This window comes from Triticum urartu, chromosome 5A (assembly GCF_056163025.1).
Source record: "Triticum urartu cultivar PI428250 chromosome 5A, HENAU_Tu73, whole genome shotgun sequence".
NCBI lineage: Eukaryota > Viridiplantae > Streptophyta > Magnoliopsida > Poales > Poaceae > Triticum > Triticum urartu.
The window spans coordinates 535677204-535748942 of NC_141877.1; the positions used below are offsets into that span (position 1 = coordinate 535677204).

The following is a 71739-nucleotide window of genomic DNA, read 5'->3' on the forward strand; positions in this document are numbered from 1 at the left end:
GCCTTGCAAGCATTGCAACTAATGAGTTAGTTGCGAGATGTTGTATTACGGAATGAGTAAAGAGACTTGCCGGTAACGAGATTGAACTAGGTATTGAGATACCGACGATCGAATCTCGGGCAAGTAACATACCGATGACAAAGGGAACAACGTATGTTGTTATGCGGTTTGACCGATAAAGATCTTCGTAGAATATGTAGGAGCCAATATGAGCATCCAGGTTCCGCTATTGGTTATTGACCGGAGACATGTCTCGGTCATGTCTACATTGTTCTCGAACCCGTAGGGTCCGCACGCTTAAGGTTTCGATGACAGTTATATTATGAGTTTATGAGTTTTGATGTACCTAAGGAGTTTGGAGTCCTGGATGAGATCTGGGACATGATGAGGAGTCTCGAAATGGTCGAGACGTAAAGATCGATATATTGGACGACTATATTCGGACATCGGAAAGGTTCCGAGTGGTTCGGGTATTTTTCGGAGTACCGGGGAGTTACGGGAATACGGGAGAAGAAGTATAGGGGCCTTATTGGGTTTTAGGGGAGAGGGAGAGGCATGCCGCGTGCCCCCCAAGGCCTAGTCCGAATTGGACTAGGGGGAGTGGCTGCGCCCCCTCCTTCCTTCTCTTCCCTCTTCCCCTTCCTTGTCTCCTACTCCTACTACATGGAAGGACTCCTAGTTGGACTAGGGAAGGGGGAATCCTACTCCTTGTGGGAGTAGGACTCCCCTAGGGCGCACCATAGAGAGGCCCTCCCTCCTCCACTCCTTTATATACGGGGGCAGGGGGCACCCCATAGGGACACAAGTTGATCCACGTGATCATATTCTTAGCCGTGTGCGGTGCCCCCTTCCACCATAATCCTTGATAATATTGTAGCGGTGCTTAGGCGAAGCCCTACGACGGTAGAACATCAAGATCGTCACCATGCCGTCGTGCTGAAGGAACTCTTCCCCGACACTTTGCTGGATCGGAGTCCGGGGATCGTCATCGAGCTGAACGTGTGCTAGAACTCGGAGGTGCCGTAGTTTCGGTGCTTGATCGGTCGGGCCGTGAAGACGTACGACTACATCAACTGCGTTGTGCTAACGCTTCCGTTGTCGGTCTACAAGGGTACGTAGATCACACTCTCCCCTCTCGTTGCTATGCATCACCATGATCTTGAGTGTGCGTAGGAAATTTTTTGAAATCACTACGTTCCCCAACAGTTAGGTCATGGATTAATCCTCAAGAAAGCTATACAAGATATGAGGAGAAACCCTAACAACCTATAACTACCAGATTACAACAACGCATGCACGCAATCTGGCCCTACCTACGGTGCGTACGGTTTATACAATACCGTATATACATGGTACAATACTTTTTAACATGCCCCCTCAATCACAGCTTCACTAAGTTGAGATTGGTATTGAAATCTTCTAACTTCCGCCATGATAAGGCTTTGGTAAAACCATCCGCAACTTGATCACCTGTGGGAGTAAAACAAATTTCCAGCAGTTTGCTAGCTACTCTCTCTCGAACAAAATGATAGTCAACTTCTATGTGTTTTGTCCTTGCATGAAATACTGAATTTGCAGATAAATATGTAGCACCAATGTTATCACAACAGAGGCGTGCAACTGGTGAATGCATAACTCCAAGTTCATGCAACAAACCTTGAACCTAAATAATCTTAGCAGTAGCATTAGCTAAAGATTTGTATTCAGCCTCTATACTGGAGCTAGAGACAGTGGCTTGCTTACGTGCACTCCAGGAAATCAAATTAGGACCAAAGAACACATAGAAACCTCCTGTTGACCTTCTATCATCTGGACATCCTGCCCAGTCAGCATCTGAGAAAGCACTAACAATATTGAATGCTGACTTGGTAGATTTCAGACATGTACTCATAGTACCTCTGAGATATCTCAAAATTCTCTTAACTGCTGTCATATGCTGAGAAGTAGGAGAATGCAAGTACTGGCATACCTTATTGACAGGAAAACAAATGTCAAGTCTTGTCAGTGTTAAATACTGCAAAGCACCTACCATACTCCTGTATTTTGTTGACTCCTCGGCCCCAATGGTTCTCCTTCTTCTCTTGACAGTTTTTATGATGTAGAGAGAGAGGCATGTTTGAAACCTTGCAATTTACCATTCCTGCACGCTTAAGCATATCCAAGACATATTTCTCTTGGGTGAGAAGTATTCCATCTTTCACCTTTCTAACTTCAATTCCCAAGAAGTAGTGTAGATCACCTAAATCTTTCAAGGCAAAGTCCTTCTTGAGATCTGCCAACAATGCTACGATTGCATCTTGTGATGAGCTAGCAACAATAATATCATCAACATAGACCAACATAAAAATAGTGATATTTCCTTTCCTATAGAAGAACAAGGAAGTATCTCCCTTGGATGATTTCAAACCAAGTGTTTGAAGTTTTTCACTTAACTTGGAGTACCAAGCCCTAGGTGCTTGTTTTAATCCATATAGGGCCTTATCAAGTTTGCAAAGATAATTTTCCTTGCCTTTTACTGTTGGGTTTCGTAGTAATTTCAAAATTTTTCCTACACACATGCAAGATCATGTGATGCATAGCAACAAGGGGGGAGTGTGATCTACATACCTAGTAGATCGACAACGGAAGCGTTTGGTTGATGTAGTCGTACGTCTTCACGATCCGACCGATCAAGCACCGAAACTACGGCACCTCCGAGTTCGAGCACACGTTCAGCTCGATGACGATCCCCGGACTCCGATCCAGCAAAGTGTCGGGGAAGAGTTCTGTCAGCACGATGGCGTGGTGACGATATTGATGCACTACAGCAGCAGGGCTTCGCCTAAACTCCGCTACAGTATTATCGAGGACTATGGTGGCTGGGGGCGCCGCACACGGCTAAGGAATAGATCACGTGGATCAACTTGTGTGTTCTAGGGTGCCCTTTGCCTCAGTATATAAAGGAGCCAGGGAGAGGAGGCGGCCGGGCAAGGTGGGCGCGCCAAGGGGGAGTCCTACTCCCATCGGGAGTAGGACTCCTAGTTGGACAAGGAGAGAGGGGAAAGAGGTGGAAGAGAGGAAGGAAAGGGGGGCGCCGCCCCCTTTCCCTTGTCCTATTCGGACTAGGAAGGGGAGGGGCGCGCGGCCACCTCTTGCCTCCTTCTCTCTTCTCCCTCAAGGCCCATGTAGGCCCAATAAACCCCCGGGGGGGTTCCGGTAACCCCCCGGTACTCCGGAAAAATGCCGATTTCACCCGGAACGATTCCGATGTCCAAATATAGGCTTCCAATATATCAATCTTTACGTCTCGACCATTTCGAGACTCCTCGTCATGTCCGTGATCACATCCGGGACTCCGAAAAACCTTCGGTACATCAAAATGCATAAACTCATAATATAACTGTCATCGTAACCTTAAGCGTGCGGACCCTACGGGTTCGAGAACAATGTAGACATGACCGAGACATGTCTCCAGTCAATAACCAATAGCGGGACCTGGATGCCCATATTGGCTCCTACATATTCTACGAAGATCTTTATCGGTCAGACCGCATAACAACATACGCCGTTCCCTTTGTCATCGGTATGTTACTTGCCCGAGATTCGATCGTCGGTATTTCAATACCTAGTTCAATCTCGTTGCTGGCAAGTCTCTTTACTCGTTCTGTAATACATCATCCCGCAACTAACTCATTTAGTTGCAATGCTTGCAAGGCTTAAGTGATGTGCATTACCGAGAGGGCCCGGAGATACCTCTCCGACAATCGGAGTGACAAAACCTAATCTCGAAATACGCCAACCCAACATGTACCTTTGGAGACACCTGTAGTACTCCTTTATAATCACCCAGTTACGTTGTGACGTTTGGTAGTACCCAAAGTGTTCCTTCGGTAAATGGGAGTTGCATAATCTCATAGTTATAGGAACATGTATAAGTCATGAAGAAAGCAATAGCAACATACTAAACGATCGGGTGCTAAGCTAATGGAATGGGTCATGTCAATCAGATCATTCTCTTAATGATGTGATCCCGTTAATCAAATAACAACTCATTGTTCATGGTTAGGAAACATAACCATGTTTGATTAACGAGCTAGTCAAGTAGAGGCATACTAGTGACACTTTGTTTGTCTATGTATTCACACATGTATTATGTTTCTGGTTAATACAATTCTAGCTTGAATAATAAACATTTATCATGATTATAAGGAAATAAATAATAACTTTATTATTGCCTCTAGGGCATATTTCCTTCAGTCTCCCACTTGCACTAGAGTCAATAATCTAGATTACACAGTAATGATTCTAACACCCATGGAGCCTTGGTGCTGATCATGTTTTGCTCGTGGAAGAGGCTTAGTCAATGGGTCTGCAATATTCAGATCCGTATGTATCTTGCAAATCTCTATGTCTACCACCTGGACTAGATCCCTGATGGAATTGAAGCATCTCTTGATGTGCTTGGTTCTCTTGTGAAATCTGGATTCCTTTGCCAAGGCAATTGCACCAGTATTGTCACAAAAGATTTTCATTGGACCCGATGCACTAGGTATGACACCCAGATCGGATATGAACTCCTTCATCCAGACTCCTTCATTTGCTGCTTCCGAAGCAGCTATGTACTCCGCTTCACATGTAGATCCCACTACAACGCTTTGTTTAGAACTGCACCAACTGACAGCTCCACCGTTTAATGTAAACACGTATCCGGTTTGCGATTTAGAATCGTCCGGATCAGTGTCAAAGCTTGCATCAACGTAACCTTTTACGATGAGCTCTTTGTCACCTCCATATACGAGAAGCATATCCTTAGTCCTTTTCAGGTATTTCAGGATGTTCTTGACCGCTGTCCAGTGATCCACTCCTGGATTACTTTGGTACCTCCCTGCTAGACTTATAGCAAGGCACACATCAGGTCTGGTACACAGCATTGCATACATGATAGATCCTATGGCTGATGCATAGGGAACATCTTTCGTATTCTATCTATCTTCTGCAGTGGTCGGGCATTGAGTCTTACTCAACTTCACACCTTGTAACACAGGCAAGAACCCTTTCTTTGCTTGATCCATTTTGAACTTCTTCAAAATTTTGTCAAGGTATGTGGTTTGTGAAAGTCCAATTAAGCGTTTTGATCTATCTCTATAGATCTTAATGCCTAATATGTAAGCAGCTTCACCGAGGTCTTTCATTGAAATTTTTTTATTCAAGTATCCCTTTATGCTATCCAGAAATTCTACATCATTTCCAATTAGTAATATGTCATCCACATATAATATCAGAAATGCTACAGAGCTCCCACTCACTTTCTTGTAAATACAGGCTTCTCCAAAAGTCTGTATAAAACCAAATGCTTTGATCACACTATCAAAACGTTTATTCCAACTCCGAGAGGCTTGCACCAGTCCATAAATGGATCGCTGGAGCTTGCACACTTTGTTAGCTCCCTTTGGATCGACAAAACCTTCTGGTTGCATCATATACAACTCTTCTTCCAGAAATCTATTCAGGAATGCAATTTTGACATCCATCTGCCAAATTTCATAATCATAAAATGCGGCAATTGCTAACATGATTCGGACAGACTTAAGCATCGCTATGGGTGAGAAGGTCTCATCGTAGTCAATCCCTTGAACTTGCCGAAAACCTTTTGCGACAAGTCGAGCTTTGTAGACAGTAATATTACCGTCAGCGTCAGTCTTCTTCTTGAAGATCCATTTATTCTTAATTGCTTGCCAATCATCGGGCAAGTCAACCAAAGTCCATACTTTGTTCTCATACATGGATCCCATCTCAGATTTCATGGCTTCAAGCCACTTTGCGGAATCTGGGCTCACCATTGCTTCTTCATAGTTCGTAGGTTCATCATGATCTAGTAGCATGACTTCCAGAACAGGATTACCGTACCACTCTGGTGCGGATCTTACTCTGGTTGATCTACGAGGTTCAGTAGTATCTTGTTCTGAAGTTTCATGATCATTATCATTAGCTTCCTCACTAATCGGTGTAGGTGTCGCAGAAACAGGTTTCTGTGATGTACTACTTTCCAATAAGGGAGCAGGTACAGTTACCTCGTCAAGTTCTACTTTCCTCCCACTCACTTCTTTCGAGAGAAACTCCTTCTCCAGAAAGTTTCTGAATTTAGCAACAAAAGTCTTGCCTTCGGATTTGTGATAGAAGGTGTATCCAATAGTTTCCTTTGGATATCCTATGAAGACACATTTCTCCGATTTGGGTTCGAGCTTATCAGGTTGAAGCTTTTTCACATAAGCATCGCAGCCCCAAACTTTCAGAAACGACAACTTTGGTTTCTTGCCAAACCACAGTTCATAAGGCGTCGTCTCAACAGATTTTGATGGTGCCCTATTTAGCGTGAATGCGGCCGTCTCTAGAGCGTATCCCCAAAACGATAGCGGTAAATCAGTAAGAGACATCATAAATCGCACCATATCCAGTGAAGTACGATTACGACGTTCGGACACACCATTACGCTGAGGTGTTCCGGGTGGCGTGAGTTGCGAAACTATTCCACAATTTTTCAAATGTACACCAAACTCGTAACTCAAATATTCTCCTCCACGATCAGATCGTAGAAACTTTACTTTCTTGTTACGATGATTTTCAACTTCACTCTGAAATTCTTTGAACTTTTCAAATGTTTCAGACTTATGTTTCATTAAGTAGATATACCCATATCTGCTTAAATCATCTGTGAAGGTGAGAAAATAACGATATCCGCCACGAGCCTCAATATTCATCGGACCACATACATCTGTATGTATGATTTCCAACAAATCTGTTGCTCTCTCCATAGTACCGGAGAACGGCGTTTTAGTCATCTTGCCCATGAGGCACGGTTCGCAAGTACCAAGTGATTCATAATCAAGTGGTTCCAAAAGTCCATCAGTATGGAGTTTCTTCATGCGCTTTATACCGATATGACCTAAACGACAGTGCCACAAATAAGTTGCACTCTCATTATCAACTCTGCATCTTTTGGCTTCAACATTATGAATATGTGTGTTACTACTATCGAGATTCAACAAGAATAGACCACTCTTCAAGGGTGCATGACCATAAAATATATTACTCATATAAATAGAACAACCATTATTCTCTGATTTAAATGAATAACCGTCTCGCATCAAAAAAGATCCAGATATAATGTTCATGCTTAACGCTGGCACCAAATAACAATTATTTAGGTCTAATACTAATCCCGAAGGTAGATGTAGAGGTAGCGTGCCGACTGCGATCACATCGACTTTGGAACCGTTTCCCACGCGCATCATCACCTCGTCCTTAACCAATCTTCGCTTGATCCGTAGTCCCTGTTTCGAGTTGCAAATATTAGCAACAGAACCAGTATCAAATACCCAGGTGCTACTGCGAGCATTAGTAAGGTACACATCAATAACATGTATATCACATATACCTTTGTTCACCTTGCCATCCTTCTTATCCGCCAAATACTTGGGGCAGTTCCGCTTTCAGTGACCAGTCTGCTTGCAATAGAAGCACTCAGTTTCAGGCTTAGGTCCAGGTTTGGGTTTCTTCTCTTGAGTAGCAACTTGCTTGCCGTTCCTTTTGAAGTTCCCCTTCTTCTTCCCTTTGCCCTTTTTCTTGAAACTAGTGGTCTTGTTGACCATCAACACTTGATGCTCCTTTTTGATTTCTACCTCCGCAGCTTTCAGCATCGCGAAGAGCTCGGGAATAGTCTTATTCATCCCTTGCATATTATAGTTCATCACGAAGCTCTTGTAGCTTGGTGGCAGTGATTGGAGAATTGTGTCGATGACGCAATCATCTGGAAGATTAACTCCCAATTGAATCAAGTGATTATTATACCCAGACATTTTGAGTATATGCTCACTAACAGAATTGTTCTCTTCCATCTTGCAGCTATAGAACTTATTGGAGACTTCATATCTCTTAATCCGGGCATTTGCTTGAAATATTAACTTCAACTCCTGGAACATCTCATATGCTCCATGACGTTCAAAACGTCGTTGAAGTCCCGATTCTAAGCCGTAAAGCATGGCACACTGAACTATCGAGTAGTCATCAGCTTTGCTCTGCCAGACATTCATAACATCCGGCGTTGCTCCTGCAGCAGGCCTGGCACCCAGCGGTGCTTCCAGGACGTAATTCTTCTGTGCAGCAATGAGGATAATCCTCAAGTTACGGACCCAGTCCGTCTAATTGCTACCATCATATTTCAACTTTGCTTTCTCAAGGAACGCATTAAAATTCAACGGAACAACAGCACGAGCCATCTATCTACAATCAAACATAAACAAGCAAGATACTAATCAGGTACTAAGTTTCATGATAAATTTAAGTTCAGTTAATTTACTTAAAGAACTCCCACTTAGATAGATATCCCTCTAATCCTCTAAGTGATTACGTGATCCAAATCAACTAAACTATGTCCGATCATCACGTGAGATGGAGTAGTTTTCATTGGTGAACATCATTATGTTGATGATATCTACTATATGATTCACGCTCGACCTTTCGGTCTCCGTGTTCTGAGGCCATATCTGTATATGCTTGGCTCGTCAAGTATAAACTTAGTATTCCGCGTGTGCAACTGTTTTGCACCCGTTGTATTTGAACGTTGAACCTATCACACCCGATCATCACGTGGTGTCTCAGCACGAAGAACTTTCGCAACGGTGCATACTCAGGGAGAACACTTCTTGATAATTTAGTGAGAGATCATCTTATAATGCTACCGTCAATCAAAGTAAGATAAGATGCATAAAAGATAAACATCACCTGCAATCAATATAAGTGATATGATATGGCCATCATCATCTTGTGCTTGTGATCTCCATCTCCGAAGCACCGTCATGATCACCATCGTCATCGGCGTGACACCTTGATCTCCATCGTAGCATCATTGTCGTCTCGCCAAGCTTGTGTTTCTACGACTATCGCTACCGTTTAGTAATAAAGTAAAGCATTACATCGCGATTTCATTGCATACAATAAAGCGACAACCATATGGATCCTGCCGGTTGCCGATAACTCGGTTACAAAACATGATCATCTCATACAATAAAATTCAGCATCATGTCTTGACCATATCACATCACAACATGCCCTGCAAAAACAAGTTAGACGTCCTCTACTTTGTTGTTGCAAGTTTTACGTGGCTGCTACGGGCTTAAGTAAGAACCAATCTCACCTACGCATCAAAACCACAACGATAGTTTGTCAATTTGACTCCGTTTTAACCTTCGCAAGGACCGGGCGTAGCCATACTTGGTTCAACTAAAGTTGGAGAAACTGTCACCCACAAGCCACCTCTGTGCAAAGCACGTCGGGAGAACCGGTCTCGCGTAAGCGTACGCGTAATGTTGGTCTGGGCCGCTTCATCCAACAATACCGCCGAACCAAAGTATGACATGCTGGTAGGCAGTATGACTTATATCGCCCACAACTCACTTGTGTTCTACACGTGCATATAACATCAACATATAAAACCTAGGCTCGGATGCCACTGTTGGGTTTCGTAGTAATTTCAAAAAATTTCCTACGCACACGCAAGATCATGTGATGCATAGCAACGAGGGGGGAGTGTGATCTACATACCTAGTAGATCGACAACGGAAGCGTTGGGTTGATGTAGTCGTACGTCTTCACGATCCGACCGATCAAGCACCGAAACTACGGCACCTCCGAGTTCGAGCACACGTTCAGCTCGATGACGATCCCCGGACTCCGATCCAGCAAAGTGTCGAGGAAGAGTTCCGTCAGCACGACGGCGTGGTGACGATCTTGATGCACTAGAGCAGCAGGGCTTCGCCTAAACTCCGCTACAGTATTATCGAGGACTATGGTGGCTGGGGGCGCCGCACACGGCTAAGGAATAGATCACGTGGATCAACTTGTGTGTTCTAGGGTGCCCTTTGCCTCAGTATATAAAGGAGCCAGGGAGAGGGGGCGGCCGGGCAAGGTGGGCGCGCCAAGGGGGAGTCCTACTCCCATCGGGAGTAGGACTCCTAGTTGGACAAGGAGAGAGGGGAAAGAGGTGGAAGAGGGAAAGGAAAGGGGGGGCGCCGCCCCCTTTCCCTTGTCCTATTCGGACTAGGAAGGGGAGGGGCGCGCGGCCACCTCTTGCCTCCTTCTCTCTTCTCCCTCAAGTCCCATGTAGGCCCAATAAACCCCCGGGGGGGTTCCGGTAACCCCCCGGTACTCCGGAAAAATGCCGATTTCACCCGGAACGATTCCGATGTCCAAATATAGGCTTCCAATATATCAATCTTTACGTCTCGACCATTTCAAGACTCCTCGTCATGTCCGTGATCACATCCGGGACTCTGAACAACCTTCGGTACATCAAAATGCATAAACTCATAATATAACTGTCATCGTAACCTTAAGCGTGCGGACCCTACGGGTTCGAGAACAATGTAGACATGACCGAGACATGTCTCCAGTCAATAACCAATAGCGGGACCTGGATGCCCATATTGGCTCCTACATATTCTACGAAGATCTTTATCGGTCAGACCGCATAACAACATACATCGTTCCCTTTGTCATCGGTATGTTACTTGCCCGAGATTCGATCGTCGGTATTTCAATACCTAGTTCAATCTCGTTGCTGGCAAGTCTCTTTACTCGTTCTGTAATACATCATCCCGCAACTAACTCATTTAGTTGCAATGCTTGCAAGGCTTAAGTGATGTGCATTACCGAGAGGGCCCAGAGATACCTCTCCGACAATCGGAGTGACAAAACCTAATCTCGAAATACGCCAACCCAACATGTACCTTTGGAGACACCTGTAGTACTCCTTTATAATCACCCAGTTACGTTGTGACGTTTGGTAGTACCCAAAGTGTTCCTCCGGTAAACGGGAGTTGCATAATCTCATAGTTATAGGAACATGTATAAGTCATGAAGAAAGCAATAGCAACATACTAAACGATCGGGTGCTAAGCTAATGGAATGGGTCATGTCAATCAGATCATTCTCTTAATGATGTGATCCCGTTAATCAAATAACAACTCATTGTTCATGGTTAGGAAATATAACCATCTTTGATTAACGAGCTAGTCAAGTAGAGGCATACTAGTGACACTTTGTTTGTCTATGTATTCACACATGTATTATGTTTCTGGTTAATACAATTCTAGCATGAATAATAAACATTTATCATGATTATAAGGAAATAAATAATAACTTTATTATTGCCTCTAGGGCATATTTCCTTCATTTACCTCATAACCAGGTGGTTGTCTCATATAGACTTCTTCCTCTAGAACACCATGAAGGAACGCATTCTTGTACATCCAATTGCCTCAAGCTCCAATTTCTTGATACTGCAATAGAAAGAACAAGTCTGATAGTAGCTGCTTTCACAACAGGGCTAAAGGTATCTTCATAGTCTATACCATATCTCTGTTTAAACCCCTTTGCTACTAGTCTTGCCTTATACCTATCAACTTGACCATCTGCCTTTCTCTTAATATGGTAGACCCACTTGCAATCAATAACATTTTTGTTTTGTGTTGGTGGGACTAGGTGCGATGTCTTATTTTTAATAAGAGCACCATACTCATCATTCATAGCCATTTTCCACTTAGTGCCACCTAGAGCTTCATGTAAACTACTTGGTTCACCAGTAGTAGTTAAACCCCAAAACCGAACCTTAAGCTTGTCATACCTGATTGTACCATCTGTACGAACTTGCGGTTTCACAATACCATGTTGGGATCTTGTTCTCCGAGTTGGCACATTAGGAGCTGTATGAGGATCCAGCGCAGAGGCTCCGGCAGAAGAAGACATAGCCGCACGAGATCCCACTTCGATCCTGCCGTCAACCGCGCGAGATCCCACATCGATCCCGCTGTCAGCAGCAGGGGACCCGCCAGACCCGCCATCCTGCCTCATCGCTTCTGCGCCATCCGTGGCAGCCGATGCTCCCGCGCCAGGTTGGGCCACCTGGATGTCATTGAGAGGCGGCGTGCGACGCGAGGAGCCGGTCGGCTGGCCCGCGCACCAGCGGTTGGCCCACCTAGGGAACCGGCGCCTGACGCACCCACGTATCATTCTCTGGGTGGGGTGCGCTGACCCGAGGGAGATTCGCCTGGACTTCCTGCACCCGCGCCACCTGCGCCAGAATCAGCCTCAGGATCGACGCTGGCAGCACCTGAATCTCCTTCGTGCTCCGCGCCTTTTTCGTCTTGTTCTGTCTGCATAAAATGATACACAAGAGCTGGATTTTCACCAGGATTAGCAGGAAATTTAGCATGTTGACCAAATACACGTTCACCCCCGTGATCAATTGGCTCAGAGGGGAATAGTTTCAGGAAGCAACAAGACTTCAGAGCGAAGAGGGGTGCCTGCATTTGAATTTAATGCTTTGAACGGAAAAACCGTCTCATCAAAAATAACATCAGGGGATATATAAACCCGGCCGGCAGAAACATCAAGACACTTGAAACCTTTGTGAAGGTTACTGTATCCAAGGAAACCACACTATTTGGATCGGAATTCTAATTTCCTAGAGTTATATGGACGGAGATTGGGCCAACAAGCACATCCAAAAACTCGAAGGGAATGATAGTTTGGCTGTTCATGAAAGAAACGACCCGGGGGAGTTCCAAAGTTGATCACCTTGCTAGGCGTGCGATTTATCAGATATGTGGCAGAAAGAAATGCCTCATCCCAGAATTTGAGGGGCATGGAGGCATGAGCCAAGAGGGAAAGTCCCATGTCTACAATGTGGCGATGTTTTCTTTCAGCTGATCCGTTCTGCTGGTGAGCATGTGGACAGGAGACGTGGTGGGTGATTCCTAGTTGGCGAAAAAAGGTATTTAGGCGTTCATATTCGCCTCCCCAGTCTGTTTGCATGGTGATAATTTTTCTATTGAACAATCTTTCAACTAACGCTTGGAATTCATGAAAGATCTTAAAAACTTCAGATTTGTGCTTGAGAAGATAGATCCACGTGAATTTGCTATAATCATCAATAAAGGACACATAATAGTTTTTCCTATTGATAGAATCACGGGCAGGCCCCCATACATCGGAGAAAATTTGCTCTAAAGGAGCTTTAGATACACTGAACGAACTAGGGTAGGGTAGTTGATGACTCTTGCCCAATTGGCAAGCATCACAAACACCCTGTTTATTTAACTCACTACTTGAGAAAGGAATATTGTTGTGGCTAAGGACATGACGAACAATAGTGGATGAAGGATGCCCTAGCCGACTGTGCCACCTGACCGTGGACACTTTATTGACACCAAACACCTGCTTGCTTGAACTCAACGGAACCGATGATAGGGGGTAGAGACCTTGTCTACACCTGCCGTGGAGAAGGATTTTCCTCGTCCCATGTTCCTTAACGAAAAAGAAACATGGGTGAACTTCAAGAAAAGTATTGTTGTCAGCGGACAAATGATGAGCTGAAATAAGATTTTTGGTGGCATCGGGTACATGCAATATGTTTTTGAGATGAATATCACGAGTAGGGGTTCGAACAGTGGATTGACCAATATGACTAATTTCCATACCTTCTCCGTTTGCGGTGTGGACTTGCTTGTTGTCGTTGTACTTGTTGCGGACGGTCAGCTTGTCGAGCTCGCTGGTGATGTGATCTGTGGCCCCCGTGTCGAGGTACCAATTGGTGTCCACTCCATAGGACGAGGTGGTGGCTGATCCTACACTCTTTTCATTCTTGGCGAAGGAGATGTCGAAGCGGCGGTAGCACTCGACGGCGGTGTGGTTTGGCTTCTTGCAGATCTGGCAGACAACCTCAGGGAGATCGTTTCCTCCTCCATTGCTGTTGCCACGACCTCCATTGCCGCGGCCACTGCCTCCATTGCCACGGCCTCCATTGCCGCGGCCACCGCCTCCGTTACCATGGCCACCATTGCCACGGCCGCCTCCGCTGCCACGGCCACCATTGCCACGCCCGCCTCTGCGACGGTAGCCACCATGGCCACGGGACACGACGTTGGCCGAGGACTGAGAGGACTGGTTTCCTCCTTCAAACATGGCAAGACGCTTTTCAAAACCGATCAACTGAGAGTAAAGTTCAGCTACCTTGATGGGCTCGGTTCTTGCAGCGCAGATGGACGAGACGAACGAGATGTAGTCGAAGTCGAGTCCGGCGAGGATGTAGGAGACCATGTCATCATCGTCGAGCGGCTTTCCTGCTGAAGCCCTCTCGTCGCCTAGCGCCTTCATGCGCCCGATGTACTCGGCGTTGGTCGCGGTGCCCTTTTTGGTGGTGGAGAGGGCGATCCGCATGTTGACGATGTTGGCCTGTGTTTGGGAGAGGAACATCTCCCTGATCGCGGTCCATGCCGCGGTGGCCTTGGTGCAGTGGGCGACTTGGATCATCACAGGAGCAGAGATTGAATTGAAGATAAAACTTAGCACCTGGGAGTCTTGCGCCAGAGCGATGTGATACGCCGGGTTTGGCACATCGGTGGGCTTGCCGTCCTTGTCGGCAAGCTTGGGCTCCGGAAACGGGTGATCGGGGTTGAGGTGGTCGATCAGTTGGGCTCCGCGGATGGTAGCTAAAGCCTGCGCACGCCACACGAGATAGTTGTCGTGGTGAAGCTTATCAGCGATGGGAATGAGGGCATATGGAGCGGCGGCGGCGGTGCTGGAGCTAGCCATGACTACTAGGTTGGATGCGGTAGAGGAACTAGGCTCTGAATACCATGAAAGATTGCGTGGAAGCGTATGCCTCTGGCAGGGACGTGCTGCGTGTTATATAGCCAAGGATAAGTTACAAAGATACGGTAGTTTGGTCGTGGATTAATCCTCAAGAAAGCTATACAAGATATGAGGAGAAACCCTAACAACCTAACTACCAGATTACAACAACACACGCACGCAATCTTGCCCTACCTACGGTGCGTACGGTTTATACAATACCGTATACACATGGTACAATACTTTCTAACAGGTTAAACATCAACGTTGATACAGTGCTAGCACGATTCTCTCTTTATTTCGTGATGAAGTTGTTGGACAACATATCAACTTCGCCAAATGCTCTCCTTATTTCCTACTGCATGTGAATGTGGTGGATTTCCTTTACGGTGGGACAACCTTTGGATGCCAAGTTGCTGAATTTCCCTGCAAGTATCTTGGTTTTCCCTTCTCAGTTAGGAGACTAACCAGAGCTATTTACCAAGCTTTGTTAGATCTGATGCGGTAGAAGTTAGCTGGCTGCTGGCTAGAAGCAAAATTTTGGCCGACACCCCTCTATATCAGATGATGATCATTGACCAGCCCCTTTGGCTCATTAAGAAGGTGCAAAAGCTAGAGCGCAGCCTCCTTTGGGACGGTTCAGATGTGGTCAGGGGGGTAAGTGTCTGGTGCGATGGAGATCCAAAGAGCTGTGTGGGCTTGCAATCCCTCGCATCAAAGAAGAGATCAACACACTAAAAGCTATGCTTGTGGTGGCCTTGGTGGTGGCCGCACTGGATGGAGGCGGAAAAGCCATGGCACGGCCTTCATCTTCCTGTTGATCATTCACATTAGTGATGGCAAGCTCATTAGGTTCTGGCGTTACAGATGGCTCCTGGCGATGCCTCTTGCTACTGCAGTTCCTAACCTCTTTGGGTGCCGCACCAAGAGAAATACAGTACTTCGATGGCTTGTTCTCTCGCTGGAGATGCCTGGATGAGATTCCTGAAGCTAGCATGACCTCACTCAGTCTGCCCTACAGGAATCACAAATATGTGGCACAAGATTAGTTCTGTGAGACTGCGGCATGGAGGCATGCACGGATACCATAGCAATGAGCAGAGAATGGTCAGTACTCGGCAAAGTCAGATTGCCTTCTCACGGTTGACATTTATATCATAATCTGGTATGCAAGATTTTCGCCTGGACTACTATTCAAGGCTGCTGATAATCTTGAAAAGAGGGGATGGCCTGAAGTGCGGTACTTGTCAGCTTTGTCTTCAACAAAAGCGAAACGTCTTGCAAGCTGCCTCTTCTCAACCGGCATCTGGAAGATGATGCTGCCTTTGGTCTGGTCAGATCACATCATCTTCCATATGCCGGTTGGTTGATGGAATGCTCAAGCCAACTCCTTCACAATTGCTGCTTCCAAAGGATGCAGCCTGCCTCTGGCATACGCCCAGGACAGGCTAGCTTTTCTAAGTTGGCAGCTCTTGCTGTTTGTACTATTGTTTCCTCTCATTTACATCAATGAGTGCAACACGTTTCTACTCCTCTACATCAATGAAATGCAACATGTTTCCTCCCCTTACAACAGATCAAGACAGACAAGGGCGATTGTAAAGCTTTTGATGCACCAATCTACAGTTCTAATATAACCACCAGCAGATCAGCAAAATGGGTGCTGGTTGATACCAGGGAGACGAGCGAACATAAATCATTGGACACCACTATGCTTAGAGCACATGGGCTTATGACATGGTTTGCCCATTTACATATACAGAACACCATGACATCAATTGGTTCCGATGATAACAGAGCTCTAGCAACACAGAGCAAACCGTTCAGAATGGAGAACTGACAGCCAACCATCACAGAAACTATAGATACTACTATTAGTACTAGCACGAGTCTGTCCTGGAGAAAGCAATATTAGTACTACTAGTACTCGAGCAGCTCAGAATGGAGGTCCCAGCACCAACGGACGAGAAAACATCATCAATACTAGCAGCGATCGTCGGCTCTACAACCAAGGTGACCTCACATAGGTAGAGGCTTTCGGCCACGAGGCAGAGGCCATTTGTGACGTGGCAAAGGGTTGGCTCTACGACCAACGTAGCGTGGCGCAGGCAACGGCCATCTGCCATGAGCAAGAAAGTAGAAGTCAATGAAGAGATCTATTCTAAACAATGTCACGGATAGATAGTATTAACATGTGTAAGAAAGAATACTTGTTTCCATCAATCGGTGCAACAGTTTCAGTGTTCCCGTGTGTCCCGCCAGGCAACAACCATCTGTGTGGTTGATCAGCCATATTTCAAAAAGCATAAGAGTTACTGAATAAATTATTTCAAACAATATGTTAAGATACCGTACTTAAGAAAGAAAAATACCTATTTTCAACACCCTCAACAATAGTACCATCTGCACTAGTCCTGCAAGTACACCCAAAATCAATTTTACCACGAGGAAACGAGTTAGTTTAAACCAATGACATACCAGCTTAATGCGTTAAAAAATAGGCAAGGATATAAGAGCACGATGAGAGCGTACGGGTAAGTATGGCATCAAGAGTGATAATGGCAGATAACAACAGAACACGCCAGTGAATTAAGTTACCGGTATCATGTACAATTATATCACTACATCAGTGCACAGTATTACACTTTGGGCACACACAAGTTGTCATATCAGCCAAACACAATTGGGCCAAAACTATGTTTAAGTGAAAATGATTAAACGATGTGAAAACTAGAGACGAATATACACAGGACAACTTCCCTAAAACCTACAAGCTTCTTTTATTAAAAAATAAGACATACCGTTTTTTATTTAAGTTCAATAAGAGGCGGTGAATAACGTCCCTCGGCAGGAATGGAGTTTCTTCCTCATCATAAAAGTTCATTCCAACAAAATTCCCATCATTGTCAATAAGAGGCCCCCCAATCCCAGCCTAGCAAAATAAAAGGAACAACATACAAGAGTTACACACAGATACTGTTTGATAGATGTAGTGATAGCTTATGTTAGTATTCCAACGCTAATAACTTTTTGGCATGTTAGAGGTACTGGGGAAGTCCACAAGAAATACCTTGGTGATTTTACAGGTGGAGACACATAGTTCTTTGCAATCAAGTTTGCTTTGTTTGCCAATCAACACCTTCCCCTCAACAGCCATTAGTTTGCGACACGCAAAAAGACTACCCACAGCTATTACGTCCATAGATGAGGTAACTGGATGCCCATGGATTTTTATTGTACGAGGACGCCAGAATCCCATGATGTCAACAAGAGCGACATTGTAGTGTAAATTATAACAGTTCAATATCCCTACAACTCGAAATTGGTTTGGAAGGCAAACTTCAATCTGCAATGATAACGTTATGTTAACCAGTATCTGAAATGAAAAGAAAAAAAAATGATAGCAGTTAGCAGTAACAACCCTCAAGTTATCATCGATCCTGTGTGAACTGCCAGGAACTCTGAACAAACTTGCTGAAGTCAGAATTGTTGCAGAGCATGCTTCGCCCTTTATAAATACACCTGAGCAAGAAAACTTTTTTGCAAATCCTACAGAGATAATCATTCAGTTATCAATTAAAACATGGACAAGTACTGTATAACAGAGTCATCACCATTGAATGAAGCAAGTGAGACAACACTTCGATTCATTTTTGAAGCAAGAAGTTTGCTTGATTCTGAAGCAAGTGAGTAGGCACTTTGATCCATTTCTAATCCAAAACCTCCCAATGGTTTCCTCAAGATATCATTCTTGAAGGTATCACCGAGAAGATGTATGTATTGCCCGCCTAGCATGATACACCAGTTAAAAGTGTTTCATAAAGTTTTTAAAGTGTGAGTGTGCAACATAAGGTACTCAGCAAAATAAGTTAAAATGTATTGGCTGCCAAGGGTTCAACGTAGGCCATTGTAGCTTCAATATGTATTCCAAGAAAAAAGCTGTGATGGTGATGTTCCATCTTCCTTCTTCCATCGCACCATTTCCACATCTTGTTTAAGGGTTTGCCAAATACTCCCTCTGTCCCATAATATAAGAGCGTTTTTTAAACTAGTGGTGTCAAAAACGCTCTTGTATTATGGGACGGGGGGAGTATGTCATATGAGTATGCCTCACAGTTTTGATATTTCTATGTTATCTTGTTTTCCTAACTCCAAGTCAGTTTCTGTGCCCATGGATTTGCAGACTGATGTGGCACATGCATGGTTAAATTTATTTTCATGGTTTCCATAGCAACAGGCAGGCATTCACCTAGTTTATCAAATAAATAAAATTGTGAAGACATAATGCTAGTACTAATCAGTCAGTATGTTTTGCTATGTACTAACAGTATATGACCACACACCAAGTGAGTGGATAGGATCCCCATAATCTCCCAGTTAGGTCGTTTGTCACATAAAAATGGAGAAGCTACCATTCAGCTTGACCATGGACCCAGTATGGGGAACACAATATAACTTCCCGTCTCATCTTCCTCCCTGTGGTTTCAACGGCTGTCAAAGGACAGTCGCGCCTCTTGGGTCCAGGGCTGTCTCATTCTGGCCTAAACAGCCAATATCCTATGAAATAAATTTGCTCACCTCCTGCCCTGAGGAAAGCTGAATCTCCATAACGACTTTTAAATCTTGCACTTACAGCTTCATCAACCTCTTCCTTAACACTGCAGCACAATGTAGAAAACTCACTGTGATAAATCCACAAAAAGAAGATATCAAGACACAGACCATGCACAAAATGAGAGTATTAAACAAGGGGAATATAGAAAAAGAAGGGAGCGCCAAATAGTTGCATATACTTTACAGCAAATAAATTTAATAAAATCTAAAACAATTTCTCCATGGCTCTGTTTAAATGCAAGTTTAGAGTGTAGCGGAAATATGCATTACCGCCAGATTAATATAACAATCGTAATCTAGTACTCCCTCCGTCCCAAAATAAGTGCCGCAGACTTAGTACAACTTTGTACTAATGTTGCACTACATCAGCGACACTTATGTTGGGACGGAATGCAGCTTGTTGGGTTAAAGGTAGAGATGGTCACAGATGCAGAGCAACAGGAGATGTAAAAAAAGTAAAAAAAAAACACAAGTACAAAATAGCTAATGAGGCAGTTTTGGGGATAAATTTGTAAACCTCGAAGCTGCTCTTACACAAACTCAAATAGAAATAGGGCAGGGAGGTGTAGTGTAGGATGCAGTGAGAGAGAAGTATGGGTAAGCCAAACAGAGTGTTTGTTCATCAATGCTGAAAGTGTGCATACCTGACCATCTCGCAAAACCACATGAATTCACGAATCGAAGGCCTTCGTACGTAGGGGGTCTTTCTTTGTTTGGTACCAGAGCAGTTCATCCCGACAAAGTTGCCATCAAAATCAACAACGGGACCTCCAATCCCCACCTAGCACAAACATGAGGATGAAGTTATGCATTAAAAATGCAATTAATAATTCCTGAAACCAAGGATATGCATCGGCACATACAATGATATAAGCCATTCATACCATCATATAGCAGTTATATGTTTGAACTGTACAGACTAAAGCAGCTAGCTCACCTCATGGATTCGGCATGTGCTTAACATCTCCTCATCTGTAAGAGCGCATACAGAGGCAAGATCTACTCCACTTGTGGTCTTTAATTCTCCTGAATCATAATAGCGCCATACAGCTGCTACCTTCCTATAAGGCTCAAACTGCGTGGCACGATCAAGACTTAGATGACATAGATGGGGGGGATCAATAACATCGTCGTTCTTGATTTTGACGATAAAAAAATCAACATATATCTCAGGATTCTCTATCCACCCAGTGACAATCTGATCATCGGGAAGGCGTACTTTAATCTGAAATGAGCACAGGGCAATGGCTGTACTGAATTAATCATTACAGGTGCAGCATATATATTAGCATAACTAAAAATCCAGAAAAGGTTACCGTCAAACTTTCAGTGATCTTCCCTAACCGACAAGTATAAGGAATCAAATTTATCGATGTCAGGAAACACGTGGCATCAGGACATGAGCTTTCGATGCATGTGCCCGTGCATTCGTGTAATTGGGTATCACCTGGAGAGGGAGAGAGTCATACGTGCAAACTGAATAGCTGGTCATCAAAAACGATGTAACATGAGAAATTAAGGACAGTATAATCACCAACCATCGAATGAGGCCAGCGCCACAATACCCATGCTTAATCTGGAAAGTACTTGCTTACTCAAGGCACCTTTTCTGGATTTACTCAATTTCTCTACGGACTTAGCACTCAAACCTAGTTAATTGAAATAAAATCATGTGTGATACAGTTAACAGAACGGTCTACTATGAATAGTCAGGAAAAGGAAGCAGAAATGGGCTCACTTGGCCTAATTGCTTTCATCTCACTGTTCATTCTTGCCCTTGAAATATCATCAAACCCTTCCTTAACTCTAACACTGCAGCATAACGTAGAAAACTCAAAGTGATAAATCCACGAAGGCAATGTATCGCAACCACATAAAAAAATGAGCTAGTATTAAACAAGGGAAATTTAGAACAGGGAAATTTAAAAATGAGCTAGATTAATGCAAGTTTAGAGTGTAGCAGAAATATGCATTACCGCCAGATATTTCACAGCAGAGAAATGTAAGAAAATCATAAACAATTTCCCCATGGGTCTTCTTGTTAAATGTAAGTTCAAGTGCAGCAGAAATATGTATTAGCGCCGGCATTGAAATAACAACCTTAATCTAGTGCAGTGCAGATCTAAACAATTAAAGAAAAGAAACACATGAGTAGAAAAAATAGCTAATAGTACAGTTTTTGGGACATAAACTCGTAAACCTTGGAACCTACTCTTTGGCTTTGAGAATGACACACCTTGCACACAAACTCAAATAAAAATAGAAGGGATATGTAGAATAGGATGCAGTAAGAGAGAAGCATGAGTAAGCCAAAGAGGGAAGGACAGTTCATCAATACTGAAAGTGTACATACCTGACCTTCCCGTGAAGCACCAAGAATCGGAAAATTCCCTCCCTTCGCACGTAAGCAGTCTTCTCCATTTTGGTACGAGAGGAGTTCATCCCGACAAAGTTGCCATCAAAATCAACAAGAGGGCCTCCAATCCCCGCCTAGCACAGAAGTGACAATGAAGTTACACAGAGAAAATGCATGCAATTCATAATGGCTGAAAGCCTGAAACTGCATAAAAGCAGCTCACCTTGTGGATCCGGCACGTGCTTACGATTGTCTCATTGGTTGGAGAGGCGAGATTTAGTCCACTTGTGGCTGTTGAAAATCCTGAACTGAAACAGCGGCATACAGCTGCTACCTTCGTATGTGGCTCAGACTGCATGTCACAGTCGAGACTTGCGGCATCAATACCAGACACATTCTTGATGTTGACAATGAAAAAATCAACATATATCTTAGGATCCTCTATCCACCCAGTGACAATCCGATCATTCGGAAGGCGTACTTTTATCTGAAATGAGCGCAAGGTGAATTAATGATTACAGGTGCAACATATATACAAGCATAATTAATAACCAAGGAAAAGAGTAGAGAAAAAATTTACATTCAAACTTGCAGCTGGGCGAGTAGGTGGAATCAACCGTCTCGATGTCAGGATTGTAGCTTCAGAATCAGAACATGAGGTTTCAATGCATATGCCTGTGCATTCACGTAACTTGGTATCACCTACGTACGCACGGAGAGAAAGTCAAGCGTGCAGACAAAATAACTGGTCACTAAAAACAGGCAATATGAGAAAGTATTAACAGCAAGTAAAATCACTAACCATCGAACGAAGCAAGCGACACGACACTCCTGCGCAATCTTGAAACTACTTGCTCACTAAGTTCACTCAGGGCGCCTGGACTGGATCCACTCGAGCTGTCCAATCTCGCTGCAAAGGTACCACACAAAGCTAGTTAATTGAAAATAAAATCATGTGTGATACAGTTAACAAAAGAGGATCTCAAAGCAATGTTGGAGGGCTGAAGATAAGAGGTTCCATGTAGCTCGACCTACAGAGAACTTTACCTTAACAGAAGCGTCAATTTTACTACTACTTATTGTGAATATGTACTTGCAGGAGAAGGGAAACATGGACTCACTTGGCCTAGCTACCCTTTTGTAAGGGCGTTGCTCTTCATCGCCTCTCACCAGCCGGCGCTTGTTTTTCATCATCGATCTTTTTAATCCAGCCTGAACAGCAACGAATGAAATTCAGCTAACACTGATTGATCTGATTACACAACTAGTGGATCGGTATGGTTGCCAGACAAATGGAGGGATTGGGCTATCCGTACACAATAGATCGGAGTTGGAAACTAGGTCATAGAAACTGCGCCAGATTACTGTGGTGGAATCGCTCCAAGAAACTGGGTGGGTTAGTTGAAGTATCCGTATAGTACAACCAAGAAAGAAAGATTTTGAATTAGATCTCGGACAATCCAAGCAACCAAAATTCGACCGGAGGTGGAGAAGGGATACCTTCGAAACAAGCAGAATCTCACCGGCCGCCGCTGGATTCGTCGACGGAAGGATCTCTGCTCCAACTTTTGTTTTTTTAGCCGACCTTTTTTTTTGAGACGACATCTGCTCCAACTTAGTCCAGCCGCGAGAGGGATTGAGCTCGTTTTTTCTGGGCCGGCCCACTAGTGGAAGCTTCCGGTCAGTTTTTTTCCTTTTATTTTTCCTGTTTCCAACTAAAAAATCATATAGGGTTCAACCATATCGTCAAGAACTAGCATAACTACTCAAACAAAGACATGAAAGTTAGGGACAAGTTATAAGCCGGCATCAAGCTAGTGAAGGGAGAAGGCATGGTCGTGGTACGTGTCTTGTAGTTTATGCCGACCTTCATGCTAGAGGAAGGAACATGTTTGTGCGGTGGTCGAAGCTATGCCACAGTATGGTGCCGTTTTGACGATCGGACTATGAGATTACCCGTGTTCAGAACCACCACCGTCAGGGTAGACGACCAGACCAGTGGTCACGTTAGTTGTTGCCCAAATGATGCAGCTCCCGCCACCATCGTCGGAGCGAACCAAATTAGAGTTGTTGGTGAGGGAGAGCTTCGGTGTTGAGGAAGTCGTGTTGGTTCCCGGGGTGTCTCAGTTGGCGACCCACACAACACTGAGCTCAGGAATGTCGTTATACCATATGCCTAGGTACAGGATGGCCGGAGTGGAGTTGGAGGGATTGAAGAAGCCCAAGACGAATCCACCATCATCGGAGACGATCGTGTTACCAGCGTACAACACATTGCTGGGGACGAGACGGTCTTGGGAAGCGCTCAGTGGCAGGGAGAAGAGGATCATGACCATGGTGTACCTGGTGAGAGACGGCCAATCCATGGGTTGACTAAGCTTAAATCCGAGTACTAACTAAGGTTCAACTAAGGCTGACTATAGTGGTGGTATCTTAGCTGGTATCATGCACTCCGGACGAGCAAGCATGCTAGTATCATATACATGATAGTATGATACTAGTATATGATACTTCTCACTATGAGTAGCCTAGTTAGGCTAACTGAGAGTAATAAAGTACTTCCCGCAAAACAAAAAACTAGGAGTAAGTACATAATCATACCAATCCTTGGTCTACAAGCAAGAGATACTTAATTTGACTAAAGCATCCACGAATGTTCGATTGCGGCAGCAGATGATTGAATAATGCAAACGTTTTTGGAATTCTAGTAGTTGAGACTTGACATATATATAAGCTGTCCATGCCGGATCGGGATGCCATCATCACTACTTACTGGTCAGATAGTTGTTGTGTATCAACACTTCTGGTCAGACTGAAACATTAAGCTATATAGTGCAGGAGGATGTTGTCACGCCCCGATAGTCGAAGTAGAGTTTGGTGGATGAATTGGGATCCTGGAGAATGGGGAATCGATATTGTAGGATCCCAATATTTTATATACCGTAATCATACTGTAGGGTAAAACAAGAAATATTTTGCGTTTATAATGTACTAACAGACCTACTACACATTTTTATGTAGTGGTCGTAATGGGGAAGTGGATGACAGGCTTCCTGATACACTAAGGAGTGATTGTTCGAGAACTTGTATCTTTTGCCCTAGTTTACTTCTAACTTTGATAATTTGCCTCCTTCCCCCCCCCCCCCCCCCCCCCCCCCCTCTCCAGGATTTGACGGTTGGTGCCGCAACCACTAACCATTGACATAACCCAGGGGCAAATCATCAAACCCTATGTAAAGTGGGGAAAATTATCCAAATCCCCGTGATTGTTCATAGAATACCTTGGTTGGTTTCCCTTTTAATGCTTGTTGTGATTTGTGTTCGCCTTTTACATGATAAAGAAATCAGTCTTCGCTCTGTTTTGATACTATCATATGAATTTTTTTCCAGAAGCCTTCGTCATGTCAATTCCGTTTGTCTTCTCCCGTCGGCAATGAAGCAACATGCCCAACTCTTGCCCACAATGACTATTATGAAACTCTTTTTTGTGGACTTGGATGTGTCATGTGGATCACTGTGCGAGTATGATGTTTGGCTGGGTATGCACTAGATAATATCTGATGTTTATATTGTGGTAGTTCGGATCTCATTTTCTGCCAGTTCTTCAGTTTTTTTCAGTACATACCATAATATCGGGTGTTTTTTTTGTTGCATTCCCGAGTTTTATGTGGCACAGTAGTTGTCGGGGGGATGGACCCCGGGCAGCCAACGGAACCCGGATCCTCTTAAAAAAACAACGGGCCTGACACCGCCCCCCCCCCCCCTCCTCCCCCCCAAATACGTGCACGCGCTTGGCCGGGTCGCTCGACCCGGCCAAGCCTTGCAAGCCGGCCAGACTAGCCGACCCGGCAAGACACGTCAACTCGGCCCCAACAACTAGCGCAAGACAGCCGAACCCGGCACGACCAAAGCCTCCTCGACAAGCCAGCACCACCCGTGGCGTGCTACGCAATCCAGCCACGGGTCAACTCCCGTCTCATCCAGGCCGTATGATGGGACGAGACTTCAATCAACGATGACCAAGGCAACAGTGCCCTGCCCATGCCTCTGGTCAGCAGGAACGTGGCAACAGTGCCCCTCACGTACCCGCTGACTAGGGCCGGCGTGGCTACAGTGCCCCCGCCTCCACCGCTGACGACAACAAGCGGCAACCTGACGGAAAGCACTGTATGTGACTCGACTCGGCCACACCCTGACGATCGACAAGACGGCGCACAGTCCCCCTAGGCATGCGGGGCCCGCACCTAGGGGAACCCGGCGAACCACAAGCCCTCAGCGGGAGCCAGCCCGGGTTCCCGGACACCGACAATACGGACCCACCAACTTGTAACATTACCATTGTACCCCGGGGGGGTTGGACTATAACCCCCCCCCTCCCCCCCGAGCCCGCGATCATGGGGCAAGCAAGAGAGAAAGTAGAAGACACATACGAGAGAAAAGCAAACAAGCATAGGACTAGCCACAAAACAGCAACACCGGAGAGAAGGAGCAGCCCAAGCCTTGCCCCGCTTCCTCCCTCCTCCATACAGCTCCAGGAGCAACATTGTACTATCGATCATCCAACTACACTCGGCAGGACTAGGGGTATTATCTCTTCGGAGAGCCCCGAACCTGGGTATGTCCGGCGTCCCGCGCCCGCTCATGCCAACCTCGCCTCTAGAGCCCACCAGCGCCCTCGAGCCTCCTCCTCTCTTTAGCCATCCCTTGGCATCTGCCGTGCGCCCACCACGACAGTAGTAATTAATTCTTTTTCTTAGATTTTATGTGCCATTAGTCCTGCAATAACACCCTTTTATAGAGAATCTAATACTATATGGCAGTATGGCTTTTGTGTTACATGTCAGTCACCATGATCATGCGGGGTTCCTTGCTATTCTCTTTATCCCATGTATGTACACTATAGTTATTCAGTCACCATAGTCCACCACCAGCAGAGCTAAGGTTACTAGTTAAAGATCAACGTTGATAAGGTGCGAGCACAGTAGAACCATTTTCTCTTTATTGGGTGAAGCTGCTGGACAACATATCAAATTCGCCATAAGGTCTCCTTATCGCCTATTGCATGTGACGATGGTGTGGATCTCCTTTACCTTGCGACAACTTTTGGATGCCAAGTTCCTGAATTTCCCTTCTCAGATAGAAGACTAACTAGAGCTGATTACCAAGCTTTGTTAGAACTGATGCGGAACAGGTTAGCTGGCTGCTGGCTAGAAGCAAATTTCTGGCCACGCCTCTATATTAGAATTAGATGATGATAATTGACCAACCCATTTCGCTCATTTAGAAGGTCCAAAAGCTAGAGCGCAGCTTCCTTTAGGGCGGTTCAAATGTGGTCAGGGGTAAGAGAGACTCCAACGCGCAGACCCAAACGGACGTTTGTTTTGTCCTTTTTTGTCTGTTTGGATCGGTGTGTCCGCTTCCTTTTGCATTTGGGTTGGTAGTGCGCCCAACGCGCACATGCATTTTCGTCCTCACAGCCGGTTTGCGGCCTTCTCTTTAGCTCTTTTTGCGACATATAAAATAAAATCGGTCCAAGTTCACATAATTCAAATAAAATACAAATATCTCATAGTTTACAAGCCAAATAAAGTTTAAATTTTCTCAAATACATTTGAAAGAAAAAATAGCCGACACATCTACTGATTGCCAACGTGAGCCACATATGCTTAATCAAAACATCTTGCAGTTGAATGTGAGTTTTCCAATCACACATTTGATGATGAAATTCGGTGAAGTGTGCAAACATTGCCACTCCTTCATGCTCAGGCACAACATTGTCACCCTGAAATTGAAACCCTTGGTCGTTGATATCATCCGGACACCCATCCTTTATGATCATGTTGTGCATGATCACACAAGCGGTAATCACCTCCCACAACTTCTTGGTTCTCCAAGTTGTAGCAGGATACCGAATGATGCCCCATCGAGATTGAAGAACACCAAAGGCACACTCCACATCCTTCCTAGCACTCTCTTGTTCTTGGTTAAATCTCTTTCTCTTCTCTCGTATAGGGCTGGGGATTGTTTTCACAAGAGTACTCAACCGAGGATAGAAACCGTCACCTAGGTAGTATCCGTTGTTGTAGTGGTGGCCATTGATCTCAACATTGACCTCCGGGCACTTGCCCTCTACAAGCCTTGCAAACAACGGAGAGCACTGAAGCACGTTGATGTCATTGTTAGATCTAGCCATGCCGAAGAAAGAGTGCCAAATCCAGAGATCTGGTGAAGTCGTGGCCTCGAGTATGACAGTGCAAGTTTTGATATGGCCCCTATACTGCCACTGCCAAGCAGAAGGGTGGTTCTTCCACTGCCAGTGCATACAATCTATGCTACCAAGCATCCCCGAAAAGCCCCTACTCACATTGATCGTCAATAGTCGGGCTATATCTACATCGGTTGGCTCTCTCAAGTACTCCAGGCCAAACACTGGTACCACAGCCTTGCATAACTTACAGATGGAGTCTAGGCACGTGGACTCGCTCATTCGGACATACTCATCAATGAGATCTCTGGGCACTCCATAAGCAAGCATCTGAATAGCTGCAGTGCATTTCTGATAAGAGGAGAAGCCAATCTTTCCCAGGGCATCCTCCTTGCACTCGAAATAGTTATCGTACGCCATCACCCCCTCCAAGATACGGTTGAACACATGTCTAGCCATCTGGAAACGATGCCGGAATAGGTGTTGTTTGAAGAGCAGGTTAAGGGACTAGAAGTAGTCCTACCAGAGTCGGCGATGGCGGCTCTCTTGGTTCCGGTTCAACTCCGGAGTATGCCCCGGGATCGAGCCCCTGAACATCGGCCGCTACCTACTAATGTGGTCATGAACGACCAAAGCAGCAACCACAATGTCCTCATCATCGGATGAAGAATCACCTGAATTGCAAATGAAATTATGGAAATAGTTCTTGTAGCCGGAGTCCACTTGTACCTTGTGGGCAGACAGTCGAACACCTTGCGGGTATCGTGGAAGAAGCCGGCCAGTGAAGAGCCTCGGGCCTCTCCAAGACCAGATAGCAGGTCTGTCGGCATGGAGGCATACGTGGCGGCGTCTGGCGAGCGAGGTAGCCACGCTTGTGTGCTGCCGGCAGAGGGAGGCGAGGGGGTGGTGGCGTCGACGTTGAGGTGCTGCGACAACGTTGAAAATGGTCTACCAAACGCCAGAGTATGTGGCCGCCGAGGAGCTGACGTGCTGCTGGGGGAGGTATGTGGGTGCGGGCAGCCAACCTGGGCACCTAGGTGGGGCTGCCGGGTGTGCTAGGTGTCGATGGGAGGAAGAGGGGATGTCCAATGTGTCACCGACCAGCGGTCCAAGGGGAGGACAAGGGCGGGTGTGGCGCCCGTCCATTGCGTGTCCGTACCGACGCAAACGCGTCTCAAATTTGGGCCTGAAATGGGTCACGCACGAACAAAAGGCGGACACTGGTCCATTTGTGTTGACACGTTGGGCCGACTTTGGTGTCCGGTTCGATCCAAATAGGCACACGCGGAGAGTTTGGGTAGGCGCGTTGGAGTTGCGTGCAATGGATATGCGAAGAGTTGCGTGGGCTTGCAATCCATTGCATCAAAGCAGAGATCGACACACTAAAGCTTCGCTTGCGGTGGGGATGGAGGCGGAAAAGCCATGGCACAACCTTCATCTTCCTTTTGCCGATGCGGCAACTGAAAGCATTTTCAACGCCTCTGCATGCAATCATTCATACGTATTAGCGATGGCAAGCTCATTAGATTTTGGCGTTACCGATGGCTCATGGAGATGCCTCTTGCTACTGCTGTTCCTACCTGGGAGACGAGTCAAGAACATAAATCACTGGACACCACTATGTTTAGAGCACATGGGCTTGTGACAGGGTTTACCCATCTACATATACAGAACACCATAACATTAAGGTAGAGGCCTTCGGCGAGGCAGAGGCCATTTCTGAAGTGGCAAAGGGATGTCTCTATAACCAAGGAAGCGTGGCTCAGGCAACGGCCATCTGTCATGAGCAACAAAGTACACGTCAATGAAGAGATCTACTTTAAACAATGTTACAGATAGATATTAACATGTACAAGAAAGGATACTTGTTTCCATAAATTGCTGCAATAGTTTCAGAGTTTCCGTGTGTCCCACCAGGCAACAACCATCTGTTGTTGACAGTCATTTCAAAAGGCATAAGAGTTGCTGATTAAATTATTTCAAAACAATGCCGTACTTAAGAAAGAATACCTGTTTTCAAGACCCTCGACAATAGTATCATCTGCACCAGCCCTGCAAGTACACCCAAAATCAAATTTACCATGAGGGAACAAGCTAGTCAAGTTTAACCAATGACATACCAGCTTAATGCATTAAAAATAGAAAGGATAAGAGCACAATGAGAGGGTGCAGGTAAGTATGGTATCAAGTATGATAATGGTAGATCCGTAGATAACAACAGAACACACTGATGAATTAAGTTGTTGGAATCATGTACCATTACATCAGTGCATCAGTGCACAGTTTTACACTTCGGGGCACACATAAGTTGTCATATCAGCCCAAAATAATTGGGCCAAAATTATGTTTAAGTGAAAATGATTGAATGATGTAAAACTAGAGATGAATATACATACAGGACAACAACTCTAAAACCTACAAGCTTTTTTTTAAAGACATACCGTGTTTTACTTAAGTTCAATAAGAGGCGGTGTATAACATCCCTCGGCAGGAACGGAGTTTCTTCCTCGTCATAGAAGTTCATTCCAACAAAATTCCCATCATTGTCAATAAGAGGCCCCCCAATCCCAGCCTAGCAAGACAAAAGGAACAACATACAAGAGTTACACACAGATATGGTTTGATAGATGTAGTGATAGCTTATGTTAGTACTCCAACGCTAGTAACTTTTTGGCATGTTAGGTACTGGGGAAGTCCACAAGAAATACCTTGGTGATTACACAGGTGGAGACACAAAGTTCTTTGCAATCAAGTTTGCTTTGTTTGCCAATCAACACCTTCCCCTCGACAGCCATTAGTTTGCGACACGCAAAAAGACTACCCACAGCTATTACGTCCATAGATGAGGTAACTGGATGCCCATGGATTTTTATTGTCCTTGGATGCCAGAATCCCATGATGTCAACAAGGGCGACATTGTAGTGTAAATTATAACAGTTCAATATCCCTACGACTCGAAATCCGCCTGTTAGGCAAACTTCAATCTGCAATAATAAGGTTATGTTAATAACCAGTATCTGAAATGAAAAGGCAAAAACAAATGATAGTAGCAATTAGCAGTAACAACCCATAAATTATCATCAATCATGTGTGCACTGCCAGGAACTCTAACCAAACTTGCTGAAGTAAGAATTGTTGCAGAGCATTTTTTGCTCTTTATAAATACACCTGTGCAAGAAAACTTCTTTGCAAATCCTACAGAGATAGTCATGTCAGTTATCAATCATTGAACAATTAAAAAAATGGAAAAGTAAGGACTGTATAACAGTGTCATCACCATTGAATGAGGCAAGTGAGACAACACTACGATCCATTTCTGAAGCAAGATGTTTGCTTGATTCTGAAGCAAGTGAGTAGGCACTTCGATCCATTTCTAAACCAAAACCTCCCAATGGTTTCCTCAAGATATCCTTCTTGAACATATCATCGAGAAGATTTATGTATTGCCTGCCTAGCATGATACACAAGTTAAAAGTGTTTCATAAAGTTTTCAAAGTGTGCGCGTGCCATTGTAGCTTCAATATGTAATCCAAGAAAATTGGAGTGTGATGGTGATGATCCATCTTCCTTCTTCCACCGCACCATTTCCACATCTTGTTTAAGGGTTTGCCAATTATGTCATATGAGTATTCCTCAGAGTTTTGATGTTTCTATATCATCTTGTTTTCCTAACTACAGGTCAGTTTCTGTGACTGCGGATTTGCAGACTGATGTGCCACATGCATGATTCAATATATTTTTATGATTTCCATAGCAACAAGCAGGCATTCACCTGGTTTATCAAATAAATAAAATTGTGAAGACATAATGCCAGTCCTGTTTAGTCAGTATGTTTTTTCTATGTACTAACAGTATATGACCACACACCAAATTAATGGATAGGATCCCCATAATCTCCCATTCAGCCTGACAAATGACCATGGACCCAGTATGAGGAACATAATATAATCTAATTTCCCGTCTCCTCTTCCTCCCTGTGGTTCAACGGCTGTCAAAGGGACAGCCACACCTCTTGGGTCCAGGGCTCTCATTCTGGCCTTACAACCAATATCCTATGAAATAAATTTGCTCACCTGCTGCCATGAGGAGACCTGGGTCTCCAAAACGAATTTTAATTCTTGCACTTGCAGCTTCGTCAACCTCTTCCTTAACACTGCAGCACAATGTAGAATACTCACTGTGATAAATCCAAAAGGAGAATATATCAAGAGACACAGACCATGCACAAAATGAGAGTATTAAACAAGGGAAATATAGAAAAAGAAGGGAGCACCAAATAGTTGCATATATTTTACAGCAGATAAATTTAATAAAATTTAAAACAATTTCTCCATGGGTCTGTTTAAATGCAAGTTTAGAGTGTAGCAGAAATATTTATTAGCGCCAGATTAATAATAACAACCGTAATCTAGTACTCCCTCTGTAAACTAATATAAGAGCGTTTAGATCACTACTTTAGTATTCTAAATGCTCTTATATTAGTTTACGGAGGGAGTACATTGCAAATGCAGCTTGTTGGGTACAAGGAAAAGAGATGGTCACAGATGCAGAGCAACAGGAGATGTAAAAAAAAAACACAAGTACAAAATAGCTAATGAGCAGTTTTGGGGATAAATTTGTAAGCCTCGAAATCTGTTCTTTGGCGTACAGAATGATACACCTTACACAAACTCAAATAGAAATAGGGCAGGGAGATGTACTGTAGGATGCAGTCAGAGAGAAGAAACAGAGTGTGGTTCATCAATACTGAAAGTGCGCATACCTGACCATCCCGCGAAACCACATGAATTCACGAATTGAAGGCCTTCGTACATAGGGGGTCTTTCGTTCTTTGGTACCAGAGTAGTTCATCCCAACAAAGTTGCCATCAAAATCAACAAGGGGACCTCCAATCCCCACCTACCACAAACATGAGGATGAAGTTATGCATGAAAAATGCAATTCATAACGCCTGAAACTAAGGATATGCATCAGCGCACACAATGATAGAATATAGATTAAGCCATTCACACCATCAAACAGTTATTTATTTGAACTATACAAACTAAAGCAGCTAGCTCACCTCATGGATTCGGCATGTGCTTAACATCCTTTCATCGGTACGAGCAAATACAGAGGCAAGATCTACTCCGCTTCTGGTCTTTAATTCTCCTGAATCATAATAGCGCCATAGAGCTGCTACCTTCCTATAAGGCTCAAACTGCATGGCACGATCAAGACTTAGATGATATAGATGGGTGGGATCAATAACGTCAACGTTCTTGATTTTGACGATGAAAAAATGAACATATAACTCAGGGTTCTCTATCCACCCAGTGACAATCTGATCATCGGGAAGGCGTACTTTAATCTGAAATGAGCACAGGGCAATGGCTGTACTGAATTATCATTACAGGTGCAGCATATACATTAGCATAATTAATAATCCAGAAAAGGTTACCGTCAAACTTTCAGTGATCTTCCTTCTAGGGCAAGTATACGGAATCAAATTTATGGATGTCAGGAAACACGTGGCATCAGGACATGAGCTTTTGATGCATGTGCCGGTGCATTCGCGTATTTTGGTATCACCTGGAGAGGGAGAGAGTCATACGTGCAAACTGAATAGCTGATCTTAAAACAAGGTAATATGAGAAATTATTAACAGTAGAATCACCAACCATCAAATGAAGCAAGTGACACAACACTCCTCCGCAATCTTGAAACAACTTGCTCACTGAGTTCACTCAGGGCCCCTGGAAAAGATTCACTCGAGCTGCCCGATATCGCTAAGGAGCTTGCATCAGTGAGTTCAATCGAGGAGCCTGCACTGGATTCACTCGAGCTGCCGGATGTGCCTGTGGCTATGGAGGTACCATCCAAACCTAGTTAATTTCAAAATAAAATCATGTGTGATATAACTAACAGAAGCGTCAATTTACCATTATGAATGTGTACGTTTTAGGGAGAAGGGAAACAGCTATGGACTCACTTGGCCTAGTTGCTCTTTTATAAGGGCGTTGTTGCTCTTCATCGCCTCTCATCAGACGGTGCTTGTTTTTTGTCATCGATCTATATTCAAGCCAGCCTGAATAGCTAGGAACAAAATTCAACAAACACTGATTGAGCGCATGCACAACTAGTGGATCTATATGGTTGGCAAACAAATTGGAGGGATTGGACTATATATCCGTATCCAATAGATCGTAGGAAGAATTACGAGCCAATATTCCCTAGAAACGGCACTGGAGTATTGCGGCGCAACCCAGTTGTTGAGTATATATCTTGATTGTTTAGGAAATATATAATAGACTAGGTTTTTTTTTTTCTAATATAGCAATCAATTCCACCAATCTCTCTATATTCCACCAAATTGGATGGGTTGAAAGATTGGAAGTATCCATAATTCCATACACAAATACAACCAATAAAGAAAGATTTGATGAGGCCGGAGAATACTGCAAGCAACTAAAAATTCCACCAGAGGTGGAGGATGACTGGATGAGGGTGAACGTGAACCTTGGCTCGCCAGCCGCCCGGCCGGCATTGGTCGGAATGCGGGCCTTTGTGCTAGTAGTGCTAGGACGAACAAAATTTGAGGTAGTGCTAGGACGAACAGAGCCAGCGTGCAGCCGCAGGCCAGCAAACAGCAAGCAAAGCGCGCAGCAGCAGCAAGCACGGGAGGAGGACCGGAGCAGAGCAGGGATTGGGATTGGGATTGGGAGAGAAGTAACCTTGCTTTGCTTGCTCCTGGCTGGCGGCGGCGCGCGGGTGCTTCGTCTGTCTGCCCGCCGCTGCCGCCATCGTTAGGGTTCTGTGGCTCCATGAGTTTTTCCTTTTGCCATCCCGTAGCTCCATGAGTTCGTCGGGGCGTGACTGCCTGCCTGCGTGCGTTCGCTACAGTGCTTGGCTGAGTCGCCTCGGTTGTTAACGAACCAATTTTATTTTTCTTGAGAAATTGTTAACGACCCAAGTTCACGGGCTCAAGGCCCAAGTAACGTGATACACCTGCACGCACATACGACCGGAAATTCTTCTTTATTTGTTTTTCTTCCTCTTCTATATTCTTTTTCTTTTTTAATTCTTCTATTTTATTTTATTTTTCAAATTAAATTTCATGAACGTATTTTCTAAAATTCATGAACTCTTTTAGGAATCACAAACAATTTTCAAGTTCACAATATTTTCAATTTGGTGAACAGTTTTTATTCATGACTTTTTCAAATCCATGAATAATTTTCGGCTTCGTGAATTTCTTCACAATCCGAACTTTTAATTTTTTAAAAACTTTGTCGGATTTGTGAGTTTTTTACTTCGCTATCTTACACAAATTCGTAATTTGCTTTTGAATTTTTGAACTTTTTACGAATTCGTGAACTTTTTTGTAATTCTTCATCTTTACTAGACTTTGCAAACTTTTTTTAAATCACAAACTTTATTCAAATTCGTGAACTTTTTTCAATTAGTGGTCTTTTTCAAATTCACGACCATTTTGAATTGGCAAACCTTTTTCGATTTCATGATTTTTATAATTCGCGGATATATTTCAAATTGACAGACTTTTTCAATTCACAAATATTCAAACTGATGCGTGCGAACAAATGTAAAAACTAACAAAAGTGAGCCTCCTCATTTTATCAGTGATTTACTGGAAAATGATGTATCTTTATTTTCCCATGGAATATAAACCACCACGATGGCTTACCCTATACCCTAATAAAGAAAAAAAAGAATACCGAATACTAGATCTTAAACAGGAACTAGTGGGCCGGTCAAGATAAAACGACCCCTCTCGCGGCAGCAGCACGGATGCCAACACCTAAAAAAAATTGGAGCAGAGGTACAGGAACTAGTTGGAGCAGAGGTACCCCTCAAAAAAACAAAGTTGGAGCAGAGGTCCTACCGGCGACGAACCCAGCGGCGGCCAGTTTCGGAGGTATCCTTCTCCACCGACGGGGGACTTTTTGGTTGCTTGGATCGTGTATGGATTCTTCAACCCATCCTGTTTCGTAGAGCGACTCCGCCACAGTAATCCAGACCCGTTTCTAGTTTTTTTTTTGTTGTTGTTGTTCGTAGTTTCTTTCTCCAATCTTTTTGACGGGAACAGCCGGAGCTCTGCTTTTGCATTTTAGGCGGAGAAAGGAAACATACAGTACAATACAAGATCCAACCAGGAGAGAGTCCCGGTTAAGAAAGATTCACTCAACACACTCGAAAACAGATCGATCAGTGTTAGCTGAATTTTGTTCCTTGCAGTTCAGGGCTGGCTTGTAATTAAAGATCGATGACGAAAAACAAGCGCCGGCTGATGAGAGGCGACGAAGAGCAACACCGCCCTCACAAAAGAGCTACTAGGCCAAGTGAGTCCATGCTGTTTCCCTTTTTCTTGCAATTACATATTCATAATACTCCCTCCGTTTGTTTTTACAAGACGTTTCAGACAGCTTGCTTTGTACTGTTTTAAACAATGTCTGAATGTCTAAAACGTCTTAGAAAAATGAACAGAGGTAGTAATAAAACTGACGGTTCTGTTGGCTGTATATATATATACCACATACAGCATGATTTTGCTCCCATTAACTACCTTTGGATGGTATCTCCTTATTACCAGACGCCTTTAGTGAACTCAGCGAGCAGGTAGTTTCAAGATTGCGCAGGAGTGTCGTGTCGCTCGCTTCATTCGATGGTTGGTAATCATACTCATATATATATATATATATATATATATATATATATATATATATATATATATATTGCCTGTTTCTAAATGACCAGTTATTCAGTTTGCACAAGTGACTTTCTCTCTGTGCGCTTCTTTATAAAATGATACGCACACTCGTGCGTATTCGAGAAAAAAAACTTTCTCTCTGTGCGTAGGTGATACCAAGTTACGTGAATGCACAGGCATATGCATTGAAACCTCGTGTTCTGTTTCGGAAGCTACGATCCTGACATCGGCGCGGTTGGTTCCACCTACTTGGCCTGCAAGTTTGAAGGTGACTTTTTTATCTACTCCTTTCCTGGATTATTAATTATGCATGCTAATATATACATGCTGCACCTGTGCTCATTTCAGATTAAAGTGCGCCTTCCTAATGATCGGATTGTCACTGGCCGGATACGTGCTTCATGTGCTGATTCTTGCATTGTCGTCATCAAGAACGTGTCTGGATTTGATGCCGCATATCTTGATGGTGACATGCAGTTCGAGCATCATACGAAGGTAGCGGCTGTATCTCGCTGTTTCAGTTCAGGATTTTTAACGGCCACAATCGGAGTAGATCTTGCCCCTCCAAACCCTCTAACCAGTGAGACAATCGTAAGCACGTGCCGGATCCACAAGGTGAGCTGCTTTAGTTCAAATAAATAGCTGTATGATGGTGTCAGTGGCTTCATAGTTGATAGTTTCAGGCATTATGAATCGCATTTTTTCGGTGTAACTTCATTGCCACTTTTGCGCTAGGCGGGGATTGGAGGTCCCCTTGTTGATTTTGATGGGAACTTTGTTGGGATGAACTCCTCTCGTACCAAAATGAAAAGGACTGCCTACCTGCGAAGGAAGCAAATTCTTCGATTCTTAGTGTTTCAAAGGCTGGTCAGGTATGTACACTTTCAGTATTGATCAACTGCCCTTCTATCTTTGGCTTACCCATGCGTCTCTCTTACTCAATTGCTTTTACTACATCTTATTCTACAAATGCCTCCTTTTTTTACTTGAGTTTGTGTGCAAGGTGTGTATCATTCTCAATGCCAATCAGCATCTTCTTTACGAGTTTATCCCAAAAACTGTCCTATTAGCTATTTTTGTACTCATGCGTTTCTTTTTCTCGTTAAATTGTTTAAATCTGCACTGTACTAGATTAAGGTTGTTATTTCAATGCCAGCGCTAATACATATATCTGCTACACTCGAACTTACATTTAAGAAGAATACCATGGGGAAATTGTTTAAGATTTTCTTAAATTTCTCTGCTGTGAAATATCTGTACCTATTTGCCTCTCTTCTAGTTCTACATTTCCCTTGTTTAACAGTTCATCTTGTGTATGTGGTCTGCAATATTGCCTTTGTGGATTTATCATGATGAGTTTTCTACGTTGTGCTGCAGAGTTAAGGATGGGGTTGATGATGCTACAAGAGCAGGAATCAACAGTGAGATGAGAGCAATCAGGCCAAGTGAGTCCATTTTTGGCTTCCCTTTTCCTGAGTACATAATTGGCCACTCTATTAACTATATGAGACATGATTTTATGTCAATTAACTAGCTTTGGACACTACCTCCATAGCGAGATTGAGTGAATCCAGAAAAGGCGCCTTGAGTGAGCAAGTACTTTCCAGATTAAGTATGAGTGTTGTGGCGCTGGCCTCATTCCATGGTCGGTGATCATACAGCTAATAATTCCTCTTGTTACCTTGTTTTTGATGATCAGATATTCAGTTTCCACGTATGACTGTCTTGCCCTCTGCAGGTGATACCAAGTTACGCGAATGCACAGGCATATGCATCGAAAGCTCATGTCCTGATGCTACAAGTTTCCTCACATCGATCAATTTGATTCCACTTACTTGGCATGCAAGCAAGATCACTAAAAATTTGACGGTAACTTTTTTCTGTACTCCTTTCCTGCATATTATGCTAATCATTAATTCAGTACAGCCATTGCCTTGTGCTAATTTCAGATTAAAGTACGCCTACCGAATGATCAGATTGTCACTGGGTGGATAGCGGATCCTGAGATATATGTTGATTTTTTTCATCGTCAACGTCGCTGGTGTTAATGCCCCACATGTAAGTCTTGATCATGAGATGCAGTTTGAGCCTTATAGGAAGGTAGCAGCTGTATGTCGCAATTTCAATTCAGGACTATTAACGGATACAAGCGGAGTAGATCTTGCCTCTCCAAGTGCTCGAACCGATGAGACAATGTTCAGCACATGCCAGATCCACAAGGTTAGCTAGCTGCTTTAGTTTGTACAGTTCAAATAAATAACTATATGATGACATGAGTTGCTTAATCTATATTTTATCGTGGTATGCAATGATGCGTGTTTTAGTTTCAGCCATTGTAACTTCCATTTTTCTTTTCATGCATAACTTCCTCCTCACAACTGTGCTAGGTGTCGATTGGAGGTCCCCTTGTTGATTTTGATGGCAACTTCGTTGGGATGAACTGCTCTTGTACCAAAGAAAGAAAGGCCCGCTATGTACGGAGGTCTGCAATTCTTCGATTCTTGGGGGTTCACGGGATGGTCAGGTATGCGCACTTTCAGTATTGATGAACGACACACTCTGTTTGGCTTACCATGCTTCTCTCTTACTGCTACATATACTACATCTCCCTGGGAAACCTTTCCCCTATGGAACTCATTCTAAAGCCAAACAGAAGCTTCTGTGGTTTACGAATTTATCCCAAAAACTGACCCATTGCACTCTACTAGATTAAAGCTTGTTATTTCAATCCTGGCGCTAAGAACATGTTTCTGCTACACTCTAAACTTACATTTAAGAAGACCCATGGAGTTGTAGATATTCTTAAATTTCTCTGCTGTGAAATATCTGCAAACTATTATGCCCCCTTCTTGTTCTATATTTCTCTTGTTTAATAACTCATTTTGTTTATGGTCTGCGATATCTTGTCCTTGTGGACTTATCACTGTGAGTTCCCTGCGTTGTGTTGCAGTGTTAAGATAGTGGTTGATGATGCCACAAAAGCTTTCCTCAAAAGTCTGGCAGGAGAACCATGTTACAACATTCAAGGAGGTGAGCAGAATTATTTCACGGGATATTGGGTGTAAGGCCAGCATGGGGCAGCCGTGGACCAAAGAGGCGCGGCTGTGCCTTTGACAACCGTCGAGCCTCTAAGTCAGCTTAGATTGGTCCTCCTTGTGTAGAGGTCTAACAATCCAAACAAATAACCAATCGATGGTCTCAGCTCTACCTGGCTACATGGCCAAGCTGCACGACATCTTCATAATCTTCTGAGATAAACGACCTAGCTGTTCGTACATGGCAAAAACATACTGACTAACTAGTACTAACATATATTGGTCACTTATGTCTTCACCTTCTTGCATCAGGCAACATATATTTTTTGGATATAAACTAGGTGAATGCCCACTTGCTGCTATGGAACTCATAAAACTAAAACTAATCATGCATGTGGCTCCTCAGTCTCAGTCTCTGCAAATCCATGGCCAGAGAAGTTGACTTGAAGTTAGCCAAACAAGACAACTCAGTAACATCAAAACTGTGAGGAACTCATATATGACATATTTGGCAAACCCTAAAACAAGATGCGGAAATGGTGGATATGACCCCACCGGTCATCAAGTTACTTTTGGTGGGGGGACGACTACAATAGAAAAAGGTCCACAGGTGCAAAAATAGAAAAAATAAGTCTGGGCCTTCTGATCCTGGATGAACGGTCCAGATTCTAGTGGACGGATATGAGCGCCCAGGTACTTGGTTCTTTGCAGAAAACTCCCTTGCTTCTACTCGTTTTGCAGGAACGTGGTTGGGCCTTCTCTTCTTCCTAAGAACACAGCAGCGCGAACCCCAATCCCCAACGCGTAGCCGCCAGCTCCAGCTTGCCGACGGTGGCGGCGGGCCAGATCCGGTGCCTAGCTGGGCGATTGCGCCCGGTGGAGGTCCAGATCCATCCATGACCGTCTTCTCGCCGGCTTTCTGGCTGCCCCGGCGGACCCCCTCTGTCCGAAGCTGAGACCTTGTGCGGGCAAGTTCTCCAAGGTACTCTGCTGCGACCTCCATAGAAAACTCTCATTCCATTATTTCTCCTACCCCAATGAGCCCATTCTTCACACCTTGCCTGCATCTAATTCCTCCATCTGGGAACATCGTAGAAGAAATCTCCAGTCTTCATGTATGCTTGTCTGAAAGGTTGATACTAATTTTCATACTTGATTCTGTAGCATTTATTTAGGAAATCACTTTTGTTCAACTTCTACTGCAAACTGTGCATGTCATCTACTCCTCACAAACAAGAACATAATATTATGGACAAAATTTTACACTGTAAAGAGACTTGTGCTTGGAGTTCAGACTGAAAGTGCCAAGTATTCTGCAAATATTATGTACCAAATTTCAGACTTGTGCTTGGACAGTCTGAAAGTACTCTACGGAGTAAAATTTCATACTTCCAGACTTGTGCTTTGACGGTCTGGAAGTACTTCTGCTTGTACCAAACTTCATACTTTCAGACTGACAGTCTGAAAGATAACATTCGCAAAGATGACAATCTAAAATTATTTGTTCTTGTACCAAAATTCAAACTTTCAGACTTGTGCTTGGACAGCCTGAAAGTGCCAAATTTTAGACTAACTTGGACAGTGTGAAAGCCTGAAAGTGCCGAATACTTGTGCTTCGACATGTCATCTACGACATACATATTATTAGTACTTCAAACTTCTTTGGCGTAAAGAGTACACGCAGTACATAATATTATTTAGAAATCATTTTGGTTCAACTCTTACTACAAACTTCAAGCACAATGCTGTAGCATATCAACTTTATTTAGGAGGACATGATATTTTGACATAGATATCTGAAAGTAATCTTGCTTTAAAATAGTGCTTCGAGCATATGTTGTATCCTCTATGATAAGATTAAAAAATTCTGGATCTTTGGAAATGATATGAACAGCAAGCATATGAACATTCTGGATCATGTTTGTGAGTGATCAATACAAAAAGATTAGAGATGTGTCTTATGACACAATATCCATGACCTCTAAATGTTCTTGCAAGCTTTTTGAGTCCAATGGAATCGTGTGCCGCCATATTATCCGAGTGTTGAGGGGTGCGAAAATAAATGAATTGCCAAGAATTTATGTTCTTAAGCGGTGGGAGAGAAATTGCAAAAGGTATATTTCTCTTCAAATAGATATTGAAGCATTTATACTTATTTGCCTTGACACACATCATATGTGATATTTTTCATATTGCTAGGGACATTATCTTCGACGGGGAAGGGAACATGCTTGAAGAGAATTTAATTGGCCCAGTTGGCATGGCTATGAAAAAGGAAGATAGCTCTCGTTAGGAACAAGCTAGAAGATCTCATTCCGAAGTATAAAGGTTCAATGGAAGGAATTGAATTCCTGCACACTAGTTTGTGCAACGCTCAGATGGCTTTAGCCCATCTCGTACCGGCTGTAGCATGCAACACACACGAAAATGAGGAGTCATTTATCGGGAGCATCATTCGAAAGCACGTTACCATCCACACACCTACTGATATCAATGCAAGGGGCACTTGCTCTAGAATAAAGGGACACAGGGATGCTGTGAGGAGTGGGTCGAGTGAGAAGAAAAGAAGGCCTGGAATCCATCAAAAAGTCGCACGCAAATGTAGCATTTGTAAGGAAGTGGTGTTCCATGATGCAAGGACATGCTCTAAGAAACAAATGACACAGCAATAGAGGTTTGTACTTCTTGCTTTTGAAGACTACATGTTCTTTTAGTTGCTGAAATTCGTCACTTGCCTTCATCAACAGAGGTAGATGAAAGTTATGTGAGAGCATATCATCATGTGAAACAAATTGCGCAACTGAAGAATCTTCATCTTTTCAAAAGAAAAATAACCATTTTGTGGTTCACTGGTTATAGGTAATATTGTTCTTCTCGAACTTATGACTGCTCCTGAGTAATTAAACTGTCCAGTGGCTTTCTCTGTCTAGCATAGTCGCATTTAGGTTGCGTTTTGCAATGAATTTGTCTCTAATTTTCCTTCCATGTGGTTTGTGCAGCAAACAATCAAATGGTATAGTTGATGCATATTCATTTCATTAGATAACGATGATTCAAAAAATCGTGAACCACATGCATGACACTTGCATGGACCTGTGCTAACTGAATCTCGTTTGCTAGGTCTGACTTCTCCCAGCACAAGAAGATTGATAAGCAAGAGGCACTAGTACTGGAGGCAAAAGGCAATAACTTTTCTGTTGTGTACCAAACAGAGCAAACTTGATGCAAATTCCGACGGCAAGCTTGTTCAGCAGACAGCGGTGCTTACTTTAGTCCTGCATACTTTGTGTTGTCTGTGATGTACCAAAAATGGTCCTCTCATGTTATGTACTCCCTCTGAAGTTAGTACAAAGTTGGGTCATCTATTTTGGAACGGAGGGAGTAACACTTTATATGTATGTGTGTCGTCTCTATTCTGTTCTGTTCTATCTGGGATCGTGCAATTTAAAATGTATGTGTAGTTATGGTTTAAAGTGGATGGACTAATTTTCTCATGTCTCAGAAATTTGTGATGTTCTCATACATTTTAGCGAAGAACATGTTTGGATTTCGTGCATGATTCTGAATGTAGCAGAAGCTACTAATGAAATCAAATATATATCAAATTTCGTACAGTACATATGCATTTTTTTCTGGACCGGTACAGATTTGAGAAATTTTCTTATTTATGAGGGACAGAACATTTGATATATCAGAAATTTGAGGTGGTTATTGCAAAAGTTACCTTCCATATGTAAATACTAGTAGGGGGTTTTGAAGAAATGTACACTTACAACCCTCCCACTCAATCTGTACCAATCATCTTCGATCCGATGGCCATGGTTCGTTTTTCTATTCTTTCACTGTACACCCTTTTTCTATTGTAGTCGCTCCCTTTTGGTGGAGGGTAGTTTTCGTGGAAGACGAATGAAGATAGATCATCACCATCTTCTCCGATATTTCTAGGATTACAGATTGAAACTACAATGTCGTACCATGACCCCTTGGCTGCCAATGTACATTGTAACTGTTTTGCTGACTAGTTCCTTATGTTGCACATGCACACTTTATCAACTTTTATCACGCATTTTTAACTTGTGTTTCATGCTAGTCAAACGTATCATTAATCGTCTCGAAGATACATTTGATGAGGATATCTTGCATAAACCATTCAAAGGTGTTGCTTCAGAAATGAAGCGAGGTGATGGCTCTCTTTTGAAGAAAACTGCTGCCGAACTTGCTTCAGAATCAAGCAAAAGTCTTGCTTCAGAAATGAATAAAAGTGTTGGCTCACTTGCTTCATTCAATGGTGACGACTCTGTTATAAAGTCCTTACTTTTTCATGTTTTAATTGATCAATGATTGATAACTGAAATGACTATCTCTGTAGGATTTGCAAAAAAGTTTGCTTGCACAGGTGTATTTATAAAGTGCAATGCATGCTCTGCAACAATTCTGACTTCAGCAAGTTTGGTTAGAGTTCCGGGTGATGCACACAGGATTGATGAGACCTTGAGGGTTGTTACTGCTAATTGTTATTATTATTATTATTATTTCCTTCTCATTTTGGATACTAGTTAACATAACCTTTTCATTGCAGATTGAAGTTTGTCTTCCAAATAAATTTCGAGTTGTAGGGATATTGAACTGTTATAATTTACATTACAACATTGCTCTTATTGACATCATCGGATACTGGGATCCTCAAGCAATACAAATCACTGAGCATCCAGTTACCTCATCTATGGATGTAATAGCTGTGGGTTGTTTTTTTGGGTATCGCAAACTAAATGGCTGTTGAGGGGAAGGTGTTAATTGGCAAACAGAGCGAACTCGATTGTACAGAACTTTGTGTCTGCACCTGCAAAATCACCAAGGTATTTCTTGTGGAGTTCCCCAGTACCTTGAACATGCCAAAATTATTAGCATTGCACTAGTAAGGCTAGCTATCACTACATCTATTAAACGATATCTGTGTGTAAACCTTGTATGATGTTACTTTTGTTTTGCTAGGCTGGGATTGGGGGCCCTCTTATAGACATTGATGGGAATTTTGTTGGAATGAACTTTTATGATGAGGAAGAAACTCCATTCCTGCCGAGGGATGTTATTCACCGCCTCTTGTTGAAGTTAGATAAAGAACGGTATGTCTTATTTTTTAAATAAAGGAGTTTCTAGGTTTTAGGGAAGTTATCCTGTCAGTTAGGATCTCTGTGAACATTCATCTCTAGTTTTCACATGTTCGGTTATTTTCACTTAAACATTACTGGTGCCCAATTGGATTTTGGGCTGGTATGGCAAGATGTATGTGATTTTGGGCTGGTATGGCAAGATGTATGTGATGTCACTTGTCTGTGTCCATAGGTGTAGTACCATGTACTGATGTAGATGACACTGTATGATTCGGATAGCAATTCATCAGTGTGTCCTATTGTTATTTGTTATATTATCACACTTCACACCGTAGTTATCTGTACTATCTCCTCACGCTCTTCTCCTGCTTTGTGTATATTTTAGTGCACTAATGTGATATTTCATTGGTTTAAGCTAATATGTTTTTTGGTGGTAAAATTATTTTTGGGTGTGCTTGCAGGACTTGTGGAGATGATACTATTGTTTGTTAGACGATAGACTTGTAGTTGTGTCAACTTGTATCAATATTATGTACGTGTGATCCGTTGTAAACATGGCTGGTGGTTAGACTAGATTGATATCTATCTCCTTATCTTGTGTATAACTTGGAGTAGAGATCAAGGCTAATAACCACCGGCCGAACCTTGTAATCTTGTGATATAAAACACGTACGCGTCCCTGCCAGAGTGCATACGCTTCCACCAATTCTTTCATGGTATCAGAGCCTGCCTCGCTCACATCCATAGCGACGTATTCAAGCTCCACCTCCTTCCCCTCGTCACCATTTGCACACAGCGTCACCGAGAAGCTCACGAGAGGGAACGAGGCGCTATGGCGCGCAACCGTGCTCTCGGCGATCAAGGGGCGCAAATGCAGGGCTACCTCGACATTGACCAGGTAGTGCCCCCTCTGAACGTTGAAGTCACCTCCGACGATGGCAAGACCAAGTTGAAGGCACCCAACCTGGAGTTCTCCGCGTGGTACGCAAAGGATCAGCAGGTGTTCTCCTACCTGTTGTCCTCCCTGCCGCGCGAGATGGCCATCCAAGTGGCAACCTGCCACACCGCCGTCGAGCTCTGGAACACGGTGTAGGGGATGCTGGCCTCGCACACCCGCGCCCGCACCGTCAACGTCAGAATTGCACTGGCGAATCTTCAGAAGGGCAACTCCAACATCACTGAATATGTTGGTAAGATTAGATCTTTATGTGATGAACTTGTTGCTTCAGGAAAGAAAGTAGATGAGGAGGATGTTGTGTCTCATATCCTTGCTGGACTCGATGAGGAGTTCGACCCCGTGGTTTCTGCCATTTGCTCTCGGGTCGAGCCGGTGACCGTCCCCGAGCTGTACTCGCAGCTTTTGAGCTTTGAGACACGTATGAATCTGCGTGGCGGGTCCTCCCAGTCCTCTGCAAACGCGGCCTCCCGCGGACGCTCCAACAAGCAGAACAACAGCAACGGCGGCGGCGGTGGTGACCGCGGCCACAACTTCCCCAGACAAGGCGGTGGCGGCGGCGGCCGCGGTGACCGCGGCCGCGGCACCTTCAAGAAGCAGCCGAACCGCGGCAACATGGGGGGCAACAATGGTGGTGGCGGCGGGAACTACAACAACAATCCCGCTGCCAAGGTTGCTTGTCAGATGTGCGGCAAGCTCGGGCATCCAGCATGGAAGTGCTGGAAGCGCTACGACTCCTCCTATCAAGGAGGGGAAGAGCGCTCGGTGAACGTGGCGGCGGCTCCCCAGTACGGCGTGGACACGAACTGGTATATGGACAGCGGAGCCACTGACCATATCACCAGCGACTTGGAGAAGCTGACCGTCCGGGAGAGGTACACCGGCGGCGAACAAATCCACACCGCAAATGGATCAGGTATGACTATCGATCACATTGGTCATACAACTATTTCAACCCCTCATCATGATCTTCTTTTGAATGATGTCCTTCATGTTCCGGAGGCCACAAAAAAAATCTGATTTCTGCAAGTAAACTTGCCATTGATAATGATACCTTTGTTGAAATTCACCCTCATTTTTCCTTGTAAAGGATCTGGAAACGAGGAGGGTCCTTCTTCGAGGCAGGGGTAGAGGAGGTCTCTATCCTGTCAAACACACCGGAGGAAACGTCAGGAAGCAAGTGCTAAGTGTCACTAGTTTTGGGGAACGTAGTAATTTCAAAAATTTCCTACGCACACGCAAGATCATGGTGATGCATAGCACAACGCGGAAGCGTTAGCACAACGCGGAAGCGTTAGCACAACGCGGTTGATGTAGTCGTACGTCTTCACGGCCCGACCGATCAAGCACCGAAACTACGGCACCTCCGAGTTTTAGCACACGTTCAGCTCGATGACGATCCCCGGACTCCGATCCAGCAAAGTGTCGGGGAAGAGTTCTGTCAGCACGACGGCGTGATGACGATTTTGATGTACTACCGTCGCAGGGCTTCGCCTAAGCACCGCTACAATATTATCGAGGATTATAGTGGAAGGGGGCACCGCACACGGCTAAGAATATGATCACGTGGATCAACTTGTGTGTCTATGGGGTGCCCCCTGCACCCGTATATAAAGGAGTGGAGGAGGGGAGGGCCGGCCCTCTCTATGGCGCGCCCTAGGGGAGTCCTACTCCCACCGGGAGTAGGATTCCCCCTTTCCTAGTCCAACTAGGAGTCCTTCCATGTAGTAGGAGTAGGAGTCAAGGCAAGGGAAAAGAGAAGAGAAGGAAGGAGGGGGCGCAGCCCTTCCCCCTAGTCCAATTCGGAGTAGGCCTTGGGGGGGCGCCCAACCTCTCCTATCTCTTTCCCCTAAAGCCCAATAAGGCCCATATACTCCCCGGCGAATTCCCGTAACTCTCCGGTACTCCGAAAAATACTCGAATCACTTGGAACCTTTCCGATGTCCGAATATAGTCGTCCAATATATCGATTTTTACGTCTCGATCATTTCGAGACTCCTCGGCATGTCCCCGATCTCATCTGGGACTCCGAACTCCTTCGGTACATCAAAACTCATAAACTCATAATATAACTGTCATCGAAACCTTAAGCGTGCGGACCCTACGGGTTCGAGAACAATGTAGACATGACCGAGACACTTCTCCGCAATAACCAATAGCGGAACCTGGATGCTCATATTGGCTCCAACATATTCTACGAAGATCTTTATCGGTTAGACCGCATAACAACATACGTTGTTCCCTTTGTCATCGGTATGTTACTTGCCCGAGATTTGATCATCGGTATCTCAATACCTAGTTCAATCTCGTTACCGGCAAGTCTCTTTACTCATTTCGTAATACATCATCTCGCAACTAACTCATTAGTTGCAATGCTTGCAAGGCTTATGTGATGTGCATTACCGAGAGGGCCCAGAGATACCTCTCCGACAATCGGAGTGACAAATCCTAATCTCGAAATACGTCAACCCAACATGTACCTTTGGAGACACCTGTAGAGCTCCTTTATAATCAGCCAGTTACGTTGTGACGTTTGGTAGCACACAAAGTGTTCCTCCGGCAAACGGGAGTTGCATAATCTCATAGTCATAGGAACATGTATAAGTCATGAAGAAAGCAATAGCAACATACTAAACGATCGGGTGCTAAGCTAATGGAATGGGTCATGTCAATCACATCATTCTCCTAATGATGTGATCCCATTAATCAAATGACAACACATGTCTATGGTTAGGAAACATAACCATCTTTGGTTAACGAGCTAGTCAAGTAGAGGCATACTAGTGACACTTTGTTTGTCTATGTATTCACACATGTATTATGTTTCCGATTAATACAATTTTAGCATGAATAATAAACATTTATCATGAAATAAGGAAATAAATAATAACTTTATTATTGCCTCTAGGGCATATTTCCTTCAGTCTCCCACTTGCACTAGAGTCAATAATCTAGATCACATCGCCATGTGATTTAATATCAATAGTTCATATCACCATGTGGTTAACACCCATAGTTCACATCGTCATGTGACCAACACTCAAAGGGTTTACTAGAGTCAGTAATCTAGTTCACATCATTTATGTGATTAACACCCAAAGAGTACTAAGGTGTGATCATGTTTTGCTTGTGAGATAATTTTAGTCAACGGGTCTGTCACATACAGATCCGTAAGTATTTTGCGAATTCTATGTCTACAATGCTCTGCACGGAGCTACTCTAGCTAATTGCTCCCACTTTCAATATGTATCTAGATCGAGACTTAGAGTCATCCAGATCTATGTCAAAACTTGCATCGACGTAACTTTTTACGACGAACCTTTTGTCACCTCCATAATCGAGAAACATATCCTTATTCCACTAAGGATAATTTTGACCGATGTCCAGTGATCTACTCTTAGATCACTATTGTACTCCCTTGCTTAACACAGTATAGGGTATACAATAGATCTGGTACACAGCATGGCATACTTTATAGAACCTATGGCTGAGGCATAGGGAATGACTTTCATTCTCTTTATATCTTCTGCCGTGGTCGGGCTTTGAGTCTTACTCAATTTCACACCTTGTAACACAGCCAAGAACTCTTTCTTTGACCGTTCCAATTTTGAACTACTTCAAAATATTGTCAAGGTATGTACTCATTGAAAAAAAAACTTATCAAGCATCTTGATCTATCTCTATAGATCTTGATGCTTAATATGTAAGCAGCTTCACCGAGGTCTTTCTTTGAAAAACTTCTTTCAAAATACTCTATGCTTTGCAGAATAATTTTACATTATTTCCGATCAACAATATGTCATTCACATATACTTATCAGAAATGTTGTAGTGCTCCCACTCACTTTCTTGTAAATACAGACTTCACCGCAAGTCTGTATAAAACTATATGCTTTGATCATCTCATCAAAGTGCAAATTCCAACTCCGAGATGCTTGCACCAGTCCATAGATGGATCGCTGGAGCTTGCACATTTTGTTAGCACCTTTAAGATTGACAAAACCTTCTGGTTGTATCATATACAACTCTTCTTTAATAAATCCATTAAGGAATGCAGTTTTGTTTATCCATTTGCCGGATTTTCATAAAATGCGGCAATTGCTAACATGATTCGGACAGACTTAAGCATAGATACGAGTGAGAAACTCTCATCGTAGTCAACACCTTGAACTTGTCGAAAACCTTTTTGCGAAAATTCTAGCTTTGTAGATAGTAACACTACTATCAGCGTCTGTCTTCCTCTTGAAGATCCATTTAATCTCAATGGCTCGCCGATCATTGGGCAAGTCAATCAAAGTCCATACTTTGTTCTCATACATGGATCTCATCTCAGATTTCATGGCCTCAAGCCATTTCGCGGAATCTGGGCTCATCATCGCTTCCTCATAGTTCGTAGGCTCGTCATGGTCAAGTAACATGACCTCCAGAACTGGTTTACCGTACCACTCTGGTGCGGATCTCACTCTGGTTTTACCTACGAGGTTCGGTAGTAACTTGATCTGAAGTTACATGATCATCATCATTAGCTTCCTCACTAATCGGTCTAGTAGTCACAGGAATAGATCTCTGTGATGAACTACTTTCCAATAAGGGAGCAGGTACAGTTACCTCATCAAGTTCTACTTTCCTCCCACTCACTTCTTCGAGAGAAATTCCTTCTCTAGAAAGGATCCATTCAAAGCAACGAATATCTTGCCTTCGGATCTGTGATAGAAGGTGTACCCAACATTTTCTTTTGGGTATCCTATGAAGACGCACTTCTCCGATTTGGGTTTGAGCTTATCAGGTTGAAACTTTTTCACATAAGCATTGCAACCTCAAACTTTAAGAAACGACGGCTTAGGTTTCTTGCCAAACCATAGCTCATACGGTGTCGTTTCAACGGATTTAGATGGTGCCCTATTTAACGTGAATGCAGCTGTCTCTAATGCATAACCCCAAAACGATAGTGGTAGATCGGTACGAGACATCATAGATCGCACCATATCTAATAAAGTACGGTTATGACGTTCAGACACACCATTACATTGTGGTGTGCCAGGTGGCGTGAGTAGTGAAACTATTTCACATTGTTTTTAACTGAAGGCCAAACTCGTAACTCAAATACTCTTCTCTACGATCAGATCGTAGAAACTTTATTTTCTTGTTACAATGATTTTTCACTTCACTCTGAAATTCTTTAAACTTTTCAAATGTTTCAGACTTATGTTTCATCAAGTAGATATAGTCATATCCGCTCAAATCATATGTGAAGATCAGAAAATAATGATACCTGTCGCGAGCCTCAATATTCATGGGATCACATACATCATTATGTATGATTTCCAATAAATCTGTTGCTCGCTCCATTGTTCCGAAGAACGGAGTCTTAGTCATCTTGCCCATGAGGCATGGTTCGCAAGCATCAACTGATTCATAATCAAGTGATTCCAAAAGCCCATCAGCATGGAGTTTCTTCATGCGCTTTACACCAATATGACCTAAACGGCAGTGCCACAAATAAGTTGCACCATCATTATTAACTTTGCATCTTTTGGTTTCAATATTATGATTATGTGTATCACTACGATCGAGATCCAACGAACTATTTTCATTGGGTGTGTAACCATATAAGGTTTTATTCATGTAAACAGAACAACAATTTATTCTCTTACTTAAATGAATAACCGTATTACAATAAACATGATCAAATCATATTCATGCTCAATGCAAACACCAAATAACACTTATTTAGGTTCAACACTAATCCCGAAATTATAGGGAGTGTGCGATGATGATTATATCAATCTTGGAACCAGTTCCAACACACATCGTCACTTCACCCTTAACTAGTCTCTGTTTATTCTGCAACTCCCGTTTCGAGTTACTAATCTTAGCAACTGAACTAGTATCAAATACTGAGGGGTTGCTATAAACACTAGTAAAGTACACATCAATAAGATGTATATCAAATATATTTATGTTCACTTTGCCATCCTTCTTATCCGCCAATCACTTGGGGTAGTTCCGCTTCTACTGACCAGTCCCTTTGCAGTAGAAGCACTTAGTCTCAGGCTTAGGACCAGACTTGGGCTTCTTCACTTGAGCAGCAACTTGCTTGCCGTTCTTCTTGAAGTTCCCCTTCTTCCCTTTGCCCTTTTCTTGAAACTAGTGGTCTTGTTAACCATCAACACTTGATGTTTTTCTTGATTTCTACCTTCGTCGATTTCAGCATCACGAAGAGCTTGGGAATTACTTTTGTCATCCCTTGCATATTATAGTTCATCACGAAGTTCTACTAACTTGGTGATGGTGACTAGAGAATTCTGTCAATCACTATTTTATCTGGAAGATTAACTCCCACTTGATTCAAGCGATTGTAGTACCCAGACAATCTGAGCACATGCTCACTAGTTGAGCGATTCTCCTCCATCTTTTAGCTATAGAACTTGTTGGAGACTTCATATCTCTCAACTCGGGTATTTGCTTGAAATATTAACTTCAACTCCTGGAACATCTCATATGGTCCATGACGTTCAAAACGTCTTTGAAGTCCCGATTCTAAGCTATTAAGCATGGTGCACTAAACTATCAAGTAGTCATCATATTGAGCTAGCCAAACGTTCATAACGTCTGCATCTACTCCTGCAATAGGCCCGTCACCTAGCGGTGCATCAAGGACATAATTCTTCTGTGCAGCAATGAAGATAAACCTCAGATCACGGATCCAATCCGCATCATTGCTACTAACATTTTTCAACACAATTTTCTCTAGGAACATATCAAAATAAACATAGGGAAGCAACAACGCGAGCTATTGATCTACAACATAATTTGCAAAATACTAACAGGACTAAGTTCATGATAAATTTAAGTTCAATTAATCATATTACTTAAGAACTCCCATTTAGATAGACATCCCTCTAATCCTCTAAGTGATCACGTGATCCAAATCAACTAAACCATGTCTGATCATCACGTGAGATGGAGCAGTTTCATTGGTGAACATCACTATGTTGATCATATCTACTATATGATTCACGCTCGACCTTTCGGTCTCCATGTTCCGAGGCCATATCTGTATATGCTTGGCTCGTCAAGTATAACCTGAGTATTCTGCGTGTGCAACTGTTTTGCACCCGTTGTATTTGAACGTAGAGCCTATCACACCCGATCATCACGTGGTGTCTCAGCACGAAGAACTATTGCAACGGTGCATACTCAGGGAGAACACTTCTTGATAATTAGTGAGAGATCATCTTAAAATGCTACCATCAAACTAAGCAAAATAAGATGTATAAAAAGATAAACATCATATGCAATCAAAATATGTGACATGATATGGCCATCATCATCTTGCGCCTTTGATCACCATCTCCAAAGTACTGTCATGATCTCTACCGCCACCGGCATGACACCATGATCTCCATCATCTTGATCTATATCAATGTGTCGTCACATGGTTGTCTCACCAACAATTACTCTTGCAACTATTGCTATCGTATAGCAATAAAGTAAAGCAATTATTTGGCGCTTGCATCTTATGTAATAGAGAGATAACCATAAGGCTTTTGCCAGTTGCCGATAACTTCAACAAAACATGATCATCTCATACAACAACTTATATCTCATCACGTCTTGACCATATCACATCACAACATGCCCTGCAAAAACAAGTTAGACGTCCTCTACTTTGTTGTTCCAAGTTTTACGTGGCTGCTACGGGCTTAGCAAGAACCAATCTTACCTACGCATCAAAACCACAATGATAGTTTGTCAAGTTGGTGATGTTTTAACCTTCGCAAGGACCGGGCGTAGCCACACTCGGTTCAACTAAAGTTGGAGAAACTGACACCCGCCAGCCACCTGTGTGCAAAGCACGTCGGTAGAACCAGTCTCGCGTAAGCGTACGCGTAATGTCGGTCCGGGCCGCTTCATCCAACAATACCGCCGAACCAAAGTATGACATGCTGGTAAGCAGTATGACTTATATCGCCCACAACTCACTTGTGTTCTACTCGTGCATATAACATCAACACATAAAACCTAGGCTCGAATGCCACTGTTGGGGAACGTAGTAATTTCAAAAAATTCCTACGCACACGCAAGATCATGGTGATGCATAGCAACGAGAGGGGAGAGTGTGATCTACGTACCCTTGTAGACCGACAGCGGAAGCGTTAGCACAACGCGGTTGATGTAGTCGTACGTCTTCACGGCCCGACCGATCAAGCACCGAAACTACGGCACCTCCGAGTTTTAGCACGCGTTCAGCTCGATTACGATCCCCGGACTCCGATCCAGCAAAGTGTCGGGGAAGAGTTCCGTCAGCACGACGGCGTGACGACGGTCTTGATGTACTACCGTCGCAGGGCTTCGCCTAAGCACCGCTACAATATTATCGAGGATTATAGTGGAAGGGGGCACCGCACACGGCTAAGAATATGATCACGTGGATCAACTTGTGTGTCTATGGGGTGCCCCCTGCACCCGTATATAAAGGAGTGGAGGAGGGGAGGGCCGGCCCTCTCTATGGCGCGCCCTAGGGGAGTCCTACTCCCACCGGGAGTAGGATTCCCCCTTTCCTAGTCCAACTAGGAGTCCTTCCATGTAGTAGGAGTAGGAGTCAAGGCAAGGGAAAAGAGAAGAGAAGGAAGGAGGGGGCGCAGCCCTTCACCCTAGTCCAATTCGGAGTAGGCCTTGGGGGGGGGGGCGCCCAACCTCTCCTATCTCTTTCCCCTAAATCCCAATAAGGCCCATATATTCCCCCGCGAATTCCCGTAACTCTCCGGTACTCCGAAAAATACTCGAATCACTCGGAACCTTTCCGATGTCCGAATATAGTCGTCCAATATATCGATTTTTACGTCTCGACCATTTCGAGACTCCTTGTCATGTCCCCGATCTCATCCGGGACTCCGAACTCCTTCGGTACATCAAAACTCATAAACTCATAATATAACTGTCATCGAAACCTTAAGCGTGCGGACCCTACGGGTTCGAGAACAATGTAGACATGACCGAGACACTTCTCCGGTCAATAACCAATAGCGGAACCTGGATGCTCATATTGGCTCCTACATATTCTACGAAGATCTTTATCGGTCAGACCTCATAACAACATACGTTGTTCCCTTTGTCATCGGTATGTTACTTGCCCGAGATTTGATCGTCGGTATCTCAATACCTAGTTCAATCTCGTTACCGGCAAGTCTCTTTACTCGTTTCGTAATACATCATCTCGCAACTAACTCATTAGTTGCAATGCTTGCAAGGCTTATGTGATGTGCATTACCGAGAAGGCCTAGAGATACCTCTCCGACAATCGAAGTGACAAATCCTAATCTCGAAATACGCCAACCCAACATGTACCTTTGGAGACACCTGTAGAGCTCCTTTATAATCACCCAGTTACGTTATGACATTTGGTAGCACACAAAGTGTTCCTCCGGCAAACAGGAGTTGCATAATCTCATAGTCATAGGAACATGTATAAGTCATGAAGAAAGCAATAGCAACATATTAAATGATCGGGCGCTAAGCTAATGGAATGGGTCATGTCAATCACATCATTCTCCTAATGATGTGATCCCGTTAATCAAATGACAACACATGTCTATGGTTAGGAAACATAACCATCTTTGATTAACGAGCTAGTCAAGTAGAGGCATACTAGTGACACTTTGTTTGTCTATGTATTCACACATGTATTATGTTTCCGGTTAATACAATTTTAGCATGAATAATAAACATTTATCATGAAATAAGGAAATAAATAATAACTTTATTATTGCCTCTAGGGCATATTTCCTTCAACTAGACCATCTTTGAAATGGTGGCACCGACGTTTTGGTCACCCATCTTCCATTGTTGTTAGGAAGATTCTTAGTGAAAATAAACTCCCGTGTGATAGTAATAATGAGAATAATCTTGTTTGTGATGCATGCCAAAAAGGCAAAAGTCACCAGTTGCCTTATCCAAAATCTTTTAGTGAATCAAAGTTTCCTTTGGAACTCATTTTCTCTGATGTATGGGGTCCTGCCATTGAAACCGTAGGAAGAAAAAAATACTACGTGAGTTTCATTGATGATTTCAGTAAATTTACCTGGATCTACCTAATCAAACATAAGTCTGAAGTTTTTCAGAAATTTCATGACTTCCAAAACCTCATTGAAAGACAATTTGATAGAAAAATTCTTGCCCTTCAAACGGATTGGGGTGGAGAGTATGAGAAGTTGAATTCTTTTTTCACAAAAATTGGAATATCACATCATGTCTCCTTTCCTCATGCTCATCAGCAAAATGGATCAGCTGAGCGTAAACATCGACATATTGTCGAAGTTGGTTTGTCCTTGCTTGCTCAAGCCTCCATGCCATTAAAGTTCTGGGATGAGGCCTTCATTGCTGCTACCTATCTAATCAATAGGATGCCTAGAAAAGTCATAAATTTCGGAAATCCTCTCACTCGCCTGTTCGGTGAGACTCCAAACTATTCATTTCTTCGCATCTTTGGATGCGCATGCTGGCCTAATCTACGACCATACAATAATCAAAAGCTTCAGTTTTGCTCCAAGCAATGCACATTCCTTGTATATAGTAATTTGCACAAGGGCTATAAATGTCTTGACATATCTACAGGATGAGTTTATATTTCTCGGGATGTAGTGTTTGATGAAAACACCTTTCCCTTTTCCACTCTCCATCCTAATGCAGGTGCTCGGCTACGTGCTGAAATCCTTTTGTTACCACCGGAGCTACTTAATCCTTCTGATCATGGGGGAGAAAATGTTGATGATCATGTGATTAACAGTACTACTAATCCTGATGACTTTGTTGCAGAGAAAAATGCAGAAAATGCGGCAGAAAATCCTGGTCTAGCCTATGATTTTATGCAGCAAATAGGTCCAAACCAGGTTGGCACGGGACACGAGGGAGATCCTCTGGCTGCTTCTGATCCCGAGAGATCCTCTGGCAACGCACCCCCTGCGCGATCCCCTGCGCGGATGGATCCCCATGAGGATCCTGTCATCGTCGCTGGGGCCGCGGGTGGTGGACCTGAGGCTGGCGCGTCGGGACATGACATGCGGCGCGAGACGGACACGCGGTCTGGAGAAACCGCGTCGGCTGGTGTGTCCCCACACGGTGGGCCTGACCCATCGACGTCACCGCCGTAGTGATGATGGCGGCGCATGGTCTCCTGGGCGCGTGTCGCCTGCACGTGGGCCTGACCTGTCGCTGTTGCCACCAGCGCGTGATCCCACGCCCGACCGAGCGGCAGTCGAGGGAGATCTGCTAGCGCGCTCGTCAGAGGTACGAGGTACCAGATCTTCTACGGCAACATGATCTCCTATGAATATAGGACGGCCCAGTACACGCTCGCAGAAAGGTATCTTCAAACCGCTTGTTCCTAAGGATGGAATAGCTAGGTATGATAAAAATTTCAAGTTTGTGAACTTTGCTGCTGCTAGAGAGCCAAGAGATTTAACAGAAGCTTTAAATGATAAAAACTGGAAACATGCTATGGAGATAGAGTATGATGCACTTATGAGAAATCGCACTTGGCATCTAGTTCCACCTAAACGAGGAAGAAATGTTATAGATTGTAAATGGGTGTACAAAAAAAGGAATTCTGATGGTACCATAGACAGGTATAAAGCTAGACTAGTTGCTAAAGGGTTCAAACAACGTTATGGTATTGATTATGAGGACACCTTTAGTCCTGTTGTGAAGGCAGCTACTATCAGGCTTGTTTTGTCCATTGCTGTCTCCAGGGGATGGAGCCTTCGTCAATTGGATGTACAGAATGTGTTCTTGCATGACGTTCTCGAGGAAGAGGTCTATATGCGACAGCCACCTGGTTTTGTGGATGGCATCAAATCTCAACATGTGTGTAAATTGGACAAAGCTCTGTATGGCTTGAAACAGGCACCCAGGGCTTGGTACTCTAGATTGAGTATGAAACTGCAACAACTTGGCTTTCGACCCTCAAAGGGAGATACTTCTTTATTCTTCTTCAAGAAAGGGAAGGTGATCATCTTCATGCTCATTTATGTAGATGATATAATTGTTGCTAGCTCATCACAAGAAGCCACCTCGGCTTTACTTAAGAATTTGAAAAATGAGTTTGCTCTTAAGGACCTAGGAGAACTAAGTTACTTTCTAGGTATTGAAGTTAAAAAGGCACATGATGGTATTCTGTTAACTCAAGAGAAATATGCTAGAGACATAATCAAGCGTGTAGGCATGAAGGATTGCAGACCTGCAAGCACACCTCTGTACAACTGAAAAATTATCATTGCATGAAGGAGAAAAGTTGAGCCCAGAAGAAGGAACCAAATACAGAAGTATAGTTGGTGCACTTCAATATTTAACCTTAACAAGACTTGACATAGCTTACTCTGTTAATAAGGTTTGTCGGTTCTTGCATGCTCCTACATCCTTACACTGGACAGCTGTGAAAAGGATCTTGAGATACATTCAAGGAAGTGCTGGAACAGGTCTCAGAATATGCAAGTCACCTTCAACGACAGTAAGTGCTTTTTCTGATGCAGATTGGGCAGGATGTCCTGATGATAGGAGATCTACTGGTGGGTTTGCTGTGTTCTTTGGCTCTAACCTCATATCGTGGAATGCAAAGAAACAAGCAACAATTTCTCGTTCTAGCTCTAAAGCAAAATATAAGTCTCTTGCAAATGCAACAGCTGAGGTAATGTGGGTAGAAACCCTACTAGATGAGTTGGGCGTCGAAAGACCACATATCTCCTGTCTCTGGTGTGATAATCTTGGAGCAACATATCTTTCTGCTAACCCTGTGTTTCATGCAAGAACGAAACACATAGAAATTGATTTTCATTTTATTAGAGAAAGAGTTGCAAGAAGAATGCTAGAGATCAGATTCATTGCAACAGGGGATCAAGTTGCTGATGGTTTTACAAAACCTCTACAAGTTCGACAACTACAAGTGTTCAAGAACAATCTCAACCTTGACACGTTCATATTGAGGGAGGATGTTAGACGATAGACTTGTAGTCGTGTCAACTTGTATCAATATTATGTACGTGTGATCCGTTGTAAACATGGCCGGTGGTTAGACTAGATTGATATCTATCTCCTTATCTTGTGTATAACTTGGAGTAGAGATCAAGGCTAATAACCACCGGCCGAACCTTGTAATCTTGTGCTATATAACACGTACGCGTCCCTGCACTACTAGGAAAAGGGCTAAAGATGAAATTGACACTAATGGCGCATCAGAGAAGTGGTGCGCCACTACTATTTACTAATGGCGCATCACGTGAAGATACGCCATTAGTGTGTAAGACACTAATGGTGCACCAGGCACAAGGTGCGCCACTAGTAACAAAATGTTTTTTTTTCATTTTTTCAAACATACTAATGGCGCATCCGGGCAAAGTGCGCCATTAGTAGTTAGAACTACTAATGGCGCACCAACCGTTGAGTGCGCCACTACTGTATTCTTTTTTTTACTTTTTTTGCAAAACTACTAATGGCGCACCGTCGCATAATGCGCCATTACTAGTTCAAACTAGTAATGGCGCACTGTGCCACGGTGCGCCATTAGTATAAAAATTATTTTTAATACTTTTTTGCAAAACTACTAATGGCGCATGTATGTGTGGTGCACCCTCCCCCGCTCCACCGCCGCCGACGAGCACCCCCGCACCCGCCCCCGCTCCACCGCCGCCGATGAGCACCCCCCGCACCCGCCCCCGCTCCACCGCCGCCGACGAGCACCCCCCGCACCCGCCCCCGCTCCACCGCCGCCGACGAGCACCCCCCGCACCCTCCCCCGCTCCACCGCCGCCGACGAGCACCCCCCGCACCCGCCCCTGCTCCGCCGCCGCCGACGAGCACCCCCCCGCACTCTCCCCTGCTCCACTGCCGCCGACGAGCCACCACATATATGTTACTCCCAAAAGCATATAAAGTTTGTTAAATTTTGAGCTATGGATATTTAGTTATGATTTAAACAAGTTTGAACATATTTAAACACAAATAAATATCAAACAACATTTTAAATGTTGTTAACATGGCAACAAACTGCATATTATTTTTCTACATGAAATTCTGAGCATCTAGCATATGTGACATGTTATATTTGGATGCATGCATAAAAAGATATGTGCAAAGAGAAAAATGCATAAAAATAAAAATTGGGGAGCGTGGGAATCGAACCCAGGACCTCCCAATGTGTGTGCTACATGCTAACCAATCGGGCTAGTGTGTGTGTTCTGTTTCAGATACGGTTAGGTGGAATATAACCTGAGTGCTCGAACTGTAATAAAAAAATTTGTACTAATGGCGCACCTGGGGGTGGTGCGCCATTGTTGTCGTCGTACTTATGGTGCACCAGGGGGAGGTGTGCCATTGCTAACCCTCCCCCCACTCCACCTGTTCCCCTCTGGCCTCTCTCCCTCCCTCGCCAGATCCCCCACTCGACCTAACCTCGCCGCAGCCGCCCACGCGCCCCCGCCGCCTCCCTCTCCCCTTCGCCGCCTCCCCCTGAGCCCCGCCTCCCCCCGAGAGCCGCCTCCCTCGCCTCGGAGCCGCCCCGCCACGAGTTCCACCAGGAGAGGAGGCCCCACGTCCACCAGGAGAGGAGGCCCGCGACCTCCCCGCCGTCTATCCCCGCCTCCCCCAAGCTCGCCGTCTCCGCCCTCTGTCGTCTCCGCTCCGGCCACCACCTCATCATGGTCAGGTAACCCTCCTCCCTCTGCCTCTCTTCTCCTCTCTTCCTCCTCTCCTCCCTCCCGGCCATGCCCTCTTCTTCTCTCTTTTGCTAGGTTTAGGTCAAATCCCTCTCGAATTTAGGTCAAATTAGGTTCAAAAAATTGTGGGAGTAGTGCCTAGCAAACATGAATAATTAGTACTCCATGTGCATTGGAGTACTTGGTACCTGCAAGATTTGGACACACTGAAAAAATGCACTGGACACACTGAAGAAATTTTTTGTGTCCAGTAAGATTAGAGAAAATTTTGTGCTAATGGTGTGCTGGTAGAACATGCAATTTTTGTTAGTTCATTGCCATGTCATGATAGGACATTCAGTTGTTTCTGTTGTTCACAATGCTCTGAATTTGTGTGCCAAAGAGAGTTTTCTCTGAATTTGTTGTTCACAATGCTCTAATGGTTTGTTAGTGAATGGTGGTGCAATGGTGGCCTCTGTTTCAAATATTTCAGCTATTACTTGACCATAAATAAAAAATAAGATTTGGGGATGGTAACTCCTGTGTGGTTTCTATTAAATTTAAAATAGTGAGGGTGTCATTTTCATCCATTCATCTCTTTCTCTAGCTTGTCTAAAAGTTATGTTTACAATATTGCTGCATTTTCTAGAACAACCACCACACTATAATATTTCGTAAGATGATGATATAGTTAAGAATATTACTCAAGGTATGCTTCTGAATATTGTTGTCCACAATGTCTTCTCGCCAAACGCTTATCCATTTAGGAGCCATGGTCATAAGCAGTCTGCTTGAGGGTGGTCTTCCACAACATATGGAATTTATCCATCTAATGTAGTCAATAGATGTTGTCAAGTGATTGTGTCATGGTTTTGGTTCTGTTTTTAAAAAGGAAAGCCAGTTGTTCAGGATTCAAGAAAATATTTTCTCAGAATATTACTGCTAAGCCCAAGCTTGTTAATCATGTAACTTGAGAAAATTATTGGAGTAGATCAAATTCAGCCATTATAATGTTTGATGCCTGCATCAACACTTCTCTGTACTGCATGCGGTTGCTATAGTTGAGGGTCAAAAGTAGAGGTTAGCTTTAACATGATTCGCTAGTGCTTTCATCACTTGTGTGGTGATTGTCTTGGTCCTTTTCATTTTTGTCATGCCATTCTTGAGGTGCTGATGTGTCTGAGGGCATGAATGATCAGGTTGAGTTCAGATTTCATTAGATTAGATGGATTATCAGAACTTGACGTGGTTTTCCACTTAGCTATCTGAATTGATAAAAAACATAGCTTTTGCTGTCTCTGAGGCAAAACTTGCTACTCCATATACAACTAATACTACTACTAGACAAGATACTACTCCATATACTACTAATACTACTACTGTATTTCATTTCAAAGTTCAAAATGCTGGTACTGAGATTTTCATTTCCAATGAGTGATGTTTTTCCTAGCAGTAGAAAAAACATAGCAACTTCTCTGATGTTATAAAGTTGTTCTTATATGGGTGAAACTTCACTTGTTTTTAGGCTAGTGTAGGGTGTTGCTTCTTCTGTATGGGCCAACTATGTCACAAATAAATTGTTCCTTCTTCTGTATTTGACAAGTAATTACTTGCAAAGATAATGATCATCTTGCTAGTTTGCTGGGTTTTGTCCCCGAGAGGCCCTTGAGTTTGCCGGAATGTCAATTAACTTCCGTTCCGGCAAATTCGGGTACTCCATATGTCCTATTTTCAGCAAAGGTCATGCTGAAATTTTCCGTGAATTTTAGCATGACTTTGCTAAAAATAGGACATATGGGGTACTTGCGACTAATGTTGATTATCTTCTGCTCAAAATTTATGCTGCTATAATGTTGTAAGGGTACTAATTGGTCTCTTCTGCTGCTTATCAGAGATGGGGAAGCAGCCACCGCCGCTCTGCCTCACCGGAGTATGAGTTGGATGCTTTCGAGTTCTTCACTATCATACTTTTTTCTTCAGTATCAGCCACGAGGCAGGTATATAAAACGAGAGATCTCCCTTTCACCCATCTTATTATGATAACTCTGTTGTTTGCTACATCACTCCTTGTCCCAAATTGCAGAGGCTGCCTGATGCTTTTATGAAGATGTTGGGTGAAGATCCGCCAGATAATGTGAAGCTCCGACAGGCCAGCAGCGGGGTTCGCAGGCTGTGGGACGTGGAGTTGGTGATCGAGGAGGGCCACATGTACCTGTGCCGTGGCTGGGAGAAATTCTACAGTGCCTACGACCTGCGGACCGGGTACTTTCTTCTCTTGAGGTACCACGATGACGCCACAATGCTCATCGTGAAGGTTTTCAACAAGACTATGTGTCGCATGCGCTACGCTGAAGGCAAAGATGCCAGTGCGTTCTGCCTCATCTTATTCCTCCATATTTGTCTTTGTCTCACATTGATTGTTAACGGTCATTGTTGCATTTGGACAGGTAATGGGAGCAGCAGCAGCGACACTGGCTACAGCCAAAGCAGCAGCGATTATGGCTGTAGCAAAAGCAACAGCGATTCTGGCCTTAGCGAAAGCAGCAGCGATTCTGGCAGCAGCGAAGACAACAAGAAGGATGATCCAGACTGGAGTGGGGGAGAAGAGGAGTAGAGTGGGGATGAGGAGCTGCAGGATGACGATGGGCATCAGGCTGAGGATGACCTAGCGCTGGTGGTGGCTGGCCAAGGGCAAGAGATGGTGGTGGCTGACAAAGTGCAAGAGATGGTGGTGGCTGACCATGGGCAAGAGATGGTGGTGGCTGACCATGGGCAAGAGATGGTGGTGGCTGACCATGGGCAAGAGATGGTGGTGGTGCCTGACAATTACCACGCACCGGTGGTGGTGCTGGCGATCCCACAGCTGGGCGACATGACCACGCCAATTGTGGTAGAAGACTACATCCCACAGCTGCCTCCACTGCCTCGCCGCTCTTGGCGCATCAGGCTGAGGAAGGAGAAGGAGAAGAACAATGAGAACTGAACTATGTCAGGTATGTCAGATCTCCAAAATGATATATATATATATACTTAGTTACCTTTTATCTCTAATATGCTTAGTTTCCTATAGGTTAGCTCCAAAATTACTTATGTTAGCACAAAATGATCAAGTTTACATAATAAGCTTATAGTCTTCTTCTTATTCTTCTTCTTATCCAAAATGACATATGTTAGCTTCATTTTACCTAAGTTGGCTCTAATATGCTAACTTAGAGCTTATATGCTTAGTTTCCTATAGGTTAGCTCCAAAATTACTTATGTTAGCACAAAATGATCAAGTTTACATAATAAGCTTATAGTCTTCTTCTTATTCTTCTTCTTATCCAAAATGACATAGGTTAGCTTCATTTTACCTAAGTTGGCTCTAATATGCTAACTTAGAGCTTATATGCTTAGTTTCCTATAGGTTAGCTCCAAAATTACTTATGTTAGCACAAAATGATCAAGTTTACATAATAAGCTTATAGTCTTCTTCTTATTCTTCTTCTTATCCAAAATGACATAGGTTAGCTTCATTTTACTTAAGTTGGCTCTAATATGCTAACTTAGAGCTTATATGCTTATTTTCCTATAGGTTAGCTCCAAAATTACTTATGTTAGCACAAAATGATTAAGTTTACATAATAAGCTTATAGTCTTCTTCTTACTCTTCTTATTCTTCTTCTTATTCTTCTTCTAGTCTTCTTCTTCTTCTTCTAACTTCTTGTTTATCATTTTGCAGATTTGATTTAATTCACGGAAGCTTGCATGGATGGAGTGCTTCTTTTCCATTTGTGTTTTTATTTTGTATCAATGTGAAACTTTTGTGAATTGATGGATAACGGTGTTGAATGAACATTGTGAAACTTTTGTAATATGTAACGATGGAACTATGTGTTGGCTATGTATGTATATATATGATGAAACTTGTGTGTTGGATATGATCTGGTGGACGCAGGTAACATCGTTACATATGGCCCCCTGTATGTAAGCTAAGCAAATCTGTGTTGTATGTTATCTCTAATATTTTTTAACCTGTGAAAATATCAGAAATGAAAAAAAAAATCCCTAATATTCATACTAGTGGCGCACCACACAAGACACTAATGGCACTCTGTTATAATCACACTAATGGCGCATCACCCAACAATGCGCCATTAGTATGCCAAAACACATGGTTAAATATGACCCCTGGGAGGCATACTAATGGCGCATGATGTTCTATACTAATGGCGCACTGCTCGGTGCGCCATTAGTATACCAGATACTAGTGGCGTGATACTAATGACGTACCAGCAGTGCGCCATTAGTGGGCAAAACTGATGCGCCATTACTAGCCCTTTTTCTAGTAGTGCTGCCAGAGTGCATACGCTTCCACCAATTCTTTCATTGTTGAGGGTGATGAAAACATGTATTCTTTCTTATATATTTTAGTACTATACATATACATATTGTTTCAAATAAATTTATTCAATACCTCGCGTGCTTTTTGACATGGTTGATCAACAACAACAGATGGTTTCCTCGCAAAAAAAAAACAACAACAACAGATGGTTGTTGCCTGGCAGGACACATAAAAACAGTGATACTATTGCGGGGGCGATGGAAACAAGTATTCTTTCTTACATATACTTATATTATGAGACAGAGGGAGTACTATATGTTTATACTTTGTTTAAGTTAAACATATTCATTGACTCGGTACTTTCTTGCCCGTGACAGATGGCCATTGCCTGAGCCACGTACCATTGGTTTTCGTGGCGTGGGTCCACCCGACAATTTGTACTAGGATTGGTGATGTTTTCTTGTTGGTTGGTTGCCGGATCTCCATTCCCACATGCCTTCTTGTGAGAGTCCTAGTAGTATTAATAATTCTTTTCTATGTCATACCTTTTTTATCCTATCGGTACTCATTGAAAGTGTAATGCTTTGTGTTGCTTGTGTTAGAATAAATCCAAGGCGCATGGTCGATTTATCAAGGACCAAGCGATCACACGAGACACGACACCAAGATTTGTTAACAAGGTTCACCGATATGGCTACATCCCCAGGGCCTGATTACAGCCGCTCCTCCCATAACATCGTCACAATACCACACCCAGATTGCCCAGGCTTCGGCACACGCCGCCGCCCCGCTCCTGCGTGCTTGTGCTATTATATTGGTATAGATTACATCGTATGTCTACCCCCTCATTCTATAAGAGGCGTAGGATACAAATGTCCTACTAGAAGATGACTTCATACCCTATAAACACAATACAACTGAGAGTCCAACTGTGACCACCTATCTTGTACACAATATTTGACACAATTCCAACAAACTCCACCTTGGCGAATGTTCTCCACCACATTGGATTTGTCCGTGAGTCAAACTTTTATGTACATTGGACTTGAGTTATGCCATGAGCATAGTTGCTACTCCAAGCCCCCATATGACTCCACCTGTAACTTTTAGTTCCTATTTTTTTTACCACAGTCAACGCTTGAGCAAAAAGTTCTTTTTTTACTCTATTTTGCGCTCTCAACTTCCAAAGTATCCATTCAATACCATCACACACCCATCAGCATTATCTTGGTCCCCTTTAGGAGTTGATCGAAAGGTTTGTAATAAGCAATTCACTAGCAAGTTCGAGTCCCTTGACTGAAGCCCAAGCTAAATCTCAAGTTTCCATGCATGACATTACTGCACTGTACCAATCTCAATGGTTTGATTTTTTGGTTGTCTATGCTACACACAAGGTGTGTCATTAAAATTTTGTGCACGAGTGCGGATATAGTGCATGCACCATATGTAGACGAGATAGGGGTGTCACACACCATCATTACAAAGTCTGCAAAATTATAATAGGGTGCAGGGAGGGGCTCGTGGCCGTGGAAGTGGTGTGCTAGAGTGTGATAAACAACCTCGTCACCTTGGGGTTGATCATCTAGGTCTTGAATTGGTGGACAACATGACCACCATCAATGATACTTGCAAAGAGAAGTGGCAACACGGAAGGTCATTTGAGGGTTAGAGGATTTAATTTGTCTCACCCGTTAAGACGCATGGGCCCTTTTGCTAATGTGACTCAAACCAGGACGGATTGCTATGTTTAGGCCCGATGAACGTCCAGTTAGCCCCTGATGAAGCATCCTGGGAGGATGCTAATTTCATTATGAGTTTTTTTAACATAGTACAGATGCACGCGCTCATATATATCTGCATATACTCATCCATATGAACACACACACACCCTACTCCTACGAGCACCTCTCAGAGACTGAGCTGACATATCATCTTGAGATTGATGAAGTCACCAATGGCACCTTGTAGTTGACGGTAACATCCCCTTCCACTGAACGCGCATCGCCGAAAATCCTAAAATAAACCCAGGAATAAATGCAAGCACCCGGCCTTGAACCCTGGTGAGCCGAGGATACCACTACCCACCTAATCAACACTATCATAGACCCGTCATAGACCAATGCAACACCGCGTATGTTTCAGAAACATAGCCTCTGTTTCGAAAGTGCGTTGACAAAGGACGGTATGCGAGCCCTCACTTGGACGCGTGTCATGCAGGGGAGGTGGCGGACGCGGCCACTGCGATCTGCCGGATGATGTTAAACTTTCCTCAAATCCAATAGTTCGCGAGGTGGCAGAAAGATCCGCCGGCCCGACGCGTAGCAGCCCCCAGTAGATAAACTGAAAATTAAAAAAAAACTGATCGGAAGCTAGTGGGCCGGCCCAGATAAAACGCGGCTTTGGCGACTGGCGAGAGCTCTCGATCCCTCTCGCGGCTGGACTAAAAGTTGGAGCAGAGGTCGGCTCAAAAGAAAAAAAGAAAATAGGTTGGAGCAGGGGGTCCTTCCGTCGACGTATCCAGCGGCGGCTGTTGAGTTTGTTTCGAAGGTATCTCCGGTGTATGGATTCTTCAACCCGCCCAGTTTCCTACAGCGATTCCTGCGCCGTTTCTATTGTCGGTCTATTGTACTCGATCTGTTTTGGCAACCATATGGATAGCCCAATCCTTCCATCGGTTTTGGCAGCCATATCGATCTAGTCAGAAGTGGATCTAGTACTAGTTATGTGATCAGATCGACCAGTGTCAGTTAGTTAAGAGAAAATCGGCTATTTGCCATTTTCAATATCGAGCTTGGCAAAACTGCCACTCTGGCTTCGCAAAAATGCCACCCAGTTCGTATGCACTTCGATTACCATGCCATTTTGTTCCTTGCTCTTCATGCTGGCTTGAAAAGACCGATGACGAAAACCAAGCGCCGGCTGATGAGAAGCGATGAAGGGCGACAACGCCCTCACAAAAGAGCAACTAGGGCAAGTGAGTCCATGTCTGTTTCCCCTTTTTCCTGCAAGTGCAAATTCATATAATAATAAAATTGACGCTTCTCTTAACTGTTTAACACATGATTTTATTTTCAATTAACTAGCTCCAGATCGCTCGAGCCAATCCAGTCCAGGCGCCTTGGGTGAACTCAGTGAGCAAGTAGTTTCAAGATTGTGTAGGAGTCTTGTGTCGCTCGCCTCATTCCATGGTTGGTGATTATACTGTTCATGCTTCCTCATATTACCCTGTTTTTATAATCATCAGCTATTCAGTTTGCGAGTTTTATTTTCTCTCTGTAGGTGATACGAAGTTAGGGGAATACACAGGCATATGCATCGAAACCTCACGTCCTGATGCTACGAGTTTCCTGACATCAAGACGTTTGATTCCACTTACGTGGCCTACAAGGGAGATCACTGAAAATTTAATGGTAACTTTTTCTCTACTTTCCTGGATTATTATGCTAATATGCTGCCCCTGTAACCATTGATTCGCCTTGCGCTTGTCTCAGATTCAAGTGCGCCTTCCGAATGATCGGATTGTCACTGGCTGGATAGAGCATCCTGGGAGATATGCTGATTTTTTCATCGTCAACGTCAAGGACTTGTCTGGTTTTGATGCCGCGCCTGTAAGCCTTGATCGTGACATACAGTTTGAGCCTTATAGGAAGGTAGCAGCTGTATGACGCGATTTCAGTTCAGGATTTTTGAGGGCCACAAGCGGAGTAGATCTTGCCTCTCTAAGCGCTCTAACCAGTGAGACAATGTTGAGCACATGCCGGATCGACAAGGTGAGCTCCTTTTGTACAGTTGAAACAAATAACTGTCTGATGGTATATCCTTTGTTTCAGGCATTGTGGATAGCAGTTTCCTTGTGTAACTTCATTGCCACTTTTGTGCTAGGCTGGGATTGGAGGCCCCCTTGTTGATTTTGATGGTAACTTTGTTGGGATGAACTGCTCTCGTACCAGAATGAAAAAGACCCACTACGTGCGAAGGGAGCAAATTCTTCAATTCTTGCGGTATCACCGGATGGTCCGGTATGTACACTTTCAATATTCATGAACTGCCCTTCTCTGTTTGGCCCACCCATGCGTCTCCCTCATTTTTTTAATTGAGTTTGTGTGTAACGTGTATCATTTTGTGAAAGCCTAACAGCTGCTTCTGAGGTTGATGAGTTTACATTCCCAAAAAAAACTGGCATACTAGTTTTTTTTACTAGTGTGTTTTTTCTTAATAATTTAACTCTGCACTATACTAAATTAAGGTCTTTATTTCAATGCTGGCACTAATATATATTGCTGCTATACTCGAACTTACATTTAAGAAGACCCATGGCCATGGGGAAATTGTTTAAGATTTTATTAAATTTCTCTGCTGTGAAATTTCTGTAATGATTTTGCTCCCTTGTTCTGTATTTCCCTTGTTTAATAGCTTATTTTGTGTATGGTCTTCGGTATCTTGTCTTTGTGGATTTATCACGGTGAGCTCTCTACATCATGCTGCAGTGTTAGACCTAAGGAAGAGATTGATGATGCTGAAGAAGCGGGAATCGAAAGTGAGATGAGACAACTATTTTGCAGCATTCCAGGAGGTGAGCAAAATTATTTCATAGGATATTGACCGTAAGTCCAGCATAATGCAGCCCCTGGACCCAAGAAGCATGGCTGTGCCTTTCTGACGACATAGGAAGTCAGAATCATTTCCTCTTGCTTAGATAGTTCCTCGTAGTGGGTCCTCCTTGTATAGAAGCCTAACAATCCAACAAATAAACAATCAAAGGTTTCAGCTCTAATTGGTTACATGGCCAAGCTGAAAGATATCTCCCAGTTTTAATAATTGATAAACAACCTAACTTGGAGATTGTCAATTTGAATTTATAAACGATTTAACTGGGTGATTATGGGGATACCGTCTGCTAACTTCGTGGACCTTGTAAGGGGTCCTACAACCTTGCAACTAGCATACACTGTACCTGTGTTGCTAAGTAGTTCCTTATGTTTCACATCCACACTTTTAATACTTTATCAAGCACTTTTAACTTGTGTATCGTGCTAGGCAAGCGTAAGATTCATTTTCTTGAAACAACATTCATCGACAATATCTGGAGTAAACTACCCAAAGGCATTGCTTCAAAAATGTCTCCAAGTGTTGTCTCACTTGCTTCATTCAATGGTGATGGTTCTGTTGTAGTCATTACTTTTCCATGTTTTAATAAGTGGGTGATGATTAATAACTGAATGATTATCTGTGTAGGAGTTGCAAAATTCTTTGCTTGCACTGGTGTATTTATAAAGTGCAATGCATGCTCTGCAACAATTCTGACTTCAGCAAGTTTGGTTAGAGTTTCTGGTGATGCACACAGGATTAATGATAACCTGAGGGTTGTTACTGCTAATTGCTTTTCTATTTTTTTGCCTTCCCATTTAGGATATTGGTTAACATGACCTTATTATTGCAGATTGAAGTTTGCCTTCCAAACGAATTTCGAGTTGTAGGGATATTGAGCCGTTATAATTTACATTACAACATTGCTCTTGTTGACATCATGGGGTACTGGGGTCCTCGTGAAATAAAAATCAGCCGGCATCAAGTTACCTCATGTAACAAGGTAATAGCTGTGGGTCGTCTTTTTACTCATCACAATATAATGGCTGCAAAGGGGAAGATGTTGATTGGCAAACGAAGCAAACTCGATTGCATAGAACTTTGTGTCTCCAGCTGTAAAATCACCAAGGTATTTCGTGTGGACTTATCCAGTACCTTCAACATGGAATTTTTTTTTATAGCAATGGAATTGTAACATAAGCCTTGTATATGATGTTGCTTTTGTTTTGCTAGGCTGGGATTGGGGGCCCTCTTATTGACACTGGTGGGAATTTTCTTGGTATGAACTTTTACCATGAGGAAGAAACTCCGTTCCCGCCGAGGGATGTTATTCACTGCCTATTGTTGAACTTAAATAATGGATGGTATGTCTTCTTGTTTACACCTGACTTTTTCATGGTCTAATATGTATAGGTTTTAGGGAAGTTGTCCCGTCCATTAGGATCTCTGCACAATCGTCTCTAGTTTCCTAATTTTGCTTGGCTTGATATGACAATTAATGTGTATGCGTTATGCACTTTTGTGTATACGAATGTGAGAAAGTGTGCTACTTAGTACTGATGAAGCGATGTAATAGTGCTAGCGACCCCCTTGATACCATCCCCTCCACCTCTAGTCACCCCAACTTCTCTTTTGCCGCCCCCCTATGTTCATCGATGCCAACAGAGATGATCGTTCTAATGCTGAATAGGTAAAAATGGTTTGCTCTTCTTCTTTTATGTTGTTGAATTTTGGTGATGCAATGCAACAGTAGTTCAAGGATCATGTGATGTACATACTAGGTGATGATTTTTTCATTGTGGTGTGCAAAATGAGTCGGATGACTTGGAGCAATTAATCTTGGCGTTGGATGGTAGTAACAACTCAGGCTCAACGACATTGCTTTGTCAATGTAGGATTAAAGCTAAGAAGATGGGGGTAGTCCCGAGGTGGAGGAATTGACCCACAAACTATGAAGAGGAAGCTCACAAGGTCAGTGAACTACAAGATTAAGGACCACGTAGCTTTGTGTGAAACTTGGATGGACATCTATTTTAATGCCACCGTTGGATCCAATCAAACCATGTCTGGGGAGAAGGGCTAGGTACAAAACTATTAAATCGCTCAAAAATGTGAGGAGTGAAGTTTTGGAGGTTAGTTCGGTGAGTTATGTTTTAGGAAAAAGACTAGATATACTCTAAGAGGAGTTGGATTACCACAATCCACACCATTTCTACAGGGGCTGAGACCAGGCCCTTTGTCTTCTAGATCGTGGGTGCAAGTGGACTATGCGGTAGGCACACATTTAGATCATGGGTGCAAAAGGGTTATGTGGTAGGCACATTTAGCGCTGTGTTGAGTGTGAGACTGAAGGACATATATTCATGCTTGGGGCATGTAGAAAGTAAGCTTGATGAATTGTAAAGTTGAACATGCACTAGTGCAGAACCGGGCAATAGCACCGGTTCGTAAGGCCCTTTAGTGCCGGTTTGGTAACCGGCGCTAAAGTGCAG

At 43.6% G+C, this 71739-nt stretch overlaps 3 protein-coding genes, 1 long non-coding RNA gene and 3 pseudogenes across 5 annotated transcripts; 3 read left to right on the forward strand and 4 right to left on the reverse strand.

Moving 5' to 3' along the window:
* Nucleotides 1–14009: 14009 nt before the first annotated feature.
* LOC125511808 (small nucleolar RNA Z247) lies at nucleotides 14010–14151 on the reverse strand (annotated as a pseudogene).
* Nucleotides 14152–16359: 2208 nt separating this feature from the next.
* LOC125507284 (uncharacterized) lies at nucleotides 16360–23221 on the reverse strand. The gene is made up of 20 exons (XM_087523274.1): nucleotides 23138–23221; nucleotides 22954–23025; nucleotides 22759–22849; nucleotides 22440–22547; nucleotides 22218–22339; nucleotides 21861–22124; nucleotides 21635–21771; nucleotides 21020–21093; nucleotides 20820–20930; nucleotides 20598–20728; nucleotides 20219–20506; nucleotides 19926–20062; nucleotides 19246–19325; nucleotides 18282–18455; nucleotides 18089–18216; nucleotides 17738–18013; nucleotides 17469–17599; nucleotides 17040–17081; nucleotides 16878–16940; nucleotides 16360–16786 (listed from the first exon to the last, which is right to left on the reverse strand). Exons 3-20 carry the CDS (start codon nucleotides 22829–22831, stop codon nucleotides 16687–16689), a joined length of 2439 nt encoding a protein of 812 aa, XP_087379400.1. The 5' UTR covers nucleotides 22832–22849; nucleotides 22954–23025; nucleotides 23138–23221; the 3' UTR covers nucleotides 16360–16686.
* Nucleotides 23222–23760: 539 nt separating this feature from the next.
* LOC147972581 (uncharacterized) lies at nucleotides 23761–28262 on the reverse strand. The gene is made up of 2 exons (XM_087524393.1): nucleotides 27547–28262; nucleotides 23761–23980 (listed from the first exon to the last, which is right to left on the reverse strand). The coding sequence occupies exons 1-2, from the start codon at nucleotides 28260–28262 to the stop codon at nucleotides 23761–23763; spliced, it is 936 nt and encodes a 311-aa protein (XP_087380519.1).
* Nucleotides 28263–29373: 1111 nt separating this feature from the next.
* LOC125507285 (uncharacterized) lies at nucleotides 29374–34689 on the reverse strand. Its single transcript, XM_087521546.1, has 14 exons — nucleotides 34556–34689; nucleotides 33814–33909; nucleotides 33503–33706; nucleotides 33283–33413; nucleotides 32905–33192; nucleotides 32605–32741; nucleotides 31916–31995; nucleotides 31120–31293; nucleotides 30910–31037; nucleotides 30551–30826; nucleotides 30284–30414; nucleotides 29853–29894; nucleotides 29708–29770; nucleotides 29374–29619 (listed from the first exon to the last, which is right to left on the reverse strand). Exons 1-14 carry the CDS (start codon nucleotides 34677–34679, stop codon nucleotides 29526–29528), a joined length of 1968 nt encoding a protein of 655 aa, XP_087377672.1. The 5' UTR covers nucleotides 34680–34689; the 3' UTR covers nucleotides 29374–29525.
* A 1416-nt stretch (nucleotides 34690–36105) lies between these two features.
* Nucleotides 36106–45187, forward strand: LOC125507286 (uncharacterized; annotated as a pseudogene).
* On the forward strand, nucleotides 40310–43143 carry LOC125510343 (uncharacterized). Of its 2 annotated transcripts, XR_007284556.2 has the most exons (4): nucleotides 40310–41698; nucleotides 41784–42258; nucleotides 42332–42443; nucleotides 42705–43143. It is a non-coding gene; the product is annotated as an uncharacterized LOC125510343 (long non-coding RNA). The 2 variants fall into 2 exon arrangements; XR_007284557.2 differs by lacking the exon at nucleotides 42332–42443 and having other exon boundaries at nucleotides 42705–43142.
* A 742-nt stretch (nucleotides 45188–45929) lies between the features above and the next one.
* Nucleotides 45930–46068, forward strand: LOC125511813 (small nucleolar RNA Z247; annotated as a pseudogene).
* The last annotated feature ends 25671 nt before the right edge of the window (nucleotides 46069–71739 follow it).

What these genes read in the sequence shown, in the direction of transcription:
- LOC125507284 (XM_087523274.1), bottom strand. Translation starts at nt 22,831, where the DNA reads ATGATGAAAAACAAGCGCCGGCTGGTGAGAGGCGATGAAGAGCAACGC. An exon ending in GCCCAGCTGCAAGTTTGAAT is followed by an intron (nt 22,125 to 22,217) that starts GTAAATTTTTTC and finishes CGCTCATTTCAG; the next exon opens with ATAAAAGTACGCCTTCCGAA. An exon ending in TTGAACTTAAATAAAAAACG is followed by an intron (nt 17,082 to 17,468) that starts GTATGTCTTATT and finishes GTGTACTTGCAG; the next exon opens with GACTAGTGCAGATGGTACTA.
- LOC147972581 (XM_087524393.1), bottom strand. Translation starts at nt 28,262, where the DNA reads ATGGCGTACGATAACTATTTCGAGTGCAAGGAGGATGCCCTGGGAAAG. An exon ending in TCTCGATGGGGCATCATTCG is followed by an intron (nt 23,981 to 27,546) that starts GTATCCTGCTAC and finishes GTCTCTCACCAG; the next exon opens with GTACACCATGGTCATGATCC.
- LOC125507285 (XM_087521546.1), bottom strand. Translation starts at nt 34,679, where the DNA reads ATGGAGCTACGGGATGGCAAAAGGAAAAACTCATGGAGCCACAGAACC. An exon ending in GTCGAGGGTCTTGAAAACAG is followed by an intron (nt 29,771 to 29,852) that starts GTATTCTTTCTT and finishes TGTCAACAACAG; the next exon opens with ATGGTTGTTGCCTGGTGGGA. An exon ending in GCAGCAATTTATGGAAACAA is followed by an intron (nt 29,620 to 29,707) that starts GTATCCTTTCTT and finishes TGCTCATGACAG; the next exon opens with ATGGCCGTTGCCTGAGCCAC.